General features: G+C 45.9%; 1 protein-coding gene across 1 annotated transcript; it reads right to left on the bottom strand.

The window, feature by feature from the left end:
- Positions 1-1,827: 1,827 nt before the first annotated feature.
- On the bottom strand, positions 1,828-48,178 carry Gfpt2 (glutamine-fructose-6-phosphate transaminase 2). The gene is made up of 19 exons (XM_057774717.1): positions 48,079-48,178; positions 35,335-35,442; positions 32,591-32,689; positions 30,581-30,706; positions 29,119-29,177; positions 28,346-28,480; positions 25,767-25,828; positions 19,860-19,939; positions 19,234-19,351; positions 17,040-17,203; positions 16,576-16,671; positions 16,395-16,492; positions 15,795-15,915; positions 13,317-13,474; positions 12,963-13,077; positions 10,998-11,125; positions 7,982-8,149; positions 5,393-5,554; positions 1,828-2,723 (listed from the first exon to the last, which is right to left on the bottom strand). The coding sequence occupies exons 1-19, from the start codon at positions 48,083-48,085 to the stop codon at positions 2,679-2,681; spliced, it is 2,049 nt and encodes a 682-aa protein (XP_057630700.1). The 5' UTR covers positions 48,086-48,178; the 3' UTR covers positions 1,828-2,678.
- Positions 48,179-60,948: the final 12,770 nt, after the last annotated feature.

Below are 60,948 nucleotides of genomic sequence, written 5' to 3'. Positions count from 1 at the left end.
CTGTGCTCCTTAATACTTGATGTAATTTACTAACGGGTAGGCTGGTTGTAGATAGGGTAATAGATATAGTTAGCGAGAGAAAATTAAACAAATCTCCTAACTAGTTGAACCAAAAGACAAGACCGAGAAAAGGAAAGAACACTTAGACCCACCCCATCAAAAAGCTTCAAGCTCTGAATCAGGCATTGCATTTGCAAGAGGCCAGAAGAAAGGAAACAGAACTCTATAACAAAGTAGTTTGAGATTTTTCAGAACTCTGGGACTGGAGAGAAGGCTCAGTGGTTAAGAGCACTAGATGTTCTTCCAGAGGCCCTAGGTTTGATTCCCAGTACCCACCACACCCGATATTCTGTAACCCCAGTTACAGGGAATCTCACGCCCTCTTCTGGTCATCATAGGCACCAGGCATGCATGTGGTACATGTGGGCTTACACATAAACTAATCCTTTTCTCTCCCAGACCTGAAAGGGGTGCATTTCTTGACTGAGCTTAACATTAAATAAAGAGACCTAAGGCACTACGCTGCAATATTTGAGGACATCAGGAGCAAAAAGAGAATTTTAAGAAATGAAAGACTGACAAAGACCTATCAGAGTGATTTTAGACTCAATAACAATACAAGGAACAAGAGAATGGAAAATTCTAAGAATTGTTTTTTTTCTGACTTGCAGGTCTACATTAGGCAAACCTTCATTGAAGTGTAATAGTTTCCTGATCTATTAAGGTCTCAAAATTTACCTCTTGCCATGGTCCATTGGATTTGTATCTCTTCCCCAAACCAGTGTTTATAGCCCTGGCTCCCATGTGTTGGTAATGAGAGTGGGCTCAGTGGATCCAGCACTTGCTGAGCAAGCATGAAGAACAAGAGTTTGGATCCCCAGCACCCACATAAAAGCCAGGATGGTGTGGTGGCCTGCCTGCAACCTCTCACTTAGGAAGGAGAGATGGGGAGGGATCCCTAGGGCATGCTGGGTAGCTAGACTAGGGTAGCTAGACTAGCCAAACCAGTAAACTCTGGGCTCAGAAAGAAATCCTGCCTCAGTAAAGACAGTGGAGGGCAATCCAGAAAGATACCCACACATATGAGCATTTATATACTTCTGCGCACACACACGCACATGCTTCCACACACATATGAGCATGTATATACCTCTGCGCACACACATGCACATGCTTCCACACACATGAGTATGTATACACTTCTGCGCACACACACGCACATGCTTTCACACACATGAGCATGTATACACTTCTGCGTGCACACACGCTTCCACACACATATGAGCATGTATACACTTCTGCGCACACACGCACATGCTCCCACACACATATGAGCATGTATATACCTCTGCATACACACATACACAAGATCCTACACACATATGAGCATGTATATACCTCTGCACACACACATATGAACATGTATATACATCTGCACACATAAAGTCAGGCCTTTGTAGGGTGATGGGGTCATGAAGGTAAAAAGCCCTCATGAATGGGCTTTTAAAAAAAAAAAAAAAAAAAAAAGCTCCGGGAAGCTCACTAGCCTCTTCCACAGTGAGAAGGTACATGGATGTTCTGGTAGGAAGCAAGAAGCAGACTCTCCCACATACCGAAACAGCTAGTGCCTCGATCTTAGACTTCTCAGCCTCCAGGGCAATGATAAAATCCCAATGAAGATTAAACTTGGACACATGAATGAACCACTGGGGGACAATCATATCCAAACTGTACCACGAATAATAGGAATGTCCCCATCAGACATGGCTCAGACCCTTCCATGTAAGGAAAATGAGGTTAACCAAACCCAAACAAACAAGAAGGAAGAAAAGTCGCACTGCCTTTATTGTCATAAAATTGCATAGTACATTGATTGTGTACGCTTTTAAACAGAGCACAACAGCCCCCTCGAAACCACCTTCTTGCATGGGGCTTTTCAGGCTGGTTTACTATGAATAGGAAGCAGGGACCAAAGTGCTGCCTGGGCTTAAAAAAGGAACCATGATCTGATTAAGCAGAAGTCAGAGAGCTGAGGGTTTTGAGCCCACCCGAGAATACTGAAATACTGAAAGAAGTGAAGACTTTAATTGAGCTCAAAGGAGGCATAGGAAGAGAGTAGAGGGGACTCACTGATGTCAGGGGACAGGAATCAGGAGCAGCTTATGGAGGGAAGGAAAGGAAAAAGAAGACAAAGGGCTCATGCCTTGTGCCCAACACTGAGATGAATGACACTCGCCAAGAGTGAGCCAGAGACAGCATGCTGGGTGTCCCAGCTGCGCAGCCTGGGCATTTCCATGGCTACAGAAATCCACATACTAGAAAAATAACTTAAAAGCTATACAATCATCATTATAAATATTTCATCTTTCAAAACTAGCTAATGTTGGTTAAAAAAGGTTCACAGTTACTCCAAAGAGAGCGGTATCTCTATTGCACAGTAGTGGAAAGTCGGCTCTGGTCCCCGTGTGTAAACAATTCCTTCTCCTCAGTGACTTCAGGACACACAGAAACAGCATTTGCTGTAAGCAAAGCACTTGGGTACAAGGCACGTCAAAGCTGTTAAGAGCACGAGGGACCCACGGAAGGCCCACTTCTTTTCCCATGTGGCACCTTGGCAGTTGGTTCAGGTCTTGAATCAGACTGCAGGTGATGATGGTCTTGTCGTGGAAGTCCTGTTCTCATTCCACGGTGACAGACTTGGCTAGGTTCCTGGGGAAGTCAACCTAAAAAGAAAGATGGAAAGGCAAAGGATGAAGCTCAGTGGATAGAGTCCTTGTTTAGCATGCGTAAAGATAATGGATTTCATCCCCAGCACCTCATAAAATAGACAAGGGGGTATGCAGACTTAGAAGGCAGGACATTTAGAAGTTCAAAGCCAGCACCTATCACATAGCAATTTGTTCAGTATCTCACGGGTGCCAGTAACATGCTGTTTCTTCCCAGTCACCTCTAACCATAAATCTGAACACCTCCATTTTGAAAGTGGATTCCTTATTGCAAGAAGCTTCCTTTAACTGTACAGCATTTACTTCACTTAGTAAACATCGATCATGACTTGACCTGTGTCCTGTTGGGCTATTCAGATCTTTTACAGCACTTTTCAGTCACAGGTATGGTGGTCCCAGCACTCAGGAGGCTGAGGGAGACAATCCAAGGCCAGCTCGGCCTACATAGCAGAGCCTATTGAAATGCAAGCAGGACTGCAGATAGCCCAATGGGTAACATACTGGTCTCCCAGAGGGCCAAGTTCCATTCCCAGCACCTACGTCAGATGGCTCACAACTGCCTGTATTTCCAGCTCCCAGAGATCTGGGGCACCCTGCCATCACCTAAGTTTATGTACAGGAAACCACACAAACACAGACACACAGAAACACACACACACACACACACACACTTAAAAACAAAACTTCAATAAAAAGCAAATAAAATGAACAAACAAAATTTAATTTTTAGGATTATGGGGTATAACTCAGAGATAGAGTGCACAGTCCATGTAAGACTTGACTGGCCAGGCGATGGTGGCACACGCCTTTAATCCCAGCACTCAGGAGGCAGAGGCTGGTGGATCTCTATGAGTTCACAGCCAGCATGGTCTACAAAGCGAGTTCTAGGACAACTAGGACTGTTACACTGAGAAACCCTGTCTCAAACAAACAAAGACTTGGTTTGACCACCAGCCCTGGAAAAATTAATTAATGAAAAAAAAATCACATTTTTGAAAGGATACACATGAATTTCTCAAGACCTGTTACTTTATAGAGACTGAGAAGAAAATATTGATTGAGGACGGGTAAGAAAGTGAGCTTCCACTTGGTCTGCAAAAAGATATTTTATAAAATGTATAGCTCAGCCGGGCGATGGTGGCGCACGCCTTTAATCCCAGCACTTGGGAGGCAGAGGCAGGCGGATCTCTGTGAATTCGAGACCAGCCTGGTCTACAGAGCTAGTTCCAGGACAGGCTCCAAAGCCACAAAGAAACCCTGTCTCGAAAAACCAAAAAAAAAAAAAAAAAAAATGTATAGCTCAATAAAAACAATGAAAAAAGAAAAAGGGTATTTTATTTATATGCCAAGAAAAGAGGAAAAATATACAACAAAAAGTTACCAAGTGTCAATTAGATGATATACATTCAGGTGTCTGAGATATTGTTCTTTGTACTGCTACAGTTTATAAGCCTCTCAAAACTGTAGCCGGGCGATGGTGGCGCACATCTTTAAACCCAGCACTTGAGAGGCAGAGACAGGGGATCTCTGAATTTTTAGACAGACCAGCCTGGTCTATATAGCAAATTCCAGGATAGCCAGAGCCACATAGAGAAACCCTGTCTCAAAAAACATCAAAAGCCAAAACAAAACAAACCTGTAATATAGCATCTATTTTTTTTTTTTAACACAGTGAATTGTGTTCTCACACATTTGCTGGTGAGATCATAATTGACTCTTTTCTGGGGCATAATTTCGATGTCAGCTGTCTCAAAATGTCAAATCATTTTCTCCACAATGATAAATCTTAAATGTGGGGCAAAGATGTGCATACAAACATGTTCACTGCGGTGTTATGCATAAAATGAAAAATTGGAAACAGCAGACTAGTTTAGCAATCGTTCAGAAAATCATGTATACAATGGCAGCCGCAGAGATGTCTCAGTGGTTAAGAGTGCTTGTTCCACCAGAGGCTCTGAGTTAGGCTCCCACATCAGTGGCTCACAAGCCCCTGCATGTTAGCTCCAAGGGGATCTGATGCCCTCTTTGGGCTTCTGAGGGTACTGCAAGCCCTCAGAACACAGACATATAAATAAAAATTTTAAACTAAAGATTTCAATGGAATACTATACAACTAAATGTTGTACATAACAAGTTCATAGATATGAATAAAACTTAATAGAAATAATACAGAGGAGAAACACAATTTTAACTTTGATAACAATATTAAAGTTTTTGTTGCTTTTTCTTTTTGTATTTCAGTCTCTTTGCAGCATAGGCTGCTTCAAGTTTGTAATTTCCCTGCTTTAGCCTCCTGAGTGTTGGCCTTCCAAGTGTTCTCCATCAGACATGGCTTGAAATTTTTTTAAAATTTGCTTGCACAGGAGAAAGAATTGAATGAAATATTAACTGGATTGAGCAACAACACTGCCTCTGGATGATGGTTTATTTTTTTGCCGTTCTTGAGGAATGAAAACCTTAAAATGAAAGTTACTTTAAATGACATTATTTCTCTGATTACTATTTAATCCCAATAAGCAATTAAAAAACAGAAAAAGCAACTTCGCCATTACATATGTACCCTGTGCCCCATAAATATGAAAAATGTCAGTAAGAAATAAAATGCATCGATATAAAGGAACTTTGCTTTCTGTTCCTCTTTGCGCTTATGCAAATTTTAGACTTACATCATAGCCTCGGAGGACAGCCAGGTGGAAGGACAGAAGCTGGAGCGGAATCACACTCAGGATACCCTGGAGACAGTCAACCGTGTGGGGCAGTTCGATGGTTTTATATGCGAACTTGGAACTCTCAGTGTCATCCTTGGAACACAGTATGATTGGGCGGCCCTAAAGCAGAGAGATAGGTTCAAGGTAATGTGTCTCTGAAAGAAGCAAACCCTCTCTTGCATCCCGCAGAGTTTCTGGAACTTTCTGGAGTGAGCATTACTGTTGTGATACTATTAATCCTTTGACTTTGCTAGAATTACCAGTGAGGTCGTGGGCATGCGTGCCACATGGACAGGACAGTGTGTGGTGCTTCTTGGGGTACTCCTTCTCCTTCCCTGGTCAGGTGGCTGCACTTTGCACCATCATTCAGGATTCATTTGTGCCTTTTCCTGACCTACTCCTAACTCTAATGGGCCTCATGATCCAGCGATGGAAATAAAATCACGAACAAAGATGAATTGCGGATAAATGCCACAGGGGCAATAAAACATGAGCGAGAGGTATTAGTAAGTTTTGTTGTGTGTTAGCATTGGCTGCCTCTAAGCACATTTGTGAGGAGTTATCTAGATTATGCTAAGTGAGGTGGGATAACACATCCTGAAAGTGGGTGGCACCATTCCCTGGGCTAGGGTCTTGGCCTGTATAGAGCGTAAACTGAAGGCAGGAAAATGCCGCTCGCCTGCCTACTTCCTCAACCTTTGCTACCATGACAGACCCTTGAGCCATGAGCCCAAATAACTTCTTAAATTGCTTTCATCAAGGTATTTTATCAGAGCAACCAAGAAGTAACTAGAATAGTCTGGAAGGGCAAAGCCAGGCCAGCTAGGTCTAAATAGTAAGTTCAAGTCAGAAAGAGCTACACGACTCTTCGCATTGGACCATGAAGCTATTTATATTAAAACCTTTCCCTTACCCTCAAAACAATAGGAAGAGCCTATTGCCAATGCAAAGGCTCGGAGAAAAGAATGAGCTTGGCATGAGTGGGAATCAGAGCAGGGAGAAGACCTGGAACTCAGTGGGACGTGGTAAGGGGCCGTGCAATGTAGAATGGGAGAGAGGTCACTGCAGTCTTGTGGGAAGCTGTGGTGAGAGGGTTTTCGGTAGAAAAGGACACAATTGTGTTTTTATATTAGTATCCTCTTTTTTTTCAGACAAGGTTTCTCTGTGTAACAGCCCTAGCTGTCCTGGGACTCACTTTATTAACCAGGCTGCCCTTAAATTTAGAGATCTGCCTGCCTCTGCCTCCCAAGTGCCAGGATTAAGAGTGTGCACCATCCCTGCCTGGTTTAGTTCGCTAGTTTTATACTAACTTTATATACTAGTTTTTACACTAACCACTATGCTGTGTGGCAGTGGCATCTTACTGGATTTCACCTACCTGTACCTTCATGAGTCTGAGTGGTCTCTACCCTCCTGTCTCCGTGAGGCCCGTGAATGATGAATTAGGCTGCTTAGTTCCTGGGAGGGAGCCAATCCACCTTTGGACTTGGAGTGATTAGAAGTGCTACTGCTCATGGTGGACTCCCTGCGCTATGCTTGAGTTTATTGCAATCATGATAACTCATGATAGACCATAAGAGGTTTCAGGATGGGGACTGACCATGCCAGAAAGGTAAACGATGGTTAGAAAGTTGAAATTTGCGTCACTAAGAACAGAAGCAGGGCAGGAGAGCACGTTCCATCTATGTCTGCTTATGAAACCACAAGTCTTGAAGTCACAAGGCCAAGGGAGCGCGCTGGTGACACCCATCAATGTACCTGAAGGGGGCCTCACTCTAAGACAACAGGAGCTACCCATCTGGAACCTTCACACTATGGCTTCTTTTTCTGGGGCAGGTCCTAATTTGAATCCTTTATAATAATACTTTAATAATAAATATGGCCCTTTCCTAGGTTCTTTGAGTTGTTCCAGAGAATTACTGAATATAAGGGATTTGGGGAACTCCCAAATTTGCAGTCAGTTTGAGGTTTGAGTCCCCCATCGTTTGTGGGTTTAGATGGGAGGGCAGTCCTATGAAGGACTGTGTACTTACCCTGTGAAGTCTGACTTTAACCCAAAGTTAGCATCAGAATTGCATTAACAGAAACCCTGGAGGCAAGCTCCACCCCTAGGATGCTGCACCTCCTGTCCCAGTCCTAGGACCCAGAGCAGTTCAGTGACAGTCTGGTCACTGGCCCTCACTATGGAGCTGGAGAATACGACCTCAGGCTCTCTGGTTCCCTGCTGAATTTGTGTGGTATTCAAAAGAGCACCCAAAGGGCCGGCGAGATGACTTAGTGGATATATGCTTCTGCCAACAAGCCTTAAGACCTGAGTTCCTGCCCAGAGCCCCCACGATGGAAGAAGAGAACCAATTCCTACAAGCTGTCTCTGGTTCCCATACATCTGCCACGGCAGGTCCATGCCCCTCTTCCACATTAAAAGATAAATGTAAACAAAAGGGGACAGGACAGAATGTGGTCACACCCACAGCAGCAGTCAGCCAGATAGGCATGTGTAAAACAGAACAGGTAAACAGGGACCTTGGTCCGCAGGAGAGACCTCACCTGGCGGGCAGTGACCTGCTGCAGGGCATTCTGGCATTTGGTAAAGCAAGGATCCTTCATGATGACCATGATGACCGGCATCTGCTTGTCGACGAGTGCCAGGGGCCCGTGCTTCAGCTCTCCAGCCAGGATACCTTCTGAGTGCATGTAGGTTATCTCTTTGATTTTCTATGGAGACACAAGTTGGGATCAGTGTAACACTGGGGAGACAGGGGGTTGCAATAGAGAAGACAGGGACAGAGGGATGCTGGGAGAGGGAGTTACTCTAGGGTAAGAGCTAAAGGTCTCTAAAGGTCAGCTATGCGAATGGGTGCATAGATGGGTCAACAGCAGCATGGGATGCTCTGGGCCGGGAGAGAGGATGGGCTGATGTCCAGAGCTTGAACAAGGTTGCCCAGGTAGCAGCTCGCAGCCTCCAGGAACAACAGCGACACCTCTCTTCAGTTCCATGCACAGTCATGTACCCAGACAGAACGTTGGAGTCAGTCTAGCCTGACTTCACCCCCACCCCCACTCCCTTGACAAGCCACTTGGCTTCCCCAGTTAACACAGATAATGGTGGCATTGTATTCTTAGATATGCTCTTATTCAATTAGACAGCTAACCATTCTCCCAATTTTAGATCCTTAATCACGTCTAAAGAGTTGTTTAGACTGACTTATCAAGTAAATTCCCATACCCCTATTATTGACCCCCCCTTTGTCCAAGTAGATCCATTTCCATTTGCTGTGAGGTTTTCATCATCGCACCAATGAGAATCTTAAAGGAAAGATTCCTCCACTTGTCCAGAACTAGTTATCTGGGTCAGGCAAACCCCACGAGGAACGAGGCTCCTCCTTGGAGACTACAGACAGCTGGCATGCTGGCCTCCCCGGAACCACACAGGGGCCATTGACTTGTGCCAGCAGCAGCCTAGACATGCCTTTCTTCGCTCGGAGACCAACTTGGCGGCACAGCTGAATGTGCATCTTTCATCAGCAAGGCTGGGCCACCGCAGCTGACCCCCACAGCCAGAGAGCAGAACTATCAAGGGACTGAAAGTGTACCCCACCCGGGCTTTGCCCCTTCTGTGCCCCTGGCCCTTATGGGAACCGGACTCTTGTAAGTGACCCGAGTTCACAGTGCAGGGATTGACTGATGCTGGGAAATGCACCAGGGGTTAACCTTCATAGCAACTTGGTGGGATTGAAAATTTCATAAAAGCAAACTTCTGGGCATGTGCGAAAAAGTTTTTAGGTTGGTTTAATGGAGGTGTGGAGACCCGCCCTAAGTGTGGGTGAAATGGTTCCATAGGCTGGGATCCTGGACAGAATAAAAAGGAAGCTGGACGTCAGCATCTGTCTCTGCTTGAAGATACAGTGTGACCAGTTACCTTCAGTTACCCCCAAACTGAGAGCCAAAGCAAACACAAGCCCTTCCTTTCTCAAGTTGCTTTTGCCAGGCAGTTTATCTTGGCCAAGAGAAAAGCAGCTGACATATATTTGGTCTCTGTCCCTTTTAGTTTTTAGCATGTAGTCCCTAAATCCTTACAGTGTTCATAGTGAGAGGTGACTTTCCTTGCTAATGAGAGCAACAGGGCAGGTCTCTGCTATCTAGAGCAGTGCTGGTGTAGAGAACTGGGATTTCCAGCTTTATGGCAATTCATCCTTGTCGGGCAGACACGGGGTGAAGGCTAAGTTCATCACCAGTAGTCGATGACTAAATCAATTAAACCTATGTAAGGAAGCCTCCATAAAAACACAAAAGGACATCTGGGAAAGCTTCTAGATCACTGAATAAATGGTTCCAGGAGATTAGCACGATCAGAGACGATGGTGAAACGCCATATCCCTTCCTGGACACCTTGATCTGTGTATCTCTTCCTGATCTGGGGTTCATCAGCACACTTGGCTGTAGTCTTTACAATGAGGCAGTCATATAAGGAAAGAATTAATCTGCAGAAGATGCACGTGCTGAAAGTGGGTACTCAGAGGTCACTTTACTCCCAGCTACAAACATCTGCAATACTCCCTAGATGTCTTTAGTGAGCCCCCCATTGATTGGGTATGATAAGAAGGGGAGCCAATATCCTCGGCATTCCTGCCCTGGTTCGCAGTGATGTCTCACCTGGAACACGGGATCCCTTTAATCTCGTAGGTCATTCTGATCGCTAGATAGCAAACCGATAGTGAGAGAAGTGGAAGCCCAGGAGCCAGCTTTGCCAGCCTTTAGCGGCCCTACACTTCCAGTGCCTTGTCTCAGCCCTCCCAGCTTTCTCTCACATTGCTAATTTATAGTCATGGGGCAAAATAGGTAGTCATCAATTTTTTTTTTTTTAATTCAGGCTCACTGCTGCGGGAATGCAAGCTCTTCCCCCTTTGGAAGTTTGAGATTTACAAGGAAGGTCTATAGAGATCTTGCAATTTCCAACTGCCAAAATTCTTCCCTCATAGGTTGCTTCTGGTAGTGGACCCGAATTTGATTTCACTTCCTCTATGCAATCTGTGTGTATAGAGGGGTGTGTGTATGTGTGTGTGCGTGTGTGTGTGTGTGTGCATACCTTGATGTCATTCCTCAAGATCCACCCACTTTGGTTTCTGAAACATGATCTTTTATTGGAACCTGATGCTCCCCAAGTAAACTAGACTGGCTGATCAATGAACCCCAGAGATCCTCCTGTCTCTATCTCCCCAGTGCAGGGATTACAAGCACATACCAGCTTTTTTTCTAACATATAGAGTCTCAGATGCCAAGCACTTGAAGAAGCTTTACCCAGTGCGCTTTCCCCTCTCCCCAGGAGACTGAGAACTCCCTGGGGACAGACAACCTACTTCACTGATTTCTGTGACTCCGAGGTAAGAGGCAGCGCTCAATGCAGGCTCAGTAGAGTGGCTAGTGGGCTTGTAAACCCTTCCCTTCCAACACTGTGCCCTGCCCTCCTTCCCACTGGCTTCTTACAGCATCTCCTAAACCTGCCTCCATGTTGCTCTGGGAAACTGTGTTACTGCAAGTGGAGACTGGGCAGAGAGGGACTCACCAAGGCTCCTTCCAGGCATGTGGCATAGTTATATCCCCGTCCCATCACCAGGAGTGACCTTTGTGTGTAGAGCTCCAGGGCCAGGTCATGGATCTTCTCATCCAAAGACAATACCTCTTTGATCAGCTCTAAGCAATGCAAAGAGACAAGGGGAGAGCCTGTCATTCTGACTTCCAAACATCCACAAGGAAAATCATTGGCTCTAACAAGGTTTAGAAACTTATACTGCTCAGGAGACACTGCTTCCATGCATTATTTAGAAGGGCTTTAAACTTAGTTCTGCCATAACTTGGGATACTGGCCAGAACCTTGTCAGGCTGGCAGTTCCTATTTGTGTGAGTATGCTTGTGAATATCTATCTGTAAGGTAGTCTGTAAGCTCTCATTTCCAGCTCCATGTCAACAGGAAGTAAACCAAGAGCCAGAGTAAATGAAATCAGCCCCTGGGAAGACACAGGACTGAAATTCCAAATTAACTCCTCAGTTCCTTGCCCTGGGCTGGGGCCCAAGGCAAAGCCAGTGTAAGCCAGACCTGTTGTGCTCAAACTTCCTAGTCCTGGGACTCTATTTATATACTCTTGCTAATTACTGTAACCTCAAGAGCCTTTGTTCTTTTGAGTTATAGCTCTCAACATTTATTGAATTTGAAGATAATACTAATCAGCTAGGCAAGATGATTTATGCCTTTAATCCCTGTACTCAGGAGGCAGAGGCAGATGGATCTCCGTGAGTTCCAGGACAGCCTGGTCTACAGAGTGAGTTCCAGGACAGCCAGGGCACCCTGCCTTGAAAAACAAACAAACAAACAAACAAAAAACATCATTCATTGGAAAAAATCATTGGAAAGTAGTAACAGTAATAAGCCTATAATGATAGATTTTCAAAAAATGAGTGAGAAGAATGATATTGTTGGACATCTTTTTAAAAATTGTTACATGTATTTGTGTGTATGCTCATTCACACACACACACACACACAATTGTGTGTAGAAATCAGTTCTTATACCATGTGGGTTTGTGGGATCAAAGTGGGGGGTCTGACTTGGCAGCAAGAGCCTTTACCTATTGAGTGATCTTAGCAGCCCAACACCTTTATGTGGTTTTAGTGTCTGACTTTTTGATAAGAGAGTTGACACCAATCTGCTTCTGTGTTTGAACTGCTGTGATTTTTGTCACTGTTGCTGGAGTACAGGAACGCAACCTGGCCTTACAAAGATTGGTCTTTGGAAAAGGGAAAGGTTTTAAACACCTTCAACTAATTAGGAGCGTTCTTTGATTCTGCATCAGACAAGAAGGAAGTTTCTAGAAATGACGTCATACAAAGGCCTGGAGATAGGCAAATCTAAACATGGACTAGTTTAGTTACAAACTTTATTTTACAAATCACCTTGTTAAAAGTTGTCAACTTCTTAGTTGAAAGAAAGGAAGGGAAGGAAGGGAGGGAGGGAGGGAGGGAGGGAGGGAGGGAGGGAGGGAGGGAGGGAGGAAGGAAGGAAGGAAGGAAGGAAGGAAGGAAGGAAGGAAGGAAGGAAGGAAGGAAAAGTCTTCAAATCTGGGAATTGGCTAAGTAGAGACAAGCTTTCCAAATTCTAAATGATGGTTGAAAATTTGAACTTTGTTATTGGCAACAAGTACTGTTGTTTGTTTCACTTGAGAAGCCGGGCTAACTAACTTCCTTCATTTTAAGGTAAACATTCGCACGAACAGCAGCTCTTGCTTGCTACTTACTGACAGGCAGTCAGGAGAGAGGGAGGAGGCCCTGGAGTTCTGCTGACAACTCAGGCTTTAAACCTTGGCCTAGCAGGATTTGCTGGGCAGTTTTGGGGAGGGGGGCGAGGGGGATAGGAAAATGTATCATTAGATAGAAAGATCTAGAGAGTCATCAACAGCATCCTTTATATGAGAGTAAAGGAAGAGAGAGACCCAAAGGAGCTCAGTGAATTTGAAAAGCCACGTTCTGGACTTACCAGGTAAAGATCTGAGACCTCGGATGATCTCTTGCCTCCTGTTCTGTAGAGAAATTCGGTCTTCAGACATCATCAAACCAAACATCACCAGGGAGATGAACTGGCTGGTGTAAGCCTGAGGACGAAGGAGGGGGACCATGAAGACTTCAGCTCAGAGGTGTCTAGAAGATAGGAGAGCTAAACAGCATGGACAAAGATGGGGAAAAGACAGAATGGCAAATCGGAGATGAGGAGAGGAAGGGAGAGAGCAGAGGGGACAAGAGCCAAGGTGCCAAGGTGCAATTGCAAGGGCACCCATCTCTCCAGCTGACGCCACCACCCAGGTTCTCCCTGGAGAATGCAAACATCTCGTACCTTGGTGCTGGCCACCCCGATCTCCGGACCTGCATTGATGTGGACACCACAGTCAGTCTCCCGGGAGATGGAGCTGCCCACAGTGTTGGTGATGCCCACAGTCAGCGCCCCACGGTCCTTACAGTATCGCAGCGCCAGGAGCGTGTCTGCAGTCTCTCCTACAAAACGGGGATGTTATCAACCAGTGTCTGCAAGTGCAGGTGCTAGGCCAGCTAGAACCCTCTCCTCCTCTCTTCCCAGCCTCCTCATTCACCCCTCCTCATCCTGCTTAGACATTCAAAGCCTGGCTAACACTTGAAATGAAAGTAAGGGTTTGACATCCTTCCCGCTGTCTCTTAGATTGAAGATCTCATTACTCTTTATGTAGCAAACACGTTCTTATCCCGTTTCTTTGAATCCTTATGTCAACACCATGGAGGCCTCAGTCCCCACTTCCCTTCAGGATGAAGAGTCCAGAGAAATGAGACTTGTTATCTCCAACCAGGCCTTGCAATTGGCTTGGAATGCCGTTCTGGGACTCTAGGCTGCCTGGGTCGGATTTGCTGAGGTATAGCCACTGAAAAGCGAGACTGCCCACATGGTGCTTCTCAAATAGAACTTGCTTGATGGAAACATTTCTTGCAATTTCCCAGTCTAGACTCAAGTAGTTTTTTTCTAATTAGGGCACCTCAACAGCATAAGCGGGTACTGACTCCCGATTTGTCAATTTTAAAGAAACTAAAGCAATATGAAGCCGATATAAAATCGAACCCAGTGAATTCTCAACCTTCTGATTGTGCCATCCACATGGTCACTGCTCTTGACTGTGTTCAACTTAGCTCCTGACCTGTCCCCAAAACTGGTGTCACCAAATGCTTCCAGATGGTCTACCTCCCCTCTTCCTTTTTCTCTTTAGACAGCTGGGTTTCCAGCACAGGACTTGAAGAAGTCAGCATCGGTTAGAGAAGGTGGGAAGAAAAGGAAAAAGATGGAACTACCTGCATTGGCCCCAATCTCGGGTTTTGATAGGTTGCTGTTTGCTTAAATCTCCTTTAAAAACCGGATACTTCCGTCCATAGACCTATGGGCTGCCCCGTACTGTCTTCATGTGGAATCTACCTACTTTTCTGTTACTTTCCCTACCTACTCATGAACTGCGTTAAGGCTCTGATGGGAAGGTCAACCCAGAGGCAGGCAGTCTGTCAGTGGGATGATGGATATGCCTGCATTAGTTTTTTCTCAGCTTGTCGTGAAAATGGAAATGGTATTAAAAATTCAAAAGGGAAGCAATACTAAAACCCCCCCTAGGATGTTAGAATAGTATGGCCAGTTTCCAATAGTGATAATGACATTCTGGGCTTATGCTCTATCATCTTTGTCTCACATTCCCAATCATCTGTGGAGACAGCTGTCACATGATGCTCAGGATTGGGAATAACTTCCAGAGATGGTCCAGAAGAGGAGACGGGTGAGTTACACGCAGGGATGACCCTATATTGGCTTGGTTGGTAATTTCTAAGGTTAGATGACTCATTATATGAATATTCCTACATTTTTTTTTTTTTCGAGACAGGGTTTCTCTGTGACTTTGGAGCCTGTCCTGGAACTAGCTCTGTAGACCAGGCTGGTCTCGAACTCACAGAGATCCGCCTGCCTCTGCCTCCCGAGTGCTGGGATTAAAGGCGTGCGCCACCATCGCCCGGCGAATATTCCTACTTTTATAAAGGTTTGGAATTCACCAAAATAAATATTTCACAAAACCTCCTTAAATCTCTAGGCGTGGCTCCAAGGCTCTGGCTAAGCTGAAGTACACCTTTACCTGGTGTTTGGTGGACGCCCCGGTAAGGCTCACTCCGCTAAAGGAAAGCATTCCCTACCCCTTAATCAGAACCGTGTCTCTCCATGCTCTCCATGCCTCCCCCTGCAGGACAGTGTGGACACTGCACATAACAGACCTCCAGAGCTTGGACACAGAGCCTACAATGGAGTGAATAAATACAAGGATGGGACTCTCAACCCAGTAGAGTTGAGATTTTTCTTTCTCCTCGAAATTAAGCCCGGGAAACACTTAGGAGCACATTGGCGAGTGTTCTTGGAAGACTCAGAATAGCAGGGCACACCAACTTCTCCGAAATCTTGCAGTGAGCTCCATGGATGCTGCTCTCATGGGACATCACCCATGCTGAGGAGGCGATCCCTTTGAGTCACCCATGGTCCCATAAGTAACGTCAATAACCTCACTGGCTCACTAAACTAGCCTTGAGTGGAATCATTTTCGCCTGTCCTGTGGGGTGAAAGCATGTTTGGTCACATTTCCCCAGGAAAGGCCACACAGCAGGGTACAGTGTTGCTGGTAACAGACGCTTTTAAGGATTTAAATGGCCCAGTGTGTGATGGCAGGCACACAGAGGCGCTGGAAGAGGGAGGGTGATGTTGTCTAGAGAAGAGAGGTTGGAAATGAGCCAGTGGAAACCTGGCCAGGCCGTCTGTCTCCCTTACCTGATTGGCTTATGAAGAAGCAAACATCATCCCTGAACACAGGTGTGTTCCTGTCCAGAAAATCACTGGCAAGTTCAACCATCACAGGGAGCTCGGTCAGTTCCTCTAAAACTTGCCGTGTCTGAAGCCAAAAAGAATAGACCCTGAATGCCAGGTGGTGGTGGTGCGCACCTTTAATCCCAGCACTCGGGGAGGCAGAGGCAGGTGGATCTCTGTGAGTTCGAGGCCAGCCTGGCCTACAAGAGCTAGTTCCAGGACAGGCTCCAAAGCTACAGAGAAACCCTGTCTCGAACCCCCTTCCCCCCTAAAAAAGAATAGACTCTGAAGTCAGTGATGGGCTTTATAGGGATACTGGGCACTGTACTTCAAGGACAGTTTATGACATGGTCCCTTGCTGTCCCAGTGGTACGGGAGCCTCAGCCACTCACAGGCCACCTTGCCGGAAGAAAGGACTTACTTAGTACACTTTTCAAGCTGGCTTACGGGAATGAGTCCAAAGACTTAGTCAAATCCAGTGTATTACAGCACCGTGACCAGCATCTTGGTCTTGGCTGCTGTTAACCTCCCAGGACTACATAAGGTCTGGTGGGTTGCACTTACAGCCACAGCAGCGTGGTAGCTGGTTCCACAGCCAATCACGATGAGTCTTCGGCATCGTCGAATCTCCTTCAAATGGTCCTTCAGGCCACCCAGGAGCACTGCAGGACACGAGGCAGGGTATTAATGTCGACTCAATATAGGCCTGCATCAGCGGAGCAAGACATGGGCAGGGGCTTCCCACCTGTGTTGGTCTCAAAATTCACCCGACCTCTCATGGTATTAAAGACTGATTCCGGCTGCTCGAAGATCTCCTTCTGCATAAATGCACTGAAGTTACCTGGTCAGGGAGATATCATTAAGGTAAGTAACTCTAATTTAGATAGATTTTTATACCTTAACTGTTAACCAGGAAAGCATAGGAAAAGGCTTTAAATGCTGTTGCTTTGTAATTTTTCTGCCAAGATGTCACCATGCCGCAGGGCTGGTATTTCCCACAAAGCCTCCCAAAGATTTTAAAGAGTGTCTGCGGGTGTCTTCCTGTCTGATGCTGTGGATACAGACCAGATGAAAGCGGTCAGAAACAATGACCATCCAATTCACACATTAGCCCCTGCAGTTTCAAGGACTTGGGGTCCTCTCCATCCTCTGACCGCTGACTGCCTGCTCTTCGAGGCAGGTGCACAGGGACTCCTGGAAGATACCTGCCTTTCATTATCTGCTGCAGTTCCATCTGCAAGGTCTGGATGGCTCTGGAGGGGTCATCACTAGCTGAGCGCTTGATTCGGTGAATGGAGAGTTTCCCATCAGCCACTGCGGCGATGTCATCATCTTCCAAGAAGATGACCCGGTTGGTGTGTTCTATGATGGCACTAGAAGGAGGGAAAAAAGACATCAGAGTTCATGTTCCACCTTTAAAAGGTACAAGGCGGCCGCCACTTGCTATTTCTCAGACATAGGATCCTTACCATTTTAGGCAGGACAGTGGCTTTACCATAAAAAAGATTCACAGGCAAGCCCTCCCATACTCTACACGTCTCTCCCCCAGCAATTATTTTGAACTCTAACCTTAATCTTAACCCAGTAGAGAATGTATGGAAACACACCATTTCTTCAGCAAACATTTTACATGTATCTCTTAAATCTCAAGGGCTAAATTTTTACCTATTATAATACCAACATTCTTTTCACACTTAACAATTCATCTCCAAATCATCAAGTATCTAATGTGTTCAAATCCTCCCCTCCCAGAAAATCCAATGGATGTCTTTTTATAATTGGTTTCTTCAAATAAGGTCATGGCACCTTTGGAGGGGTTGGGAAAACGTACACTATTCTGATTATAAAAAGAAAGAAGCACTTGCTTTGGACATGTTATAGCATGTGTGTGGAGGCCAGAGGGGACTTACAGGAGTCACTTCCCCCTTCCAGCACGTGGGTTTGAGGATCATCCTGGCTGTGAGAGCCTGAACCCACGGAACCATCTTGCTCACTCAGCACTTGAATCTTAAAACTATAGAGTTTATGAAGACAAGTTTCTCCTCATATAATAGACTTTAGCTAATAAAGAACGACTGATAGAATAGTTTGTGGATTACTAGTTACGAGTAACTCGAGTCAAGGATCTTGAATGGCTGCTGAAACCAAGAGGGGACAGCTGAGAGGATCTCCAGCCAGTGAATAAGGACTTAAGCCTCTGATTAAGTACAGAGAGAAAAATAATGGACTGGTATGTGCCTTCCGATGGAAGGACACACTACCACACATGTGATCTCGCTAAAACCTGAGTGAGCTCTAACTTCTAGACACTCGCTGCCCCAGTTGGCTTCAACTCTCAACCTGGCATAGCCTAGAGTCACCTGAGAAGGGAGGGAGTCCTAACTGGGGGGTTACCCAGATCAGATGGGGCTGTGGGTGTGTCGGAGGGAGGTTGTCATGATTGTTAATTGATGGAGGAGGCTCCTCCCACTGTGGGCAGCACCATTCCCTGGGCAGTAGAAGAAAGCTAGCTAGGCAGGAATCAGCAAGTGAGCCAGTGAGTAGCGTTCCTCCATGGTTTATACGTCACGTACTGCGGGAGTTCCTGCCCGACTTCCGTTGTTGATGGGAAGTGACCAGAAAGGATGAGATGAAAAACACTTCCCCTCCCCTCAGTTCCTTTGGCTGTCGCAGGCACGGAATGAAAGGAGAATGCTTGCCGGTGCCGAGAGGCTTGGTTAAAGTGTGGCTGTTCTCACTGTTAAGACTCTACAGTGCTTAATCATAGGAGAAGCTTCCAGAAGGAGTGAGGTAGGCCTGGTCCCTGCTGACAGCTCGGTGGTGACTGCTGCGATGTAAGATTCCCACATCTTTATTCTCTGGGAAGCTGCCAGTATTGGTTCTCACAGCTTGTCAGATGGCTTGAAAAGGGTGTAATTATTTTGCCTATGAACACTATTTCATCTCCCCCAGCCCTGCATCCGTGCCTTTTCTAATTTTAGAAACACCTGTGTCACTGACTATAAGGTAAGAGCTCAGTGATTTTGAGCACTTCTACAAAACGAGGACTTCAGCCAGTTATAATGCCCAGGTACCACCTACAGGTAACCAAAATCTGTTCCAGGTTGTAGCTCTCTAGTTTTCCCTCACTCCATCCTCTCTTTTCCCCTTTCTCCCCCTACCCCAACTTTTCTTTCCCTGTGCCTGTGTACCTCTAAAATTTAAAATATCTCGGACTGGTGAGGTAGTTCAGTGGGTAAGGGTGCTTGCCACTTGCCATCAAGTAGGACAACTTCAGTTCAGTCCCGGGGAGAGATTCAACTCCTACCAGCTGTCCTCTGACCTACATAGGTCCTCCGAGAGCATACAGACAGTTACTCTTTGGGTACACAGTCCCAGGGAAACAGTAAAGATGCTGAGCTACCTTGCATCCGAAGCAAAGAAGAACTCCACGGCTTTGTCGCCCACGGCGTGCAGACAGGTGGAGCTGTCCAGGCGCTTCATCCTGGTCTTACAGATATTCTTCACATTCTCAATATTGCCTAGTAAACGAAAGAATGGGTTGCGAGTCTCAGCAGGCTGCTTCATTTGCATACCATGTGGCAAGGAACCCATTTTCCTCTTTTGAATATTGTGTGGGAGAAATCTGCAATTTTTAGCTATGGCTGTGCCAGCCAAATCACGTAAAAGCTCCCCAAATAGCTCAGTAGTGCTGAAAGAGCATTAAAATGGCTGTGGTGGGAGAGAGCAAGGCAAACGAAAACAACCCAAAGAAGCTCGAATCAGGGCACGGTTACCATTCTCCCCAGCTGCCTGCTGCTCCCTCTATTTCTGTGCAGGTCTCAAAATATTCACAATGAAATGCTTTTTTTAAAGGATGGAGCTGAGTCTCCATCCATTGCATGAGCATCTTTGAAACCAGGAGCCACACAACAGCTGGGTCCAAGACAGAGTGTTGTGGGTGCTGACGGTATGGCTGCCTCCAGACAGAGCTGGCTGCAAGGGGGTGACTACTCTGCAGCTGATTGCTGATGTCTTCAGAGAACTCACATGTCCGATATAAGATGGGGATCTGCTCTGTGGAGAGTTTGTATTTGCTTCGTACCCCAATGAGTAGTGGGCTGCCTCTCCTGCGGGAAGAAGATATCAAGTGACCCATCACTTTGAGACCCAGGGTTAGATGTCTTCCCAGCCTCTCAGTACACCCTCCTTTCCCTGGACATCTTGACCATAAGAGGATGTCTTCCAGGTTTGGAGCAGGGACCAATAGACTGGCATGGAGATGCCAGCTCCCTCATATCCTCTCCCAGGTATCTGACCAATTAGCCTGGTAACATGCTCTCCCCACTTTTATGAGATGTTGAGCTCCCAAGTCTCCAAATCTCCATAAGCAGCTAACCCACATGGCTAGGTCTCAGGGGCTGGACATTTACCATGAGAGAAAGGCCTGGTGTACACAGAACATGGAGAAATTATATGCAAATACTGCATGTGCTATTTTATACAAGGGACCTGAGTGTCTAAGGATTTTGGTATCTGGACAGGGTTTAGTGCCAGAACTCCGAGAAACACAAAGGGAAAATGGTACTGTACTCTGTGGGCTGCAAAGGGCAGTTTCCAGGGTAGATGTTGGCTTAAGTGATACCCCTCTAAGGGAAACTTAGAATCTTTGACCTGTACAAAGTGAGTTTTGTCACAAAGGGAACAGTGCAGGAATGACAGAAGCTGACATGGGTGAGGCCTTGGTGCCCATCTGTCACCAACACCAGGTTCTCTGATTATCATGGGATAGAATCTTCAGTGCGCACTTCACAGTATCTTTTTCCTGCTTACTACTGCTTTGGCCTAAGTTTGTTGAGGGTATTAAGTCATGACTTTTATTTATTTATTTATTTTGAGACAGGCTTTCTCTGTGTAATGACCCAGGCTGTCCTAAAACTCTCTTTGTAGACCAGGCTGGCCTTGAACTCAGAGAAATCCACCTGCCTCTGCTTCCCACATGCTGGGATTAAATAAAGATGTGCACCACCACCATCCGGCTTTAGGTCATGATCTTAACAGCATCCTGCCTTCCAAAGGCATTTCTCTGCTTTATCTTATACATTAGAGCACCCACATCAAACAAGTAGATCACTTTCATAATTCATACTATTTAGATCTGTGCATTTTAGAACCCAGGCAGGCAACATTCCAGAACCTCAGTTCCTCACTACCCTCTGTCTATCCATGCAGGATATGGTAGTATCACCTGCAACTGAGTGCTGGGGAGATAGTTCAGCTGACCAAGTGGCTACCGCGAAGACCTCAGTCAGAACCCCCAGAAACTACTTAAAAGGGGAACACAATGGGTGGTGTGTATGTCCATAAGCCCTGCAGGTGGGGAGGGGAGGCAAGAGAACACTGAGACTGGAGAATATGGCTCCTTGGAATTCATTAGCCAGCCAGCCTACAGCTGGATGAATGGGTGAGCTCCAGGTCCAATGATACCGTGTCTCGAAACATAGAGTGAAGGGGCTGGGTGGTGACTCAGTAGATAACAGCATGCACTGATCTTGCATAGGACCTAAATTTAGTCGCTAACACCCCTACGATGTCTCATCACTATCCACAAGTCCAGTTCTATTCCTAAGTCCAGATCTGATGCCCTCTTCTGACCTCTGACGGCAGCAGGTACACAAGTGGTACAAATACATACGTGCAAGCAAAACACTCACCGAACACCTGATGTGGACCTCTGGCCTCCACATACACGTGCACCCTCATGCACACATGTATACAGTGGCGCGCGCGCGCACGCACGCGCACACACACACACACACACACAACCTCCAATGTAAGCCTGAAACTACAGACCGTGAACTCAATACACACAAGGTCTTCATATGTATTCACATATGATAGTTCAATTTAGGTGCAGTAAGAGACTAACAACAACAAAACAAAATAAAAAAAAATAAGACTGCACCATAACAAAAGTTATTTTAAACTTTGAGTTGTCTGTTTCTGGACCTTGTTTGAGCACTGATAACTGAAACCTTGGCATGTCACACTTTACATTGAGTGGGGGTGGGGAGGGGCTTCTGTAGCTAGTGTGGACTGGGTGCTTTCTCCTCCAACATGTTAACTGACTGGTAAGAAAACTCTGAACGCACTTTGTTAGGACCACCGAAGGGTGTTTCCAGAATTTGACTTCAATAGAGCGAGCTAATAGTTTTGTCTTGAACAATTTCTTTCTCATATAGACTGATGTGCTCTGTTAGTCTTTGAAAGTTTTGAAGAACAATTATCCATGTGAAATGTCTCTGTACACTTAAAAAAAACCTAACTAGCATGACTACAAGCTTGACTATTGTAGATGACTATCTATTAACCTGTATTTCTTATTTATACATTACATTTTTAAATGAGCTGTACAAAGAAACCTTAATCAAGAGCAGAAATATACATATAACAAAATTGACCTTAAATTTGTATCAATAAACCAGCATCCGTACCAATGCAAAGTATCCATCTCTATAGCAAACCACTGTTTATTAACAGTCTGGATCCAGCCCATATGCAGGCATTTGCTGTGTCTGCCTGAATCAGACACACCCCTATTATTTCTTTAGCAGTGACAGGCCTGTTTCTCATGAGCACTAACATACTCTTCTGATTTCTTTTTCTTTTCTTTTCTTTTTCTTTTCTTTTTTTTTTTTTTTTTTTTTGGATTTTTCGAGACAGGGTTTCTCCGTAGCTCCCTCTTCTGATTTCCTGAAATAGGGGACAAAGTTCAGAAAGATTGAGGAAAAAGTGCTGAGAACCCTGACTATTTTTGTAACATCCTTTGTTGTGTCTAAAACTAATCTGAGACCTTGTTCTGGGTCCAGCGAGGAGCTAGCTCAAATTGCCCCTAAATAATGATAGGGCTCACACACTGATAATAGTTCTTAGGGGTATCTGGGTTTGTGGGTAAGTGGCTCCCTGATCTTATTGTTCAGATCAAGCTCTCCTTTAAGACGTAGACCCCCTGAGATGTCCCAAGGGCTGGCTTGGATGGCCCGGCCATCCATTACAGGCAATTTAGAAAACTCAGGCTTTATTGCTTCCTTGCCTCACATTCATTTGAAACAGTAATATCACATTATAAGATTTTCAAGGGAGCTTCTAGATTTGATAGGGACCAGCTGGCATTTTATAATTCTATTCTATGATTTGATGAGATTATATTTCAAATGACATATTAGTCCCTGCCCCAAGGTAAAAAGTAAGACTATGATAAATTCATCTTATTTTCTGGGTAGCTATTGTGACAGTCTTCAAGGGATGGTCTCACTCTGATCAGGTCTCCCAGGGCCACATATATATATATATTCTAAACGGCTCCTTTGTGCTTTTAGAATAAAGCCGCAGCCCACGGGACACCAAGGTCCCTTAGAGCTGGGCTTCTTCTACCAGACCCTCAACTCACCACTCACCTGTCAAGTTCATGGGGCAATGTCTGTAACTGCCTGACTCACTACTGCCCCCAAGCCTAGCCTGCAGCAGATATCAGTAAACATACGTGGATATGGGAAGTCCTACCTAGGAACCCTCTATTCTGGCCTCTAGAGCAAGCATCCTGAAAAGAGACTGGATGTCCCAAGGACTCCAGAAACCTGCTCATAGTAAGGGTTCAAAAAATATTATTTGGATCTCTAGGTGAGCAGAGGATCAATCCATCTGAGTATAAAACAAAAAGATGACATTTAATCTAATTCTATGAATCTAATCATCAATGAAGTGCCTGAGATGGGCTCCAACAGAGGAATGTAGGGCCTGACCTAGACTTCTTAGGTGAATCCTGTTATGTCCCCACCACATAGGTGACAAAGGATGAGCTCTGGGCTTTTAAAACCTTTTTTAAAAATTGCATTATTAGTTTATTTATTTATTTGTTTTTTTGAGACAGGGTTTCTCTGTAGCTTTGGTGCCTGTCCTGGGACTAGCTCTTGTAGACCAGGCTGTCCTTGAACTCACAGAGATCCATCTGTCTCTGCCTCCCAAGTGCTGGGATTAAAGGCGTGAGCCACCCTTGCTTATTAGTTTATTTTGTGCATGTGGAGGGAGCAAGGGGTGGGGGTGGGGGTGCATGTGTGCCATGGTGTCTGTATGGGGGTTAGAGAATACCCAGCAGGGGATAATTCTGTCCTTCCACCACACGGAGTTCAGGGATTGAATCCCTAGGTGTTGGCCACAAGCACTGGCACTTTCTGAGCCATCTCACCAACCCCTGGAAAGAACTAGATGTTGGGTTTGCTTTGGTCCACTTCACATTCACAATTGTGCATGCTCTGCTTAAAAGGGGTTCCTACATTAATTAGGATCTGAGCCCCCATACAACTTGGATCTAAACCTTCACACACTTTTATTATTTTCTGTTTTATTTTTATGGGGGGGCAGTGTATGTGTGTGTGCATGCAACAAGTCAGCCTTGACTATCATTCCTCTGCAGCCATCTGCCATGGCCTGCCTGCCTTCCTTCCTTCTCTTTCTTTCTTTCCTTCTTTCTTCTTTTTTTTTTTTTTTTAAGACAGTTTCTCGCTGGGTGGTGGTGGCGCACGCCTTTAATCCCAGCACTTGGGAGGCAGAGGCAGGCGGATCTCTGTGAGTTCGAGACCAGCCTGGTCTACAAGAGCTAGTTCCAGGACAGGCTCCAAAACCACAGAGAAACCCTGTCTCGAAAAACCAAAAAAAAAAAAAAAAAAAAAAAAAAAAAGACAGTTTCTCACTGAACCTGAGCACTCCCCAGTTAGGTTCGATTGTGAGTTCTAGGGGTCACTGCCTCTGACTCTACAGTATAAGTGTGCACACCATGGTCAGTTTTATTTTATTTTATTTTAAAAAAGAAAACAAACTACCTTTTTTCATTTTATTATACCAGTTCCCACTCCCTCCCCTCCTCCCATTCCTTCTATCTACCTCTCCACACCACCTTCAGTCCACTCCTCAAGAGAGAGTAAGGCACATTGCTTTGGGGAAGGTCCGAGGCCCTCCCTACTATATCTAGGCTGAGTAAGGTATCCATCCAAAGAGACTAGGTTTCCCCAAAGCCAGTGCATGCAGTAAGGATAAATCCTGGTGCCACGGCCAGTGGTCCTGCAGTCTGCCCCAGCCATGCAACTGTCACCCACATTCAGAGGACCTAGTTTGGTTCTATGCTGGTTCCCTCACTGTCAGGCCAGAGTTGGTGAGCTCCCATTAGCTCAGGTAGACTGTCTCAGTGGGTGTGCCCATTATGGTCTTGACCTCTTTGCTCGTATTCTCACTCCTCCTGCTCTTTAATTGCCTGTGTGTGCTGGGGATCAAACTCACATCATGCCTGAGCAGCAAGCACTTTAGTGACAGCTATCTCCTCACCCCCAATACTTTTAGTTATTATTAAATTTTTACAATAAAATTAATTATTGGCGAGGGAAGCATGGTATAGCATGCATGGAGAAGCCTGTGGAACCAGTTCTTTTCTCCTACCTTTACATGGATCCCAGAGATGAAACTCAGGTTGGAAGGCTTGCACAGTACCCAACATGTATTTTTTAATATTAATTTGTTGTCAACTTCTAAGAATCTGAAGATTTCACATTAAAAATACAATCTTACGTTTTTTCTTTTATTTGTGTTTTTCCCCCTCTCTTGAGACAGGGTTCCTGGCTGTCCTGGAACTCATTCACTCTGTAGATCAGGCTGGACTTGAACTCAGAGAACCGCCTGCCTCTGCCTCCTGAGTGCTGGGATTAAAGGCGTGAGCCACCACCACTTGACCTACGTTTTCCGTTTTAAAACAGGAGCTCTAGCACCACTGGCCACTGCAATGCAGTGATGTCCTTTAGGCCCAACAAGCACCCCACAGTTTGCAAGAGCCCCTTTGCGCCTTGGTGTCTCAAACCAAATGATTTGATCTTATTTATGCCTTTGTTCATGGAAGCACTAATGCCTTACCTTGTGGCAACAGCTTCTCCTGGGTAGTGGATGCTCTTGAAAACCAATGCAAAGGCGCCTTCCTAAAAACACAGCAGAAGAAGGTGAAGGCCTGTGGCGTAGCAATTGCTCTGACTGATCAAGCCTCTGCAGACCACTGACCCAGGCAGGGAGACCCCAGCTCCTCTCTGTGGCAGATACGGGTTGCATAAAGATCTGAGTACAGAGGTAGCTTACGGAGGATGCAGTTAAAGTGAAAGCCAAAACGATGACCTCAGACTCAAGCGCCTGAGTCCAGCCTCACAAGGAGCTCCTGTTTCGGATGCCCAGCGGGGAGTGGTGCAGCTCAAGCTGCAGAGAGTGATAGTCAGGGCTAGAGAAACCCAGCACTGAGCCTCAGAAAGGGGCCTGTTCAGGGAGTAGCTAAAAGGTTCAAGGGTTTGAGCAGCATAACTCATCCTGGGTCCAACCTGGGATCCAGGTCTGGCTTTATCCCTCCCTTAAATAGGCAATTGCTCCAGTCACCTTCATGCCTCAGTTTCCTTATCTGCGACCCAGAAGACCAGTTCTCTCTGTATGACTTTGAGGCTCAAGGCTAATGCATGTAAGTGCTTAGAATGGTCCCTGGACTTGAGAGCATCCAGGAGAACTGGTCTTGTTAATTCTCTTAATACCTTTTCTGTGGCTGTGACTGTGTCTCACTTTGCTATTGGCACAAAGCTAGAACTAGACTCCAGTTTTCCTAATTCAGGACTACCAGTTTCTTTGCTGAGATTTACTTATTTGATTAATGTGTATGCGTATTTGTCTACATGACTTTGTGTGCTATGTGTGTGCAGTGCCCACAGAGGCCACAAGAGGGCGACAGATCCTCTGGAAATGGAGTTACAGGAACATGGGTGCTGGAAACTAAACCTGGGTTCTCTTCAATGCGCCTTCTCTCCAGCTTACCCAATCAATGTCTTTTTTTAATTTATTTATTATGTACAGTGTTCTGCCTGCATACTTACACCCCAGAAGAGGGCACCAGATCTCATTATAGATGGCTGTGAGCACCATATGGTTGCTGGGAATTGAACTCAGAACCTCTGGAAGAACAGTCAGTGCTCTTAACTGCTGAGCCATCTCTCCAGCCCCCTCAATGTCTTTTTTAATTTAAATTCTTCATGAAAAACTATCCTAGAGTGAGCATGCCCAGACTTGTTCTTGCCACTATTCCCTAGAGTACCCAATGTAGTGAAACAATCATCTACATGATTCCACTGTATTAGGTATTATATTTAATATATAAATCTAGAGATATTTTAAAACACACGGAGCGATGTGCACAGGTTATATACAAATACTATGACAGTTTATTTGAAACTTGATTTGGGTATCTAATTAGAGTCTAGGAACCAATTTATACTAGTACCAGGAATGGCACCGTAGAATATGCTATAATTTAGAACTAGATCCTCTAAATCATGGACCCCCCCCAAAAAAAACAGGGTGGCACAGATCAAAGGGTTTTAGTGGTAGATTCTCTCTAAACACTTTGACTGTAGGCTGCCATATCCAAAACCATGGCATGCTAACCCACAGCACTCTCTGACCCAATGAGGCCTGGATTCTGGGACTTGAACGCCATGTACAGGCTGCTGTAGCCTTGGACCAGTTCTTGGGTGGCACAGTATCTTAGGGATGGGCTCTGAGATTCCTTGAAACCCCTTTTCCTGACTCCCATCCCATGCAGGCCCTGCCTACTCTGTTTCCTCTAAGGAAAGTTATCCTCCTTGGACAAGGTCCCAGGCCCCATGTCTGTTCCCCTGGACAAGCCCCCAACCCCTATGTCTATTTCCCTGGACAAGCCCCCCCCCCCCCCGGTTCCCTTGTATATTCCCCTGGACAAGCCCCTAACCCCCATGTCTATTTCCCTGGACAAGCTCGTCGCTCCTGTGTCTATTCCCCTTTGGGAGAAGCTGTGGCTCCTGAGTCTGGCTGTCAGACGCATCCCCAGTTTCTCCTGCTCTTTCCTGGGCCACTCCCACCGACTTCAGCATTTCCAGTGCTCTGATCTCTCCTATCACAAAACCACAATCTTCCTCTGGAACAGCAAACATCTCTCGTGCCCTAGCTGTTGCTATGCACGCTTAAAAACCAGAGAGCTCGGAAACCTATTCTTGTGGGCTCTATGCACGTCCACCTTCCCCCCTCCTCCCCGCTTTCCTTTCCCATTTTGTACTTAATTGTGGGCATTGCCCCTGACTGCTCTACTGACAAGGAGGAAAGGCTCCAATTCCAGGTCTCCACCGTCAGTCACATTCATCTGATTAGCATGACCGTGAGAGATGACAACGTGAACCGTGACAGCTACATTCGCACATGCTCTCAAGCCATGGTTATAAAAGCTACAGATTAGAATGCCAGCCACCGTCTCAGAGGGGCTAAAAGGAAGCAAACATTTCGTTGGATATTCACTCCCGAAACCGGACTTTCTCCAGATTCTACAGGAATATAACACTGTGTATACGCGAACTCTCTTCCCCCTGAGCACCTTGTGCGGATCTGTACAAGTTACAAATGAAGATGTGCTTAGACAGACAGCACTCATAACTCACCAACTGCTGAATGACTCTTTCAACCAGGGTTGAAAAGGTAATATCCTCAGTCTCTCTGTTGTCGAATACATATTTAATCAGCTTGGCGATAGTCTCCGTGTCTGTTTCTGACTCAAACTCGTAGCCCTTGCTTTCCTGGAAGATGGGGTTGTACCGAGGGTGACAGATTTTGGTCATTGTGCAATGCTGACTGGGCCACCTCCCTCTAGTCCCTTATGATATGACTTAAGGCAAGAACAAGCAAAACTGGGAAGGGACGAGAAACGTCTGCCAGAAGCCAGCAGCCAAACACCTCTGAGTCACCCTCTTACTCCCAGAGACGTCCCTCCTCAGGAGCTTGTCTTCACCGTTAATCTGGACATTGCAAAACAGCGGCAGTGATATAAAATATGTGAGTCAAACCCGCTCACATCCCAGCTCACACGGCCCGACCTTTTCACACTGTGGACATTCACTGTCTGGCTTCCCAGCCCACAGTCTACGTTGTGTCTGGGTGGGTGTATCACCTAGTACAAGCTACTCCGCTGAAGCCCAGTTCACATTATTTTGATCCTGTGAAACCATAGCAGCCTGGAGATAAACACTAAAGCCCTGGTTGGTATCTCTCCGCAGACAAGGCCTGAACATGGTTCCCACTCACGGTGGTGACAGGGCCCAGAGTGGGTCTCGCTCAGTTCCCGTGTTTGTTTTGGGAGGGGCACAGACTCAGTCAAAGTGTCGGGAGGAAGACCAATGCTGACTCAGATCTGATTTAGCCAGGGGAAGCCCCTTACCAGAAATTTCCTCAGATCCTTGTAATTTGTGATGATCCCATTATGGATGACAACAAATTCTGAAAGAAAAGTGTGGGGGAGAGAGAAGTGATAGCTGGAAGTAACGGTCAAGCGAGATGCGAAGGGAGACGATTGTACACCGGACACTCTTCCCAAGACGTGTGGCAATCAGGTCTCACTTGCAGTGTTGGTGATGCCTGCATCGGTGTCTGCAGCTTACACCCGAAGTAACCTGCCTGTCAGTGGTAAACATCCGGCAGCTGACCCTGTGTGGAACTCTTTCTTGGATACTATCAAAAAGGCTTCCAGCTTCCAAAATTATTTATGTCAAATGAAGTCGTGCACCACCTGGCACATTAGTTCTTTTTGTTTTTTTGTTTGCTTTTGTTTTTCAAGATGAGGTCTCTCTGTGTAGCCCTGGCTGTCCTGGAACTCATTCTGTAGACCGGTCTGGCCTTGAATTTACAAAGATCCACCTGCCCCTGCTGGGATTAAAGGTGTGTGCCACCACTGCCTGGCTCACAGTGTACTGTGAAGTGAGGAGCTTCTGGTAGGGTTGGCCTTGTCACTAGGCAGGGCAGGAGGCTGTGTGGTTGCAGCCTCTCCCTCCTCCCCTCAAAACCTTGACTGCTGAGCCCTGACTCTGGGGTCCAGGGCTCGGAGAGGACCTAGACACTAACCATGATTGGCAGTATCGCCCGCCTTTACTCAGGACCACTCTCTGTGGGGGAGGAAATGAGGCCAGCTGGATGAAGAATGAGCTCCAAGCTCCTCTTTAGGATCCTAGCCTTCTAGAACACATTGCTCTTCTCATACTATTCTGCTATGGGCTGAGCATATCCTTCAAGAGCTCATTGCATGTGACACTGGGTCCCCGGGTGATCGTGTGACAGGTGACAGGTGGTAATAGAGTGCTCACTCGATCCTCGCTAGTTCTGGAGAGTGTGCGTGGTTACGAAGCGAGGCTGCACACTTGGTCCCTACCTCATGCAGTTGGTTTCCTTTTCTGCTGTTTTAGCACGTGGTGTTGAAGCCAAGAGGAGCCTTACCAGAGGTCAGACAGATGCCCTGCCCAACCATAGATTTTTCTGTCCCTAAAACTGAGACCTAAATACATCTTTCTTTATAAGTACTCAGCCCCAGGTGTGTTGCTATAGTGATGAAAAATGAATCAATGTGCTGCTTTCTTTCACTCCTGGAACGAATTCCAAAGAGCCCTTGTGAGAAAATGCCATCATTTCCTGTGTCCTAGGTCAGCAGCACCCAGGGGACCAGGGGTTGGCCTGACTGAGGCCGAGCGTGACCCACCAGGGTGTTAGGGGAGTAGATGCTTAGATGTCTCGAGAGGATTCGGCAGGTGAGAAAGGCACTTTGAGGTGGGCATGGAAGCCACTCTGGCCAGGATCATCTCTGGTGGGTCATTCAGGGAGAGGTAGAGATAGCCTGTACAGGATCCACTTACCATTGTCTTTGTCTGAGCGCTGTGGGTGACTGTTGACAGCATTGGGAACACCGTGGGTGGCCCAGCGTGTGTGGGCAATGCCGAAGTGTGTCTCAAACTCCACCTTCAAGTCCATGCTATCTTGCTCTAAACAAAAATAAAACCAGTTGCTGTATTCGTGTATGCTGTACATGAGTGTTTGTCTGTGTGCACATGTGGTGTGTACATGTGTGTTTGCACACATGTATCTACGTGGTATGTGCATGAACGTCTTCATGTGTGTGAAGGCTGAAGGTTGATGCCGGGGTGTTTTCCCTGACTGGTGGCCACCTTAATTCATTGATGCAGGGACTTGCGTTAAACTCAGGAACTCATCCATTGTGGCTAACCTGGCTAGCCAGCTTGCTCAGGGGATCCTCTGTCTCTGTCTTTTTGTTTTTTGTTTGTGTGTGTGTGTTTGTTTTTTTGTTTTGCTGAGACAGGGTTTTTCTGTGTAGGCCTGGCTGTCCTGGAACTCACACTGTAGTCCCGGATGGCCTCGAACTCACAGAAGTCCACCTGCCTCTGCCTCCTGTGTGCTGGGATTAAAGATATTTGCCACCATGGCCCTGCTGTCTCTGCCTTTTGACAGCTGTAATTACTGCCATGCCTACCTGGCATTTAAAGAGGTGCTAGGATCTGAACTCTGGTACTTGGGCTCGTGTGGCAAGCAAAGGCAGCTCTTTGGACAACTGTCTGTACTTTAAAAACAAGCATTGCTAGCTGGGCGGTGGTGACTCACGCCTTTAATCCCAGCACTCGGGAGGCAGAGGCAGGCAGATCTCTATGAGTTCGAGGCCAGCCTGGTCTACAAGAGCTAGTTCCAGGACAGGAACCAAAAGCTACGGAGAAACCCTGTCTCGAAAATTCAAAAAAAAAAAAAAAATCCAAGCACTTGGAAAGCAGAAGCAGGCAGATCTCTAAATTCAAGGCCAGCCTGGTTTACAGATAGCCAAGGTTACACAGAGAAACCCTGTCTCAAGAGGAGGAAAAAGAGCATTGGCATAGCACCACTAAGACAGGTAGTTTCATTATATTAATTGATGACCTACCTTTAATGTCAGTCACACATGGCAGACACCACAGGGATCTACCGCATCTGGGTACCACCTACGTTGTTAAGTTTTACTTAGTGTTGATCAGTAACTGAACTCATTTCATTTTCCCTTTTGAGCCAGGGCCATGGTAGCCCTGGAACTCACTACACAGACCAAACTGCCTCAAATTGACAGCGGCACTTCTTTCTGCTGCAGCCTCCCAGGTGCTAGGATTACAAACTAGGGCCACGATGTCTTGCTTTTCTTTCCTTTTTTCATTTTTGTTGTTGTTGTTTTGTTTGCTAAGACAGGGTTTCTCTGTGTAGCCCTGGCTGTCCTGAAACTCACTCTGTAGACCAAGCTGGCTTTGAACTCATCCGTCCATAGTGCTGGGATTAAAGGTGTGTACCACCACCACCCGACTTGCCCTTATTTCTTAATCATAATAAGTTGATTTAGTAAGGAAAAGGATACATACATATATAAGTAAAAAAAGCAGTATTGTGTGCCAGAATAATTCAAATAAATGTGTAAGTATTAAAATAGTTTTTAGAGTCTCCACATAGAGCTGCTTAAAATAAAACATCCTAGGGGGCTGGAGAGATGGCTCAGAGGTTAAGAGCACTGCCTGCTCTTCCAAAGGTCCTGAGTTCAATTCCCAGCAACCACATGGTGGCTCACAACCATCTGTAATGGGGTCTGGTGCCCTCTTCTGGCATGCAGGCATACACGCAGACAGAATATTGTATACATAATAAATAAATAAATAAATAAATATATAAAAAAATAAAAATAAAACATCCTACACTTTGAGACAGTCTTACAACATGGCCTTAACCCTTCAAGAGTCACCCGAGTATAGACAAATTTTCAGTCTCCAATGCTGTTGACAATGACATATTTACAAGGGGCCTGTGGCCAGCCATCACTCTGACACAGAGCATGTCCTCCTTACTGTAAAGTTCTTCATCCAGAGCCTTCACTTTCCCCTTTTTCTTCACAAGATGGATGTGTCTTTCTTTGACTTCATGGTTATTCCCGTCAATGGCCACACCTAGTTTACAGAAAGCACAGAGTTCTGATGCTTGCCTATCGCCAACGTGACCCTCAGAAACACTCAGAAAGAGGCAACCACCGTCCACATATCCGTCACAGTAGAGCAGTTTACTTATTTTAGAATATCATAAAATTGAAAACATGAACGTTTTTCATGATGGATTTTAGTTCTGTCACCACGAGTTGCAGCTGTCATCTCTGTCCAAGGTGTCACATCCCTTGATCAACCAACAGCTGATCAGAAGTCTTGAAAATAAAATAGGCGCTAAGTCGGACCTGAGTTCAGTCTCCAGAACACACATAAAAAAGCCAGGCATGAGCTGGACGTTGATGCACACCTTTAATCCCAGCACTCTGGAATCAGAGGCAGGCAGATCTCTGTGAGTTCAAAGCCAGCCTGGTCTACAGAGTGAGTTCCAGGACAGTCAGAACTACAGAGAAACCTTGTCTCGAAATAACACAGCAAAACACAGGCATGGTGGTGCATGCTTGTAATCTCAAGGTTGGGGCAGTAGAGACAGGTGGATGGATCCTGGGAACTCACAAGCCATTCAGCCTAACTAATCTACAAGTTCCAAGTCAACAAAAAACATTGACTCAGAAAATAAAATGGATCTCTGGCTTCCACACCCACATATATGTGCAGTCATATACACGGGTGTACTCAAACACATGTATACACACCAACAAATGAGTTGCATCTGTACTGAACATTTTCTTATAGCTCAGAGACAAATCATTGTAAAAAAAAATTATTCATACAGCATTTATATTGCTTTATATATAAATAATCTAAGGATAGTATCTGGGAGGAGGTGGCAATAGATCAAATGTTGCAAATATTGTGCCATTTTATAGAAAGGACGAGAGCATCCCAAGAGTTTGGTATCTTGGGGCCTCCCTGCCCCTTACCAGGAGCTGAGTAAACCACCCAGGATTAGGGCCACAAGGTACCATTGGTTGCAGTTGGTGCATCTGGAGACTCTAACCCAGGACCTCACACACACTAAGTCAAAGCTACACCCTCCCTCAGCCTTTACCGTCCACACTTCTCCCCCAAGCTTCGGGATCAAAGAGAACTGTCTCGTTTTCAAGGTTATCTGTTTTGAAGACAAACCCACGCCAGTTTCAAAGTAGCAATGATAGCAGCGTATGCAGGGATCCTGGGCTTGGCTGCCACACCCGCCTTTAAAGGCAAGAGGCCATTCAAAGGCACTTAGCCTGCTGTGCTCTTTGCGTGGTGACCTCCTAGCTCCCTCTATTTGTATGCCTGTAAACCTCATCGGGATTGGTCTATAGTAAAAGAATTTACAAGGACAAACAAGAAGGTTACCCAGTCTCCGGGATTCGTACTTGATTAAACATTTAGCCAGTGGAAGAGGGAACCCTGAGACGGCCACCTGACGAGGACTGGGAAGTGAGTTAGAAAGGGCTTTGAGAGTGAAGGAGGACTGTAAAACCACAGGGGCTGTGTGGAAGGGCCTGGGTTCCATCTGCTTTGTCTCATTGTTTTGTGGTCAAGCCGCGGTTTCTTTGTGTAGCCTTGTTTATCCTGGAACTCAGCTCTGTGGACCAGGCTGGCCGTGAACTCAGAGATGGGTCTGCCCCCGCCTCTGCCTCGGATCAAAGATGTGCGCCATCATGACCCTCACCGTACAGCAAAACTAGCTTAATCTTTAACATCCTGACTTATTAAATGTTACAAATTGCATAATGATGGCTGAGGGGGGAAAAAAAGAAAGAAAATTTATTTACAAAAGTCTCTCCATTCTCAACCTAGATAATGTCACTGCACAACAGCAGGGGTGCCAAGAAACTGCTGGAAGGGAATTTACTGAGGTGTGATAGGAAGGCAGAAAGCTGCATATTTATCTAATGTACCCAGCTTGGTGGACTAAGAGATAGGGATCTACCAGTGGAAAGACCCCCAAATCCATGGCATGAACTTCTCCTTCAGCTGATTTCTTTCCGGACCATCCTCACCATTTCTCTCCTCCCTCAACAGGAGTGCACGTGTGCGCATTTAACACGAGGTCTCCTCTCTTACGAATGCTAAAGTGCACAGTTCTGTGTTGTTAGCCATGCCCCCGAAGCCGCCCCGGGATCTCCAGGACACATTCATCTCGCGCAACTGAAACTTTGTGCCTTTGAGCAACACTGATGGATGAAGCTATGTCTGATCGAGATTTTGTTAGAGATCTTTTTTTAACCCTTGCGTTTGCTTTTCTACTGTTAAAAATAAAATGTTTTCTCAATGTTCCTACAGTTTTGAAACATCTTTAATGAGCAAGTGTGGTTATTCTTGGATTATTAAAAGCAGCTGTGGAGAGACTGAAGAGGGAAGAAAGAAGCCAGGTCTGCCGTTAGGCAGGGCAATGTTTGTTCCCTGTGCGGGGGCATTTTTACCACCCATGTGTGCAGATGGCCAAAATGCCTAAAAAAGATGGGATGTGGCCCCTTAAAGGGGCAAAGATGACTCCCGTAGTCCACAAGGGAAACTGGGAAGTGTAGTCTCCACCAGCAAACTACTTCTTAATAAAGGAATGTTAAGAAGTGTCAGGGAAATTCCAAGCCTGAAAAAGTCCCTACTACAAAGAACGAGGGTAAGAAAACCAGCCATTGTGGGGTGTCTCAGAGACCTACCTGCAGAGTCGTAGCCCCGGTACTCCAGCCGCTGCAGGCCCCTGATTAGGGTTTCAAAAATCTCTTTCCTTGTCTTGGGGACCCTGTAATTCATATACGCAAAGATTCCTGTCCAAGGAGAAAACAAAATGGTATCTTAAGAAAATACCAGTGTCCTGTTCAGGAATAAATAAATACATACATACATACATACATACATACCCCACACCAGACAAAGGAGGCATCTCAGAGAGCCCCTAGGCTGCTTTCAGAGGAAAAGCTACCAAGAATGGTTGTCCCTCCTGTCCTCTGGAAGGGTTGTATTCTGTCAGCCCTTCTCTCCATGGCAAAGCTCACATGAACCCTGTCATGACCCTTGGCCTCGCAGTTCCACTGCAGAGAATTTCTCATCCACCGACTGGCAGATGTGAGGAGCTATTAAATGGGGGACTCAGAGTAGCAAAAGTAAAGCCTTGCAAAGCCGGGCACCACCAACAAAGATTAGAAAGAGACACGGAGGGTGTGCCTCAGGAGTGCAAAGAACGGTCTTTATTGCCCTGGTGGCAGGTCCTTCTCAGCACTTCATTGGCTGAGAACTCAGGAGGGTACAATCGTGCACGTCACCTGTCTGTTTCTCAGTAAAGACCAGACAGGGGTTTATATGGCAGTCTAATCTGATAGAGGCATCTTCTCAATTAATATCTGCTCTTCCCAAATGACTCAGTTTAAGTCAAGTCAAATGAACAACAACAACAAAACAAAAACCAAAACCAACCAAACAAACAAACAAAAACTAGCCAACACAGCTTATTTCTTTTCCTTTCCTTCTGTATCAAGCTGGGGATTGAACTAAGGGCTTCCTCATGAATGCAAAGCAATCACTCTGCTAACTGAGCTGTAGATCCTCAGCTCCTGCTCCAAGAATAAAGGTAAAAACAGCCAAAATAGAGCCATCTCTCTTTTTTTTAATGTTTGTTTATTATGTATACAATATTCTGCCTGTGTGTATGCCTGCAGGCCAGAAGAGGGCACCAGACCCCATTACAGATGGTTGTGAGCCACCATATGGTTGCTGGGAATTGAACTCAGGACCTTTGGAAGAGCAAGCAATGCTCTTTTTTTTTTTTTTTTTTGGTTTTTCGAGACAGGGTTTCTCTGTGGCTTTGGAGCCTGTCCTGGAACTAGCTCTGTAGACCAGGCTGGTCTCGAACTCACAGAGATCCGCCTGCCTCTGCCTCCCAAGTGCTGGGATTGCAAGCAATGCTCTTAACCTGTGAGCCATCTCTCCAGCCCCTAGAGCCATCTCTTCGGAAAACATTTTTAAGGTAAGCTAACAAACCAAGAAGATTCAGTTTGATATTTCATTTATTTATTTATTTTTTACTTTTTTCCCCATAGAGGAAGGTGAAGGTCCCTGCTTTAGGTCTTTTATAATAACCAGAGTTTAGTCCCCCGCAGTCACATCAGGCAGCACACCTGCAACTCGTTAGCTCCAGCTCCTGGGACATTTGCTGCCCTCTTCTGGTCTCCAAGAGCAACTGCATGCATGTGCATACACACAACTAGGCACAGGCGCACACACACATACATATAGTTTTTTGAAACATGTAGTGTGCTTTTTGTGCAGTTTCACATGTTTTTCTTTTTAGAGAAAAGGGCAGTTCTGACCCAAAGCTTCAGAGCAGCAGAGAGAAGCGCTGAGATAAGGGCTGTGCATACAGCTTGGGTCCCTTTTCTAGCAGCTCAGTTTCTGTCCCACACTTCAAACCAAACACATCTGGTTCCTGGGTGTATTTTTGTTCCATTCTTTATTTTTTTAAAGATAGTTTTCTTTCAATATCAAAATGAAAATTTTAAAATCTTCTTCAAGTATAAATGTACTAAATTTCTCACTTAAAGAGTACATTTCCTGGCGCTGGAGAGATGGCTCAGAGGATAAGAGGCTGCTCTTCCAGAGGTCCTGAGTTCAATTCCCAGCAACCACATGATGGCTCATAACCATTTGTAATGAGATCTGGTGCCCTCTTCTGTCCCACAGGGATACATGCAGGCAGAATATTGTATATATAATAAATAAATAAATCTTTAAAAAAAAAAGTACATTTCCCAACCTAAATGCCCCTCGACCTGAGGATGGATAAGGAAAATGTGGTACATTTACACAATGGAGTACTACACGGCTGAAAAAAATAATGACATTTTGAAATTTGCAGGCAAATGGATGGATCTAGAAAACATCATATTGAGTGAGGTAACCCAGCCCCAGAAAGAGAAATATCATATGTACTCACTCATAAGTGACTTTTAGATATAGAGCAAAGAAAACCCAGCCTACAATTCACAATCCCAGAGAACCTAGACAACAAAGAGGACCCTAAGAGAGACATACATAGATCTAATCTACATGGGAAGTAGAAAAAGACAAGATTTCCTAAGTAAATTGGGAACATGGGGATCATGGGAGAGGGTAAAAGGGAAGGGAAGAGGAAGGGAGGGGAACAGAAAAATATATATAGCTCAACAAAACAATTTTTTTAAAAAAGTATATTTCCAAGGTTTTTAGTCTTACTCAGTTTGTACAACCACTGTCACGACTTATATTTAGGTGAGCCTTAGCTCACATTAATTTTTCAGTGAACAATAAGAAAGTTCCCTGGGTTGTATGCCAAAATTCCATTCAAGAAAAGGACATGTAGCCGGGCGGTGGTGGCGCACGCCTTTAATCCCAGCACTCGGGAGGCAGAGACAGGTGGATCTCTGTGAGTTCGAGATCAGCCTGGTCTACAAGAGCTAGTTCCAGGACAGGCTCCAAAATCACAGAGAAACCCTGTCTCAAATACCAAAAAAAAACCCCCAAAAAAAAAAAACAAAAAAAAAAGAAAAGAAAAAGAAAAGAAAAGGACATGTAATTATCTGGGACCATCAGAGAAGATGAAGCCGCTCGATACAGTAATCTTCCTTATCTGAAATTTTGATTTCTGGGGTTTCACCCACCAGCCTTGGTCTGAAAGCCATAGCTAGAAAATTTTGATAAATAAGTAATTCATAAGTTTGGAATTGCACACCATTCTCACAAGAGGAAATAGGCTCCTAGCTAGTATGTGAACTACTCCGATTGTTCAGGGTATCCACGCTGCATGACCCAAGGCCTTAGCATCTGTCTGCATTGTGAGAGTGAGTATCAGAGAATCTCAGTACCAGATGCTATCAAAGCTTCACAGGGTCAGGTAATGAATGAAGTCCCACAGCATCACATTTGTGTTTAAGTAATGTTTGTTCTATTTTAAAAAAGCCCCAAGTGCAAGAGTGGTGACAGCAACAAATGATAGCCCAGTGAGGTGCTCTTACATCCTTCCTTGTAAGGGAAAAGGGGAAAGTTCTTGATTGAATAAGAGAAGGAAAATCATATGCTGGGGTTGCTAAGATCAACAATAAAAAGGAATATTCTACCTGGGAACCTGTGAAAGAAAAAGAAATGTGTGTTCTTCAGTTGTCTCTGCTGGAACTGCACATTTACAACCACAGACCACAGTAAAGTTGATGGACAAGACACAGCTTCAGGCTGTGTGTGTGTGTGTAGTGTGTGTGTTATGCATGAGTGTACATACTGGTGTGAGAGTATACAGAGGCTAGAGCAAGACCCTAGATATCTTCCTCTATTTTATTAGCATTGAGACAGAGATTCTAGAAGCTCACCACTTAGGCTAGGCTGCCAGGGAGCTCTGGGGGATCCATGCCCCCACTCCCCAATGGTGGGGTCACACGCACACATAGCCATGCCCAGCTTTTTGTGTGAGTGCTAAAGATTCAAACTCAGCTCCTCATGCCTACCAGGCCATCTTCTCAGACACCGGAGTCTTTCAAACTGCATTTTCCCAGCGCCCTGTGTTCCAGAATTGTACCTACACCCTTAAGTGGACTTGATATTCAATGCAGATAACATTAAGGACTAGAAAGGTGACTATCACCAAGAGTTGAAAATATTTTAAACAGAAGGGTGGGTTCTAGGGGTCCGATTTTTCCACAAGATACTTAGTTAATATTTGGTGGAGTGCAAAATATCATGAATGTTGATATGTTGAGTCTTGACTACTTCTACATACCTATAAATTTTATATATCTATAAATATAAACAAAGTTTTTAAAAAGTCTTTAAGTCTGGATTATTTGGGGGCAGGAAGCATCTGGGTTCTGCTCTCCCATCCTTTCCTGCTGCCTCTCTTCTTCCAGCCACACTCCACTTCTGAACACTCATCTAGCACGTACGTTTTCGCGTAGCACTGAAGATCTGTAAGGGCTTGGGGGAAGGGACACATTAGAGCTCCTGGTGGGATATTAAAATGTCCTTGTCCTCAGGACCACCAGCTGTGTTGACACCCAGCCAGGAGCTTGGCAGGCAGTTGAAGCACAGTTTGGGAGCTGACTGCTGCGGAGCAAGCTGCCAAAGAGGGTTTGCAAGGCCTTTGCACAAGAAACATAGATCCTCTCATTTTCATCATGAAATATCTACTCAGCGACTTCCCTGTACAGCTAATCTTCCCGGCCAGTTGGGTTAGCACAAAACTGAACAGAAATGAATAAAATTGTATACATACTGCTAATTATTAATCACACCACTTTTTTTTTTAAGATCATAAAGTAGAAGGAAAAAAAAGCTGCCTTCCCAGGAATTTCTCTTGTCAGAATTGCCTCTTGAAATCCACCAGCCTATCTGCAAAATAAAGTGATGACGAAAACGCAGCTTTTTTAAACAGAGAAGATCAGTTTGGCAATGAGTCAAATTAAGTTCACGCCACCTCTTTAGAAGGCAATTTGGTAGTCGTGTGAAATGAAAAGCGAACACGTGTCAGGATAAGAGCTATTTCGGTTCTAGAAACACACCCCACAGACATCTTCGCAGAAGCGTATGTGTACTCAGAGGAGGTTAGCAGCTCGGGCTCGTGTGTGACCTCCACAGACTGGAGACACTGCAGGTGCACAGAGCAACAGGCTCACGAAGCAGCAGGCGCATGGAGCAAGCAGGAACAAGGCAGGCAGAGCCTTCTACAGAGAACACGATGGGGTTTGGCACTCTTTCAGAGAACAATCCAATCTCCATGATGTAGGAAAGGAAAAAAGAATCTTGTAGAACATGAGCAAATTATGGGGTGTGATTCTAAGCCAAGTAGAGAGGTCTTTCCTCTGTGTTTGTAAGATGATGGGATCAGGATGTCCAGGGGATACCAAAGTTCAAGTGTTCAAGTCCTTGTTAGATAAAAGGGTGGAACTGTATATAATCTGCCCATGCGCGTCCCTATACCACCCCCTCCCTTTCTTTTCTCCCATCCCTCTCACAGAGCCTCAAGCATACTAGGCAAGCACTTCACTCACCACTGAGCTAGAGTCTCAATCCTAGAAAGCATCTAAAATGAAAATCTCAGCTGGGAAGCAGTGGTGCATGCCTTTAATCTGCACTGGGGGGGGGGGCAGAGGCAGTCAGATCTCTATGAGTTCAAGGCCAGCCTGGTCTATAAAGCAAGTTCTAGGACCGCCGAGACTCCATAGAGAAACTCTGTCTTGAAAAACCAAAGAGGAAACAAATCTCCAAGGCCAGCAAGATGGTTCAGCTGGTAAAGGTGCCGGCCACCAAGCCTGATGACCTGTGTTCAATCCTAAGAGCTCACATGACAGAAAAAAAGAACTGGCCTCCACGTGAGCACCGTGGCATAAGCATGCTCGTATACATACACACAAGATGCATATAAAATAAATAAATGTTTAAAATAAGTTAAAGTGAGAAAGAAAAAGTATCCCCCATGTCATCATAAGGGGGACATCTCAGCCAAGGACTAAAGGTTGACAAGGATGTTTGGGCCATGGCGAATGTGTCACAGCCTCGGTTAATCCTGGTTTCCTGTGGGAACTGCTATGCCAGGAAGGAGGGCCGAGACTCTTAAGAGCAGATTCAGTAATGCAGAGACACCTGGGATTTTTGGCCAAAGCCCTGCTCGGCTCCCAGAGATCACTGCTACTTTGGGTGGCTTCAAGCCTCCCCTTGGGTCAGTCATAGCACATCCCTTCCCTTCCAACGTTGCAGTTTCCAGTCTCCTACTCCCTTCCTGTCTCTCTACCTCTTCCTGAGCTGACCTGTCCAGTCTCCTACTCCCTTCTGTCTCTCCACCTCCTCCTGAGCTGACCTGACCTCATTGTGGCTTTCATGCCATGATCACCCGGAAGAACAGTAGCCATAAGAGGGTGGAAAGAACCCAAACTCAACTCCCCATCAGATCCACAAAAAACAGCCGTAGGGTCACGACATCCTCTCCCTCCGTTTTCCTGGCTATGGGCTGAAGGCCATAGTCAGGGCCAAATAAATGCCCATCTCTCACCCCATCTCTGCCCTGTGCACTCTGGGTGGCCCTGACAAGCCACCGAACCCCTGCAACTTGACTTTATTGGTGAAGCAGGGGTGATGGCAGCATCTGCTTAGCCGGGAAATTATGACAGTTCGGAATGTCTTTGTCAAGCCCTCAGAACCCAGTTCGCCACATAACAAGTGTCCATTTGAATAAATGTGACAAGGAGCATCCCACTCCAAGGCAGTGAAAATGCAGGGCATTCCTGCAGTACACAATCAGCCCTCAAGAGGGCACTGCCAAACAAAGTCAGGGTGTGGGGAACACTGTCACTCTTCCTTCTCGTGACCCTCTGTCTGGGAAAAGGATGGCTAAACCAAATGTGTGATCTGGCTATGATTTGGGCAAAGTTTAATCCAACTCATAAACATATCTCTAGTCTTTGGAGCCCTGTCACTGTTAGGACAGATGAGCCTTACAGAGTGGGGTGAAAGAGGTCATAGAGGAATAGGGGTCCCCAGAGCTGTGATTGGTAGGACTGAGGGCGGGTTGAGTGGGGACATGCTTCTTGTTCAACTGGGGGAGACATCTCCAAGGGCTGGCTCTTTACAAAAGTGGCTTCTATCCACTCTGTACCAGCTAGTGGGGTCCCCTGAGGTTCCCCATGGGGTTTACTGAGTTCTATAGGCCATAGGACTATTTGTTTCATACACTTGCTTCCTCGCCCTTACGCTTGTCTCTCCACTACATATAATCTTTTACATTCTACTATATACAATCACATCTACATTAGCATCCCCACCACATAAAACCCATGTTAGGTGCACAATAAACAGTTGCTGAATGAATGGATGCATGCATAAATAAATGGACGCAGATAACCAAAGATAAGTGGCCATGGAGCGAGGCCTGAGACAGCTATACTAAGCCAGGCGAAGGTGGGTCTGTTTATTAGCCACCATCTCCTCTCTGCACAGGTTTGAGAGATCACTCAGGGACTCAGGCTCCACAGAAGTCACGCAAACAAGGGCCCCTAAAGTTTAGAGCTCAGCCTCCAAGTGACAGATAATGACAATAACCAGTTCAGGGAAGCAACTTCCTCTGAGCACTGGGCCAGCTCTGAACACTTCAACTTGATCTACAGTCCCTTGAGTGGTTGGGGTAAGGTGGGAGTCTAAAGAATGAGGGGAAATAGTTTCAAAGATGGGTTAGACCAATTAATTGATGTATAAATGACAATTCCTGCTGCCTCCTTAAAAAGAGGAGAGTAAAAGCGGGTGCACCATGGAATATGTGGTCCCACTGTGCGTCCTTCCAGAACAGTGAGTGCTTCTGAAGACCTGGCCATGGACTCTGAATGGACCCAGCACTCGCTGCTCTAGCAGAGGATGGAGTTCAGTTCCCAGCACCCACAACAGGCAGCTTTTAAATGCCCTGTAACTCTAGCTCAGGTATCTGGTGTCCTCTGGTCTCCACAGGAGCATATACAGACACACACACACAGACACACACTTACATTCTTGTTGTTCCAGCTCTTGGGGGGCGCGGAGGCAGAGGATTAGAAGTTCAAAGTCAGCAGGGTGGTGCTGGTGGTGGTGGTGCTGGCACAAGCCTTTAATCCCAGCACTCTGGGAGGCAGAGGTAGGCCTATCTCTGAGTTCAAAGCCAGCCTGGTCAATGCGAATTCCAGGACAGCCAGAGCTACACAAAGAAACTCTGTCTCAAAAAACAAAAATAAACAAGGTTCAAGGCCTTCTTTAATTCTATAACAAGTTTAGGCCAGCCTGGGCTACATGAGATTGCCGTGTGTGTGTGTGTGTGTGTGTGTGTGTGTGCTGTTTCCTAATGTCATGACACACAATTTGCCAATTTTTCTGGATCTGGGAAAGCCTAGGTAAGGAAGACTAACCCATGGAGGAGCACAAGATAGGAAGGCACAGAGACTGGGGCAGCTAGCATGTAGAGAATCCTGCTCTGTGAACAATGGCTGAATTAAAATCCTCTATCCCAGGTTTGGAGAAATGGCTCAGTGGTTAAGGGTGCACATGGCTCTTCAAAAGCCTCAAGCTCAGGTCCCAAATGAGTGCCAACATCAGTCCTAGAGGCATGTGTAGGTGTGTTGTGACTGCCCTAATGGCTTTTAGGAACCAGCTAGCTGTTTTGTTTTCCCAGTTACTCATTCAGGGACTTCCCATGACCCTCACCTGAAACTAGCTGTGGTAGGAGTATGTAAACCTTAGAAACCAACAAACCAGGGGCTGAAGAGATGGCTCAGTGGATAAGAGTGAGTACTGTCTAAAACTCTGGCTCCAGAGAAGTAGACACTCTCTTTTGGCCTCTGTGGGCATCTACACTCACATAAGCATAACCCCAGCACACATTATAAATAATTAATTTTTAATGGCAAACCAGAAGACAATATATACCACTGCATCATTGGGTCTCTCTTATGCCCACTTTCACCAGTAAGGCTTGGAGTAAGATTAAGCCAAGCAACTGACCCCAGGGTCTGTCTATATCTTTATCAACTCCAATTCTCAAAAGACATTGCCTCCTTCTGAAGAATTCAGTTAGGAACTGAAATGCCATAAGGAAGAAATGAGTGTCAAAGCCGACTCGATTTTGGATGTTGGATGTTTTCTAACCCCCTGGACAGACACCACCCAAGCTACTGACACAGAATATCTGTCCTCCAGCTGAGTGTAGTCCTCATACACTGGACAATTCTCCCCAAGAGCTTTCTATACACAAACAGACACACTCTGTGTGCTTGCATGCATGCACGAGTACAATTCTGGACAAATCTGGAGAAATAAAACCATGGTTGCTTCTCTTAGGGACATCATGAACAGGAAGAGTGTGTACCATGCGGAGGGCCAGAGATGCTGTGAATGCTTCATTTTGTGGCACAGCAGTTAACTTCTAAACAAATGCGGAAATCTGTTTGGTCCAACTAGGTATGTGGCATGATGCCCGTGAAGCTGGGGTGTTTAAACAATCCTTCGCTCACCTTCTGACAGTCAGGGGTCCAGTCTGAGAGCACTGGACCAGGGTACTCGGGTGTATGGAAGCTTAGGAAACTTGTTTATGGACCTCTGCATTAGGCCCTCAAGGGCTAGACTTGAACATCCAGGATTCCAAGCATTCAAACAGCTTGGGGACGGTATGTGGGAAACAATGTATCTACAGCAAAATAAATAATTGCCCTGGAAGGTATCAGCCCCTAACCTCCCGCATCTGCTGAGATTGCATTATGTGAAGAAAGTCTCCACAGATGAGAGTAAAAGGATCTCAGGCTACCTCAGATAATCTGAGAGGTCCCCAAAGAATCACAAGTCCTTTTAAGAGGGAGGCAGAGGGAGATTGACCACGGAAAGCAAGGAGGCCACGTGACCATGAGACGTAGAACGGAGGGCTGCTGTGCCCCTAGCCTGGCATGCCTGCGAGCCCCTCTTTGCAGCACCCACATTTGAGTCTGAAGGGACCTCTCTGGCCTCTCCTTCCTCTTTGGCAGTTAGCTCTCTGGACCTCTATGCTGTGCTGGGGCACTAAGTTGCTGGGGACCAACAGGTAGCTCCTGGATGCCTGGATGTCTCAGTGACAGCTCGTGCCTATCATCTAAGAGACCACCAGAGTGCCATTTAGAAATATGGACCCAAGGTTGGGTGTAGCCTATGCCTGAGGGTATCCTCTCTGTGTCATTTGCTCCTGTTGTGGCCAGGGACTGGACTACAGAAGGATGACCATTTTCTTCACCTGTTCCTTCTTAGAATGGGGGGGGGGGTGGCACGGCCACGGCCGTATGACTTTTAGAACCGCAGAGTCTAGAGAACGCAGAACGTCTCCACAAGCAATCACTCATGGTGATTGCATGAAGAAAGCCAACAGAGCACAAGCAACTCTCCGATGTCAATCAAACCGTTGCATGTGGTACCTGCGATAGTTAGGTTTAATAGTGGGATCTTTCTAGAACCACCTGAGAAGGGACTCTCAATGACCGTCTGTCTAGATTAAGTTGCTTATAATAGAGTCTTTTTTTTTTTTTTTTTAAACTTGGATTAGTCTAGGTGGGAAGACTCACCCTGAATGGAGGTGGGACCATTTCATGGGCTGGGTGCTGGGAAAAAAGTGCATTTGTTCATTGCCCGCTCTCTGCTCATGACTGGGGATTTAATCTCTCTAGCTGCCTCCTGTTCCTGCAACCTGGATTCCCCCACAGTGATGGATGGCAACTTGGAATAAGGCCTTTCTCCCTTAAGTTGCTTTTGTTGGGATATTTTCTCTGAGCAACCGGAAGTATTTAAGGGTCAGTTCTGCTAAACTCTCAACACACTGAAGGTTTTTGAGTGTATCTGTTTATGGGGATAGGATCCTTTTGGGCCCCAGCTTTTTGTCGCCAGAGCTTGGTCATCAGGTGGCTGGTAAGGACAAGCCTTTGTTCTAGACCCAAGAAACCCCCGAGGTTGCAGGTGTGGCCCAGGGAAGTGAAATGACCTGAAAGTTCTTGTACCAACTCACTAGGCCTCAGTTTCCCCAAATGTAGAGGAAAACTGATGCGATATTTGTTGTGTCCTTGTGCCGAAAGCACAATCGCTACTATCTGTAAAATTCGCTAATTTACAAAAGAAAACAACCATAGAAGGACAAACACACAAGTCCACACAGACCACGAGAACCCAGACCAGTGTGTTCATTTCTGGGCACCTGTGCTGCAAGCTCTGAACCTGGGACAAAGGGAGCCTGCTAAGTGACAGAGAACACTAAAAACACAGTACGTTTTGTCTTTAGTCAGGATGTTACAGGACCCCTGGCTGAAGGCAGGGGGCTGGGATCTAAGCAAGGATGAGGCCTTCTAGCCTAGCACATCTATTTCCCTGGAGTCTGGTTCTGAATTTCTGAATAGAAGCTCAGCTGGGCCAAGGCTTCTCCTTATCCTAGACATCTTTGGTGACCTCAAGGCACTTTTCCTACTCAGTCACAAATCAATACCAAAGTCTAGAAAGGTTATAGGTTGGTTCTAACCCCAAATCTGATCTCTTCCAAAGAGCTGGAGGAGGCAGTCATCCAGAACTTGGAAAGACACGAGAAAGGCAGATGTTACGGGAAAGCAATGTGGAAGGCTCAGGTGGTTGGTGGTGGAAACCGGGGCCATCTGAGGACCAGCAAGGAAAGCCAAATAGTTCAAATACTTTGAGGTTCTTACATAAGTTTAACTCTAAGGCCACCCCTGGCTAGAGACCTGCAAGGGGCTCGAACCTGGGGGGGCTTTGAATCGGATAAAACTTTCATCTTTATTTCATTTGTGTCCATAAATGCCCGAGGCAATCTTACACACATATTGCCAAGAATACCTGGGAGTCCTAAGATTCTGTCTGCTGGTCCAAGAGTTTTTAAGCTGACCCGGCTTTCCCTGGACAAGGCTGCATCTCAAGGCCTCCTGCATGCTCCCTGGTCAGTGGTTCCTCTTGCCTGATCCCCTGGCTCATGAAACAAGGCCTGTATAGACCTTGGCTATAGACTCACCCACTGGCACACCCCACCCCGCAAGCCCTCAGCAAAGTCAGAGGCGCCTTTCATGGCTTCAAAAGTTCCACCAGGTTCTCCAGCCGCAGGGGGCTGGAGTGGGTAACAGAATCCTACTCAAGGAGGAAAAAAAGCACAGTGACCTTTTGTCCCAGAAGTTCCCGGCTTTCCCGGCCAGCCAGCCAGCGGAGGCGGCCCAGTCAGCCAGGAGGGTAAGGAATTGCAGATGTGCGCCCAAGGCGGCCGCCCTCCCTTCTGCTCCCAAAGCAAAGCCCCGAGGACACCTCGGCGTCGCCTGGGGCTGCGCCTCTATCCGGTCCAGGGCTCCCTTTCCTAGCTTCGGGTCAAGGCTCAGGGGAGTTATTGTCTCTCGCGTCTCCCACAGCCCTTTCCAGCCAAGCTTCACCACAGGACCCACACTTCTGGGGACAGGAGAAGGTTGGTTCATTTAGGGTCACCAGAAAGACGCGCAAACCCTCCCGAGAGCACCAGAGCTGCTCCGGGCGCCCCGGGGCGGGCTGCTGACACCGCACAGGTGAAGTCACTTGTCCTCGGTAGGCGCGGCGGACTGAGACTCCGACCACCACTTCGCGCCGAGGATGATGCTTAAGATTGCTCGTGGCGGCCTTTGTGGGTCAAGTGAAATAGGAGTCCTCCCAACACATGAGGAGGAAACACCTCGGTGTTGCGGGGAACCAAGCCGGGGACCCGCCCCGTTGCTTCTACTCTGTGGTCCTGGCTTGGGTCTTCTCACACCGAGTTTAGACGCCCACCCTCCTCACGCCCCCCATGTCCCCGAGACGTCATTCCGGGGCCGGACGCAGGGAAGACAGGCCTGACTAATGAAAGCTCCACGATCGCCCACCCGCAACAGGACCCTGTGTCTGGCTCTCTGGCCTGCACTCACCGCACATGGTGGCTGCCGAACGCTCCAGACACTCAGACGACTCCTCTGTGCCTCGCGCTCCCTGGCTCAGGCTCACGCCGCTCGGCCTCCTGCCCTTATAGCCAGCCACTAGCCCTCAGAGAGGGGTGGCGCTGGGCGGGGCCTCATGCCGCCTGCTTGCCCCTCATTGGTGGTCCCCTGGTTGTCGTGACAACGGCGGCCCCCCCTTCAAGACTCAAGGAAAGGAGTGAGGGGCGGCTCCCAAGGGCCAGTCCCTACTGTATGGTGGGGGAGGAAGGCCAATCGGCGGCAAACACCTTGAGTTCAGACTTTAAGTCAGACATATTAGACCAGAAACCTTAGCCTGGAGTACGGGTCGTTCTGTGCCTCAGTTTCCTCTTTTGAAAACTATGAAAACAATAGAACGTACCTCTCAGTTCCTCCTCCTGAGGTTAAAGACAGTCCGGGTATGCACAAAGCACGGTCTCTCTCTCTCTCTCTCTCTCTCTCTCTCTCTCTCTCTCTCTCTCTCTCTCTCTCTCTCTCTCTCTCTCTCTCTCTCTCTCTCTCTCTCTCTTCCACCCACCACACACTGGATTCCTGTTCTTGCAATGTGCCCCTCAATGCCAAACTTAGATTAAGAAAAAGCAGTACACACTAGGCTTGTAAACTTGTTTCCATCCTGCCAGGCAGCGAACTGGGCTTGCCTGAGAAAGGAGAAAACTGAAAGTGAAGCTCCTTGGAGAGATAGAGGATCCTGACCAAGATGTGGCGGGAGTTCAAACCTGGAGCTTCTGGGATGGGGATTCCCCAGGTCCGAAGGAAAGCTGGGCCGCCCCGGAAACCGCCCCCTAATGGAGATGCGCTGGCAGACCCGTCTGGTGAGCAGTGAGCCTGCATCCAAGCCAGGGGCTCCACCGCCCCGGTATGACCTAGACCTCAAGTTCGACCCTGCGATGGATGAATCATGGAAGCTGGCTTTACCCGTCGAAGTTCCCGGCTGTCTCCTCCTCCTCCCCACTGCTCTCCAAGCCCCTCATCTCCTGAGTCAGGTCACGAGAACTGGCCCAATATTTGCTCACTTTGAAGCCATCTGGTGCGTGTATGGTTTAACTTAAAAAAAGAAAAAAACATCAAGAAAACTAAATCTATGGTATTCCCCAATGACGAGTTTTTAAAAGAAAAGAAAAACCTAGCTTGAAACTTGTGTGGGGAGGTTTCCCTAGCTTTGCAGCCCCTGGACAGAGGTGTTTGTTGTATCCATTGAGGAGTTTGAAGTTTGATGGCAGCAAGGGAGGTTTGGCTGAGTCAGCTGATGGGAAAGCTGCCAGCGTTGCTCCTTGCCCTCTGCTACACAGGGTGACATTCATTCATCAATTCATCCGTTCTTCATTCATTCCCAAACCCGCATTTTATGTCTATCTGGGTGATAGGGACTTGATGAATGAGGACAGATCCAGCCTCCTGGCACTAACAAAGCAATGGGCAGGGCAGACACTAAGCTAAGGGGTCGCAAAGGAAACTGGACGTCTCTGTGCTGGCAGAACTCAACAGAATAGAGAAGGGGGCAGGACACAGGCTTCCTACTGGCACCCAGATACCAGGATCCATGTGTCCTGGCACAGTTCAGATCTATCCTTCACGGTTTTTGTGGTTTTATATCTCCATATGAAGGCGGCATGGCTGAACGCTATAACCCTATGAAGACATCTATCTACAGCAGCTGTCTGCCTAGCAACCCCTCTGCTTTTGGGACAAGCATCCCTGGCAGTCCTTCGGGAGAGTGATGTCCTGGGTCTGATATATAGCTTACGTGAGTCACCTGGCTCTAGGATCGGTTCAGAGGTTATATGTGGTCCATGCTGAGGACTTGACAACCTGTTTTCTCTGGCATAGAGGAAATTGGCAGAGAAGAACAGATTCTCTTGGTGCGTCTATATGGGGGATAGTTTGGGGATGCCAGGGACTTGGCCATCACCTTTGGGATGGGATAGAGAGAGGCTGTCTCAGAATGGAGTGAGCCAGGGTAAATGAGATTCCTGAGTGGAGAAAGCCACACATTTTCAGAGGGCCTGGCTTTCGCTGAGATCTGTTCCCTTTTTGGTATTGCAGTTCTATGGCTTAAACAGGTCCCCAAAGCAAGTGTTGTGAATACATTCCTCATGCAAAAATGCTAAGGGTAGGATCTCTGAAAGCTGATTGGGCCATGAAGGTGTACCTTCACCCATAGATTAATGCTAATTAGACGAGTACATAAAGCTTTGATCATGCTTTCTCACAGTCTCTGAATCCATGGCATATTCCTGTGGGAAAATGTACCAGGAAGATCCACACCCGTCACCAGCCTCAGCTGCGGACTTCCTTGTCTCCAGAACCATGAACCCATAAGACCTGTTCTTTATAAGCTGCCCAGTCCTTTGATAGCAAACTCAATAAATTTCCATTTTGAACACACTGAAGTCACTTCTGTCATTGCGACCAGGTGCTTTCCTGACTCCTTCACCCTGCAAATACTCTGATCTAATATTCAGTAGATGGATCGGGGGGCAACTGGCAGCCCATTAGGTCCTGGTTGGAGGCAGCTTCCTTTCTTGTCCTCACCTTAGTCAGGGACCTCCTCTAATGTGGTCTAAAAACCTCAAAGAGTTAAACCACAGAAGTGGATTTAGATGAGGGAGCTCAGGTATGGACCCCTTTGGAGTGGGAAAGTAGTGGGAAAAAATTCCCATGCCTCTCTCTGTTCCTATCTTTTGCGGAGAATGAGCCCTCACAGCTACATCCAGAGCCCTGTCTGCCTATTCAGAGCAGGCTCCTGTGCCTGGCCCCAGTGGGCCCCAGATGTTCAATGCTAAGATGATATCTATGAAGGACTCTAGCCACACTTTCCAGGGACGCTTTGACCCCACTGGCCAAGAAGGTGGCACCATGTGTTGGTGCTGTGGAACAATCTTTTTGTACACAATGAATATGTATTACTCTCATTGGCTAATAAAGGGTTGCCTGGCCAATAGCTGGGCAGGAAAAGGTTAGGCAGGGTTTGAAGACATAAAGAGAGCTTGGGGTAGAAGAAGGCAGAGTTGCTAGTGAGACGTGGAGAGAAGCAAGATGAGTATGGCATGCTGAAAAAGGTACTGCCGCGTGGTAGAGCATAGGTAAGAAACATGCGTTAATTTAAGTTGAAAGAGCTAGTCAGTAATAAACCTAAGCTATCAGTCAAGCAGTTATAATTAATATTAATTCTCTGTGTGGTTATTTGGGGAGCTGTCTGGTGGAGCTGAGCTGACTGGTAGGACAGAAAAACCCCACCCACATGTTGGAATTGCAAACTGCAGCCATACACAAGGCTTCTTCACCTGTGCATGTGTCTCAAAGTTTTTTGTAGTTGGGAAATTTACTCTGCCCCTCTCTGACCCCTACTCACTCTAACTGAGCATCTCAGTGAAGCTCCATGACTGTCCTAGTGACATGGAATGAGCTTGCCATCTCCCACACAGGCTCTGCTCAGTTGTTTTCCCTAGGACACTATAATAATAGCAATCGGATTATAGAATCTCCACTTCTGTTCATGACATAGTGATTCCTTTGGGCTCCTGGCTGGATTTTCACCATTTCTCATGTTATCACTGCCAAGTTTCCCTCAAGCTGGGCTATCATATGGGGCAATCTGAGATACGTCTGCTCCCTGATATCCTGATATCTCCCAATATAGAAACACCACATAGATCCAGTTACTGAGACACCCAACCCAGTACAGTGTCTAGGAGCACAGGGCTTCCTGGATTTTGGCAGAGCCTCAGGGTGAAGAATGCTGAGGCTTACAGTTGAAAACCTCTTGTGAGATCACAAGGAACGGCATGTGCATATGGGAGATCCAAGGGTGTTGGCATACCAAAGAGTTCCACAATAGCCCGAATGGAGTGTAACAAAGGTTTATTAATTTGGAGATAAACTCACAGTAAGGGCAGTGATCCACAGTCCTCTGTGTGTTCTAGGGACTGGAACCAAATCCAGCAGAGAAGAGAGTCATGCGTGCTTTTCATCTGGACTTGTAGGACATGAGACCATGCCCAAGGTGGGCTGGTATCTTAAAGGCTATTGGCTGAAGGAGTTCCCACAGCACCTTCACCTTTTGTCTAAATAAGAGAGTTCCAAACCCAATACAAAACTATATACAATAAGAACAAATATCAAGTATCATCCAGGGAAAAGAAGAGTCAAAAACATACATAAAGATTAAAATTACAATCAGCATGAACAACATCAAACAAGAAACATTTGTTAAATGTTTCTATTGTTATCCTATTCTAAGGAGTCTAAGTCTTATATTAAAAATGGCTTGGTTAAGTCATGAGAGGAAAGTAACTATGACTATCTAGCCTTCAACCCCATCAAAGACCTGAGAAGGGAAATAATATTACCTGAATAAATAGGAAGTACAATGTAAGCAACTTACAAAACTCTAGACAGAGACATCTCACTGCCTGGATAGTCACCCAAAGTCTCATTTGCAATGTTGGGGCAACCAATTTTGGCCAAAGCCTAGAGTAACTGACAGACCATTTTTAGAGGCGGGAAAATTTGAAAAACAATCTTACCGTGTCTTGGCAAGGTTTGGTAGTCTTTTTGCTTATATTTTGCTTGTCCAGTCTGAACACTGCATTTTGTCAGTAGTCAAGGGAGGGGCAGTTCTTTGCCCAAAGGTCAGTTTTGCCAAGAAGAAAACAAGCTCCAAGTGGAGTGTCTTCGTTGCCCAACATTCTCTCAGGAATAGACCATTGCAGCCAGGAGCAATTGTGTCTCATGTCAACAGAATCCTAAGTTATTTAAATACCATCTTCTACAGTTCTTTGAAGTCTTTGAAGATTACCTATCTATGCAGAATACAATCTCTATGCATCTAAAGAATCTGATTAGTCTAACTATAAGTATTACAAACATGGATGACTGTTGACCTGTAATTCTTAATATCTTTATAGCTTAAAGAATAAGGCTTCATATTAAAAAAATTAAACAATCTTTAAACAAATGTGCAGCAAATGAGGACAATGACCTAAAAATGTAAACAATATATAAGTATCTTGATCAGAGGTAGAAATGTATAGTGCAATATGATAAATATATCCTAAAATTGCATCAATATATAAAATATTTTAAGCAGAGGTAGAAACATGCATGCATACAATATGAAAAAATAACTTTGTATAGGTGCACAAACATTATAAACAGAAATAGGAACATATTCAATATAACAAATATAATTTGAACTTGTATCAATATACAAGAATCTATACCAATATAAATTACCTATAAATAATAGCTCACAAGTAATCTCACTATTACTCGCTATATTATTAGTGTGAGTAAGCTCACACCAATCTACCTATTATCCCATCCCATCCATTCCCTTTTTATTTTTCAAAAGAGATCCCTGAGCCTACTACATTTCTACCCCCAACCCTACACAACTTATAACCAACCCTAATAGATGTTCCTAACCCTGAAGACAAACTCAGTTCCCACAACACAAGGGAGACCTTGAGTTGTGCTCAGAGCAGGCAAAAAGTGGGGTTTGGGGTGTCTAGCTAAATATCCCATGTGCAGTGACTTGGATGGGGTTCTCCACCTTAGGACATCTAGCCCTCAGCTAGATATGAGGTAGAAGCATCAGGAGTAGACAGTCTTGGGGGTGGACTTGTGTATAGAGACAGGGGCCATTCTCCCAATCTTGCCTGCTGTGAACAGGAGATTTTTCTACAGGCTCATGTATTTAATGCTTGGTCTCCAGCTATTGGTACTGTTTGGGAAGGTTATGGAAACTTTAGGAGTTGGACCTCCTCTTTTTTCTATTGTTTCTTGGCTTCTAAAATATAAGCTGCTTTGCTCCATCACATCTTCCCCTATGCACTGAAGCCAAGAATCCAATTGCAAACGTCTCTGGGCAGTGGTGAAGCACACCTTTAATCCTATCATGCAGGAGGCAGAGGCAGGTGGATTCTCTGTGAGTTTGGGGCCAGCCTGGTCTACAGGGCAAGATCCAGAAAGGCTAAGGCTACACAAATAAACCCTGTCTCGAAAAACCAAAAGAGCATGAAAGAAAGAAAGGAAAGAAGGAAGGAAGGAAGAAGGGAGAAAGAAAGAAAGAAAGAAAGAAAGAAAGAAAGAAAGAAAGAAAGAAAGAAAGAAAGAAAGAAAGAAAGGAGGGAAGAAAGAAAAAAAGGAGGGAAGGAGGGAGGGAGGGAGGAAAGAGAGAAAAATGTCTTCTGCTAAGCTGTTTCATTCAGTCAATTTGTTGCAGCAATAAAAAGTCTCAGCAATGTAGAAATTGGTGGCAGGGAAGTGGAGTTGTTGCTACATTACCACATGGCTTGTAGAACTGGTCTTCAGGAAGAGTCAGAGAAGTTCAGGGGTACTGTAAGCAGAGCTTGCTGGGACATTCTGATGCGTGCTCAGAATAGAGTGATGGGAGTAGTTATGGACAAAAAGATAGCATTCATGAGGCTTCAGACGGAAGTGGGGACTCTCCTGGAAACTGGACAAGAGGCTACTCACCCATGTCCTGAGACTTTGTGTTTAAAGGCTAATCAATCCGTTGAAGTTTCACGGCAGTCCAGCGCTCAGGCTGTGGCAAAGCTTGCTGCTTTCAGCTAAGTTTACAGTGGGTTTTAGGAGCAAAGTGCAGAGCACAAAGTTAAAAACAAACAAACTAAGAAACTGCAGTTTACCTAGAAAGGCTTCATAAAGTTAAGACTATACAAGACCTAATTTCTGAAGAGATTAACATCAGTAAACAAAAGCCAATAGAGGATGCCCTGAGGGTATCCTAGGAATCACTCAGACCTCAGCGCAGGCTCAGCAGGCTCAAGGGCGTAAAAGCACTGCAAACTCATTTGAAGAATTTCCCTTGAGCTGAGAGGGCCTTGGGGTTCTCAGATCACACAAGGCTACCCACAAAGTTGTTTCCCAAAGTTTTCTCACTGTGTACATATGCCTGGGAAATCAAAGGTTGTGGTAGTTATGGTCCAAAATTTTCTGCTCAAGCTAATGGGAGACCTCGGTTTTGTAGGTGTTTAATTCAACAGATACAGGATCACAGAAGCTGCCACATAAACTTCAGAGAATGCCCAAGAGGTCAGGAAATGTGTGGCAGAGTCAAGATCCCTGCATGTAGTCCCCATAGTCCCCGTGGGAACAGTGCATAAAGCCATGAAGGTGAAGCCTGAGTTCCATAGAGACCCGAGAAAGGCAGAGATGTCAGAAGAAATAGCTATATATCTACAGAGGTAAGCTGTGGGACCAGTGGGATCAGCCCAAGAGAGAGAGGTCATGTGGATTAAAACTGATCATGCATAGGACTGCCAAGTCCATTGGAGCCCACATTACAATACTATGCACCCCACATGCCAGACATGGGTCTATAAAGTTTAATATTTGCCCTGCTAAGCTAGATTGATCCTCCTTTGGTATTGTACTTCTTTCTTTACTGGCTGACATGTTTATTCTGTGCCACTGTATGTTGGATGGCTATGACCTTTTTTTTTTTTATTTTTATATTTTGTAGGGGTTCACAGCTAAGAGTTTTCCTTGAGTCTCAGAAGACTTTGGTCCCAAATATTGAAACTCTGTTATGGTGGTTTGAATGAGAATGGACCCACCATGGATTTTATGTTTGAATCCTGAGTCCCCCAGATAGTAGAACTGTTTGGGAAGGATTAGGAGGTATGGCCTTGGAGAAAGTGTGTCACAGGAGCAGGCTTTAAAGGTTTCCAAAGCCTCTCTCCATTCTCAGTGTACTCTCTTTCCTGATGATGTCCTGAGGGCTAAGCTCTCAGCTGTGCCTGCCTCCAGTCCTTCCCTCTGCCATCTGCCTCTAACCCTCTGTAACTGTAAACGCAGAGACTTTCTTTTTATAAGTTGCTTTGGTCACAATAGTTTATCAAAACAATAGAAAAGTAACTTGAAGGTGGAGTTTTCCTATCCCAGGAAGCCGCTACCAGATTACCACACAGAGACTTACATTAATTGTAAATGCTCAGCCAATAGCTCAGGCTTATTACTAACTAGTGCTTACTTTTTTTCTTTTGGTTTTTCGAGGTAGGGTTTCTCTGTAGTTTTTGGAGCCTGTCCTGAAACGAGCTTTTATAAACCAGACTGGTCTTGAACTTACAGAGATCTGCCCGCCTCTGCCCCCCGAGTGCTGGGAATAAAGGTGTGTGCCACCACCACCCAGCTTTTTTTTTTTTTTTTTTTTTTTTTTTTTGGTTTTTCAAGAGTTTCTCTATGTAACAGTCCTAGCTATCTTGAAACTTGCTTTGTAGACCAGGCTGGCCCCGAACTCACAGAGATCCACTTGCTTCTGCCTCCCAAGTGCTGGGATTAAAGGTGTGCTCCACCATTGCCCAGCTAGCTTTTACATTTCAAGTTGACCTGTATTCCTTCTGCCACATGGCAGGACCTTAATTAGCAGGACACATTCCTCTCCTGCTCCCTCTGCATCTGGCTGGTGACTCCAGACTCCACCCTGCTTCCCAGCATTCACAATTTGACTTTCCCACCTAACTTTATCCTGTTCAGCTCTTGACCAGTCAGCTTCTTTATTAAATCAGTCACGGTGACAAATCTTCACAGTGAACAAAAGGATTATTCCACAATTGTAACTGGTGTATCTAGTAAGACTTTTTGGCTTCTAAGATCTTTGGAAGGGACTAAATGCATTTCACCTCACAAACCAGCAGTGAACCCTTGGAGGCTCACAGAGAGATGGTGTATTATGAATGTGAAATTTCCTCACAGGCTCAAGCACTGAATATCTTGTCCACAGAAGATGGTACTATTTGGAATGTTCTGGAACCTTTGGAAGGTGAGGCCTAGATAGAGGAAACAGGTCACTAGAGTCATGCCCTTGAAGGTTATTCATGGTCCCTCCCGCCTCTGCTCTGCTTCCTGGCAACGATGATCTGAGCTTCTCTGTTTCTCCACAGCACCCCACTCTAAAACTGGGGCCTAGAATAAGTCTTAACTCCCTTAAGTGGGTTTTCTCTAGTATTTTGTCAACACAGGCTGACTTGGAGTGAATAGGGTAGAAAAAATCCTTGATTGGGTGGAAACAGTGGCAAGAATCTGCTTTAAGTGTAAGATAAGAACGTTAGTGCAGAGGCAGGGGCCTAGCAGTGAAGAGCATTCACTGTCCTTCTAGAGGATCTGGGTTTGATTCCTAGCCCCCACGTGGTGTCTCACCACATCTTAGCGTCTATTTCAGGGAACCCCACACCCTCTTCAGGCCTCTACAGGCAATGCATGGACATAGTGCACAGACCCACATGTAGGCAAAACATTTCTACAAATATAATGAAAAAAATTGAGGCAGCGTCTTATTGTATGGCTTTTTCTGACTGGATGTCCTGGAACTCATTCTGTATGCCAGGCTGACCTCAAATTCATCGATATACCTGTGTCTGCCTCCCAAGTGCAGGGACTAAGATCGGGTACCAGCACACCCAGCAAAAATAAGTCTTAAGAAAAAAAAAAGCAAGAGAATATGGGGAAGAAGATTGGTAGACCTGCAGCCTCTCAGAAGCTTAACTGGGGCCTGGACGGAAGAAACTGTCAGTGCAGCTCTGGTTTTGGCTACGTTGTTTCCCACAGGCTACCCACTCTACCCCAGAGCCGAAGCCCGGAAAGATCTCCCACCCTACTTCTTCAACGTAATCTGCGGCTGCGTAGTGGCGATGCTCAGCAGTATTCTTGGCAGACTTTGACTTGTTCGCGCGCTCTCTCTGTAACCTCGGAAGATGCCCATCACAAACCTGAACTCATGTTCTCTGATGACTGTGAATTATTTTTTTAAAAAGATAGTTATCTTCATGGTCAATTTGAATGGCTTTAGGAGACATCTGCAGAAGTGAAGAGAGAAGACCGATCCTGAACACGGACGGATGCCACATGTCATGGCAGTCAAGGTAGGCACTGACTGTCTTCCTCAAATATTCTCCACTCACTTTTTTGTTTTTTTGAGACAAGGCACCCTAGTTTTTGTCACTTTGACTCAAATCTAGACACACCTGGGAAGAGGGAATCTCAATTTAGGAACTGCCTCCATCAGGATGGCCTATGGGCAGGGCTGAGGCATTTTCTTGATTACTGATTGATGTGGGAGGTCCAGCGCCGTCCCTGGGTACGCGATCCTGGTTAATATAAGAAAGCAAGCTGAACAAACCAGTAAGCAATATTTCTCTGTGAACGGCCATTTCAGTTCCTGCGCTGGTTTACCTCAATGATCAACTGTAAACTATAAGCTGAAATAAACTCTTCCTATTGCCTTTAGTCGGTGTTTTACAGCAACACAGAAGTGCACTCAGAAGCAAGGGCTCCCATTGAATCTGGACCTCACCAGTTCAGCTAGGTTGGCTGGCCAGCAAGCCCTCAGCGATTTTCCTGACTGTTTCCCCAATGCTGGGATTTAAAAAGAAAAAAAGAAAGAAAGAAAAAAGAATGGGAAGGCCATGACTGCTCTTAGGCATGGTGGAGGAGAAAGTTTATCGAAGATAAAAGGGAGACTGAGTCAGAGACAGGGGGCGGATGGGTTGGGGACCAGATTCAACAGCCAAGAGGTCAAGGATACAAAGGGCCAGGAACCGAAATGTCTGGATTATATAGGGAAGAGCCTCTGGGGAAAAGGGCAGTCCTGCCTCTGGGCTGGAGAGTTCAGGGTAGAGGGTGGGGTCTGTGAGCCACACCCTGTAACTGATAGGAACTGAGGGATGCTGGAGAATCTGGCAGCCAAGCCCATTTTGATGTGTTAAATAGACACCTTAGCTGTTTGTTTGTCTGGGATTTGAAACCTAACAGGGATCATAATTCTGTTCTACCATATCAGGCTTTTTAAACCGTGGGCAGACTGGGGGCCTGAACCCCGTCCTTATGTTTGTATAAATGCTTTAGAGATTGAGCCATCTCCCCAGCTCTAGCATACAGAATTTTTTCAAAAGGGTTTACCTTTGTCAACTTTTTGCACCCCTGAGATGCTATCCTAGCTACGTACTGCCTTGTTTAAACTGTGCAGTCTGACTCAAGGGATTTCAGCAGTGCTGAAAAGCTGGGATCTGACACAGGAACCTTGAGGCATCACATATGCGTCCAATGCCACTGCTTTCTGGAAAAGGGGGCCTTGCTCTGCCTGGCCAAGACTGGCAGGGAGCCTGTGTGAGGTGGGCAGAGCTCGGAGGCCGCACCAAGCAGAGCTGAGAAACAGGAGATCCAAGAGTAGCCCGTGCTCCGAGATTGCGTAGTTCTCCTCAGCTTGTGGTCAAGACAAGGGGACTGCTCCAGTCTGAATGTTTGCAGCCTTCTAATATAGGCGATGGTGATATGTTGAAGAATATTTGTTTAGCTATCTAAAGATGTGTTGCATTTGTTTAACTATGTAAAGATGTGTTGCTGTTTCACCTTGCCTGCCTAAGGCACCTGATTGGTCTAATAAAAGGCTGAATGACCAATAGTGAAGGAGAAAGTATAGGTAGGACTTCTGGGCAGGGAGAGCAAGTAGAAGGAGGAAATTAAGATGGTGGAGGAGTGGGGAATAAAGAAAAAAAAAGGAAGAAAAAGAAAAGGAGGTGCCAGGGACCTGGCAGCCAGACACTGAGGAAGTAGGAAAGTAGGAGATACAGAATGAAAGATAAGAGACCCCGAGACAAAACGTAGATAGATAGAAACAAGTTAAATTAAGTTAAAAGAGCTAGTGGGAAAAGCCTAAGCTAAGGCTGAGTATTCATAATTACTAAAAAGTCTCCATGTCTTTATTTTGGGAGCTGGCTGGCAGCCCAAAGAAAATGCCAACAACAGTGATAAGAGGTTCATGGTCAGGCGAGAGGGCAGATTTTAAAAAGGGGTAGTGTCTATTTAAAAGAGATTCCCAAGGCTGGGTGGACGCGATGGCACACACCTTTAATCCCAGCACTCAGAGATAGAGGCAGGTGGATCTCTGTGAGTTCAAGGACAATCTGGTCTATATAGTGAGTTCTAGCCAGCCAGAGCCACAAAGCGAGACTCTGACTTAAAAAATAAATAGATAAATAATAAACTTTATCTATCTATCTATATCGATCTATTTTTCATTTATTTATTTTACAGTCTGACTGAAGTTTCCCCTCCCTCCTCTTCTCCCAGTAAGCAGTATATATATTGGTTTTTTGAGACAGGGTTTCTCTGTGTAACTTTGAATGTTCTGGAACTCACTCTGTAGACCAGGCTGGCCTCAAACTTGCAGAGATTCACCTGCCTCTGCCTCCCCAGTGCTGGGATTACAGGCCTGCAACACCACTGCCCTGCTTAAATAGTAACTTTTTAAAAAGTTAAAAAAGAGCCAGGCGGTGGTGGCACATGCCTTTAATCCCAGAACTCAGGAGGCGGAGGCAGGTGGATCTATCTCTGTGAATTTGAGGCCAACCTAGTCCACAGAGCAAGTTCCAGGAAGGCTCCAAAGCTACAGAGAAACCCTGTCTTGAAAACAAGCAAACAGAAGTTAAAAAAGAGATTCCAGAAGCTGTCGTTCCGCTTCTATCATGTGAAGACCTCCATACAGAGCACCAAATGAACCAGACACCCAATCTGACAGTGCCTTGATTTTAGACTTTCCAGTCTCCAGAACCGTGAGAAATGAGTTCCTACTGCTTGTAAGCTTCCTCATAGTATTTTGCTGTAGCAATTTGTAAGTTTTTTCCCCTTCCCTCTATTATCTGGCACTGCCTGAGATTATCCTACCCACCCCAAACTGCTTTAGTTATCTCAAGCAAGCAAGCAAACAAACAAATAAACAAATGAAAAATCCTAACAGAAGCCCCCACAGGAGTAGCGGTGGAGCTCTCACACTTACAAATGTTCTCAACGCTCGCTCAC

Source organism: Chionomys nivalis, chromosome 7 (assembly GCF_950005125.1).
Source record: "Chionomys nivalis chromosome 7, mChiNiv1.1, whole genome shotgun sequence".
In the NCBI taxonomy this organism is placed as follows: Eukaryota; Metazoa; Chordata; class Mammalia; order Rodentia; family Cricetidae; genus Chionomys; species Chionomys nivalis.
This window is presented reverse-complemented; position numbering and strand designations above follow the sequence as displayed.

What these genes read in the sequence shown, in the direction of transcription:
- Gfpt2 (XM_057774717.1), bottom strand. An exon ending in TCGGGGTGGCCAGCACCAAG is followed by an intron (nt 13,078 to 13,316) that starts GTACGAGATGTT and finishes CTTCGTCCTCAG; the next exon opens with GCTTACACCAGCCAGTTCAT. An exon ending in AGCAGGTCACTGCCCGCCAG is followed by an intron (nt 5,555 to 7,981) that starts GTGAGGTCTCTC and finishes TCTCTGCTTTAG; the next exon opens with GGCCGCCCAATCATACTGTG.